The 72089-nt window shown below is 41.6% G+C and overlaps 3 protein-coding genes across 3 annotated transcripts in view; 1 reads left to right on the top strand and 2 right to left on the bottom strand.

Annotated features, from left to right (window-relative positions):
* The first annotated feature begins 14605 nt into the window (after nt 1–14605).
* LOC132827385 (serine/arginine-rich splicing factor 1B-like) lies at nt 14606–42173 on the top strand. Its single transcript, XM_060844048.1, has 5 exons — nt 14606–14734; nt 14895–15106; nt 27487–27650; nt 29739–29911; nt 41898–42173. The coding sequence occupies exons 2-5, from the start codon at nt 14916–14918 to the stop codon at nt 42045–42047; spliced, it is 678 nt and encodes a 225-aa protein (XP_060700031.1). The 5' UTR covers nt 14606–14734; nt 14895–14915; the 3' UTR covers nt 42048–42173.
* A 625-nt stretch (nt 42174–42798) lies between these two features.
* Nucleotides 42799–57825, bottom strand: LOC132827471 (glutamyl-tRNA(Gln) amidotransferase subunit C, mitochondrial-like). Its single transcript, XM_060844158.1, has 5 exons — nt 57556–57825; nt 56620–56670; nt 55880–56040; nt 52199–52302; nt 42799–43189 (listed from the first exon to the last, which is right to left on the bottom strand). Exons 1-5 carry the CDS (start codon nt 57823–57825, stop codon nt 43128–43130), a joined length of 648 nt encoding a protein of 215 aa, XP_060700141.1. The 3' UTR covers nt 42799–43127.
* A 9783-nt stretch (nt 57826–67608) lies between these two features.
* triap1 (TP53 regulated inhibitor of apoptosis 1) overlaps nt 67609–72089 on the bottom strand; it is an 8861-nt gene continuing 4380 nt past the window's right edge. The window contains exon 2 of the mRNA XM_060843740.1: nt 67609–71145. Within this exon, the coding sequence (XP_060699723.1) occupies nt 71053–71145 (93 nt within the window). The 3' untranslated portion in view covers nt 67609–71052. The remainder of the gene's footprint in view (nt 71146–72089) is intronic.

The raw sequence follows: 72089 nt of genomic DNA on the forward strand, positions 1-72089 counted from the left end.
GGAGGCCACCCTGTCTCAGTAGCTGTGAAGGTGATTGCTGCTTTGAAATTTTATGCGTCTGGCTCCTTCCAAGGAGCCCGGGATCCCGTGTGTGGGATCTCTCAGTCATGCACCCAGAAATGCATTAGAGCGGTAACCATTGCCTTCTGTCCAAAATCACACTGGTTCATTTTGTTTCCCATTCACAACCCCAGTTCTGGATCCCAGTCAGCATGACTCAGAAACATAGCTGAATTACCACAAGTGCAGGATGCCATTGACTGTAACACCATCGCACTGAGAGGCTCATATCACAACATTTGAAACTTATCAGTTGGAAGTGGTTTCATTCGATTAATGTATGGATGATCTGTGATCACTGTTATCTCTTCCCGAAGGTGTATGCCTGCTACACTGGCTCCTGTCATGACTCCAACATACTGATGCACTCTACTGTAACAGGTGCATTTGAGGGTCAAAGAGCCTGAGAGAGTTGGCATTTGGTTAGAAGGATTACCAATTGTGACCAATGCTGATAAGACCATTATGTAACTCCCTAACTAATATGGAGCACAGATATAATGTTGTCCTTGCCTAAACCAAGGCCACTGTAGCACAGGAGGTAGGGCTGCTGACCGTGTGATTCTACTGCTTGTACTTGTCTATTGGGGGAGCACTCCAGTAGAGTCCACACGGAATGTGTTGTATCATCAGGCAGCACACTATCATTTGTTTTACATTTTGGGAATGCTGCAGCCTTTTATTTATTTTATTTTTGTTCACTTTAGCTAACAGTAAATAAAAGCTTGTGTTTGGAATTGTCTGATTGTCTGCTGTCTGTGACGTTCCCCTAACGGACAATGACAAGCTGCAAGTATCCAGTGGGCATTGGAGGCAGGGTAGCGGTAACATAGAGAGGGTGTTTACACAAGATAGAGTTAACGACAGGTAAACTGTGTGGTCTGGCGGTGAAACAGCAACAGGAGGGCTTCTACGAGATTGTTTAGACTCAGTGGACTGATCCATATTCAAGAACTCAGTGGTCCACTTAAAAGAGTATGCAACTACGGTATACCAGAAACCAGAGTCTAGATTAGAGTGGTGCTGGAAAAGCACAGCAATTCAGGCAGCATCCAAGGAGCAGTAAAATCGACGTTTCAGGCAAAAGCCCTTCATCAGGAATACAGGCAGAGAGCCAGAAGGGTGGAGAGATAAGTGGGTGTGTGCTGTAGCATTAATCCAAAGGTTCCCCAACTGGAAATCATGGATGAACTGGAGATTCAATCCCTACTGAAGTCCAGATCTGAGGCATTCAAGTTGGGCAATCCTGACCGATATAGAAAATTCAGATATGATCTAGAGTTTAATCTACATATAGAATGGACAAATCAAATGGGCAATGGTAGCTTGGAAGGTCACTTGTACCTTGTTGTGGACATCTTCCTGAAACAAGACCTTGTGAAATCAACTAGAAAGAGAACAGTTTCAGATCCAGTGTTGTGTAGCCAGACAAAGCTAATTAGTCATCTCACCATAGAGAAGGCAGAGGCATAGCAGTAGTATCACCGGACTAGCAATCCAGGAACTGAGAGAAAGTGAGGACTGCAGATGCTGGAGATCAGCATTTCAACTAGCAATTCAGGAACCCAGGCTGATGCTCTGTGTACAAGGATTTAAATCTCATGATGCTGAATGATGAAATCTGTGTTCATAGAAACATTGAGTCCTCCAGCACAGAAACCGACCCTTTGGCCTAAACTGGTCCATGTCCACCAAAATGTCCATCCATGCTAACCCCATTTCCCTGCACTTGGCCCATGTCCTCTTAAACCTTACTTATCCATTTAATAAATCTGGAATGAAAAACTATACAATCTCCTCGTCATGATTCCAGCACGCCACTCAGTTGGATCTAACCATTACATAATCTGATAGAATGAACGAAACCGGAATAACAAAGGCACCAAAAATGACAATGGAATACATAACCCAGTTGACCTTGCTATGTTCTCCATATTAAAGTATGTGTTTGGCTTGTCAGAATTGGGAGAGCTGCCCATTCAGTAGTCAAGAAACAACCTGCCATAGTCATTCTCATATTATCATATCCAACAGTCAAAATCCCAGAAACCACCATCACCACCCCTGGATATGTCCTGTCTCAATGAGGTGGTAGCACAGTGGTATTCATTCAGGAGGGAGTTGTCCTAGCAGTCTTCAACATTGACTCTAGACTCCATGAGGTCTCGTGTATCAGGTCTAACTAGAGAAAGGAAACCTCCTAATTACCCCATAACTCCTTAGCTGATGAATAATTTCGCTCTTTGTTGAACTCAAATTGAAAGACATGTTGGGGGTGGCAGGATATTAATGTCCATCATCAAGAGACGTTTAATAGCACTACTGTTAACTGTGCACACCAAGTCATAAAGGACATAGCTACTAAATGAGCCTGTGAAAATCATGAGGGAACCAACAACAGAGAAAAAAAACCTACTGATTTAGTCCCCACCAAACTATCTAACCAGATGCTTCCATTCATGACAGCATTAGTGGAGTGACCAACTCGTGGAGACAAACTGCTGCCTCCGCAATGCAACACAAATGAAGAATTGGATGACAGTGCTCTCCAGAAGTGGCACTTACTCAAGAGTAAACTACTCACTGGCACTACTGAGGAAACCCAGACTTCAGTGTAAAAGACAAGGCTGAATCATTTGCAGCCACCTTTAGCCAGAAGTGCAAGCAGACTTTGCAGTTCAGCTTCCTCCTAAGATCACCACCATAACAGATGGCGGTCTTTAGCTAATTCAATGCACTTCATGTGACATCAAGAAACAGTTGAAGGCACTGGACTCTTCAAAGGCTTTGGGCCCTAACAACAGTCTGGACATGGTACTGAAGACAGTGCTCCTGAAATATCCGTGGCCCTAGCCAAGCTCACCCAGTACAATTAGAACACTGTCATTTACCCAGCAAGTTGGAAAATTACCCTGATATGTTCTGTTCCCAAAAAGCAGGACAAACCCAACCCAGTCCATTTCAGCCCCATCAGTCAACTGGCGGTCATTAAAAAGTGATGAAAGATTTTGTTGACAATGCTATCAAGCAACATTTACTCAAAACTAAACTGCTCACTGGCACACAGTTTGGGTTTCACCAAGCCCACTCATTTCCTAACCTCAATACAGCCTTCATGCAAACATTGACAAAAGACCAAAACTCAAGAAGGGAAGTGAGTGTGGCTCCCTTGACACCAAAGCAGCATTTTACAAAGTATGACACCAAGGAGCAAACACTAAGGTAACAGGAATAAATGGAAATAAGAGGGGAAGCTCTCTGCTATTTGGAGCCATACTTAGCACAAAGAAAGACTTGACTGGATTCTCTACTTGACTGGATGACTACAGCCGAGCATGTGGTGCTGGAAAAGCACAGCCGGTCAGGCAGCCCTTCATCAGGAATGAGCCTTATTCCTGATGAAGGGCTTATGTGCAAAACATCGATTCTCCTGCTCCTCAGTTGCTGCCTGATCTGCTGTGCTTTTCCAGCACCACACTCTTGACTCTGATCTCCAGCACCTGCAGTCCTAACTTTCTCTTGGATGATTATAGCTCCAGCATCACTCAAGGAGTTCATCAGTACACTAGGACCAGTAATTTGTACACAGTCAGGAAAAGGAGATCACATCAGAAGTGAGATCCAGTCCAAGTAAGTATATTGTGAAATTTCAAGGCAGTGTGGAAATTCAGTGCAGGATATATTGAAGCCCAGGATCACAGCCGAAAATGTGTTGCTGGAAAAGCGCATCAGGCCAGGCAGCATCCAAGGAGGAGGAGATTCGACGTTTCGGGCATAAGCCCTTCTTCAGTCATTCCTGAAGAAGGGCTTATGCCAGAAACGTCGAATCTCCTGCTCCTTGGATGCTGCCTGGCCTGATGCGCTTTTCCAGCAACACATTTTCGGCTCTGATCTCCAGCATCTGCAGACCTCACTTTCGCCCAGGATCACAGGCCTAATACAAAAGAAAGAGAGACGTCACAGGAAAACTATAAATTCATTGGTTAGTAATAGCAACTAATTTGACTATCCATTATAGTTACTTTAAGATTGAAGGTAAATAGGGGAAATATTTACAGGTTACAAACTTAAAGACCAGTATGAAAGTTTAAAAATCAAATTAAGAACTAAGTAAATAAAATAGAGATGCCAGGTCAGGTGATGATTTGTATCTGCATGATGTGGCAGTTGGTGAACCTCAATGTAGTTCATAGTGATCACACCTATGGCAAGTGTTCGTTGCCTGAGGAACTCTGACTCCGAGTTGATGAGCTGGAGTCTGAGCCTGAACACTGCGACACTTCAGGAAGGGGGAGAGTTACCTGGGTGCTGTTTCAGTAGATAGTCACCCCCCCTTAGATGAACTACCTCAAATTCAGTCAGTGGTCCGATTCAGGAGGGTGTTACTACCAGTGAGGCAGGTAGAGGGATTTGGGAGTAGTGCTCAAGGAGCCTCAGCCCTAGAACTTGTCTAACAGGTTTGAGACTCTTGTTCCCTGAATGGACGAGAATGGGGGCTGTAGGAAGGATAAGTAAACTGAACATAGCACTGTGGTACAGGGAGACATTCAATAGAGGGGAGAAAAGAGAAAGAAGGCATTTAGCATGCTTGCCTTCATTGCTCAGCCCTTTGAATGTAGGAGTTGGCCCGTTATGTTGAGGTAGTCCAGGATGTTGGTGAGGCCTCTTCTGGAGTACTGTGTCAAGTTCTGATCACCATGCTAAAGGAAGAATATTATTAAGCTGGAGTGGGTGCAGAAGAGATTTACCAGGCTATTGCTGGTAATGGAGGATTTGAGTTATAAGGAAAGTCTGGATAGGCTGGGACCTTTTTAACTGGAGTGCAGGAGGTTGCGAGGTGGCCTTATAGAGGTTTATGAAATTATGAGGGGTATACTTCAGGTGAATGGTAGTTGTCTTTTCCTTAGGGTGGGGAATTTTAAGACATATTTTTGAAGTGAGAGAAGAAATATTTAAAAAAAGACAATTTCTTTCCACAGAGAGTGGCTCATGTGCAGAGGAGATGGTGGATGCAGGTACAGTTACAACGTTTAAAAGATATTTAGATAAGTACATGAATAATAAATGATTGAAGGGAAACGGGTCAAGCACAGGCAGGTGGAACAAATTTATTTAGGGATTAAGGTTTGGTAATGACTGGATAGACCGAAGGGTCTGTTTCCATGCTGTATGACTCTATGACTTTCTGGCTGTATGAGTTTGTTGGACTAATTCAGGAGGCACAGCAGAAATTCATCCCAAGGATGAATCACACACACACACATTCCCAAGGAAGAAGGAACATACTAAGGGATGGATGAGGCAACCACAGTTGACAAGGGAGGTCAGGGACAGCATAAAATCAAAAGAAAAAGCATATAATGTGATGAAGGTTAATGGGAAGCCAGAGGATTGGAAAGCCTTTAAAAACTAGTGGAGGATAATTAAAAAAGCAATAAGGAAGGAGAAGATGAAATATGAGAGTTAGCTAACTAATAATGTAAAAGTTCTTTTTAGATATATAAGAGAAAGGCAAGAGTGAACATTGGACCTCTGGTAAATGAAGCTGCAGATGTAGTAATGGGAAATAAAGAAATGGTGGAGAAATTGAATAAATATTTTGCATGAGTTTTCACGGTGGAAGCCACCAGCAGTTCATACCAGAGCTTCAAGAGGGTTGGGGGCAGAGGTGAGTGAAAGTGCTGAGAAAACTGAAAGGCCTGAAGGTGGATAAATCATCCAGACCAGATGGGCTGCACCCCAGAGTTCTAAAGGAGATAGCTGAGGAGATTGTATAGGCATTGGTGTTGATCTTTCAGGAATCTCTGGATTCAGGGAGTGTTCCAGAAGACTGAAAAATGCTAATGTAATATCCCTATTAAAAAAGAGAAGGAAGCAGCAGATGGGAAATTATAAGCTGGTTAGCCTGACCTCAGTTGTTGATAAGATTTTAGGGCCCATTGTTATCAATTTGCAGAATGCCTTATTTCAGTTGCAATCCTTATCCCTAACAGTCGGTAATCATTTTAATTCTCTACTTTGCTCCCATTTTTTTTAGCCCTTAGCCTTCTGGAGTATTCCAATGAAGTTCAAAACAAAATTGAAAACCTTGTATCTCATCTTTTGGCTGGGCACTTTACAGCTTTCTGGACTCAACAGTGACTTCAACAATTTTAAACCATGACCTCTGTCCCAATTTTATTTCCTGCGACTTTGCTGATTTTAGCTTATATTTTTCCTGTTTTTTGTTTACACTTGGCAGCTGTTGATGATTTTGCCAATCAGATTTCATCTACACATGTCCCATTACCATTTCTATTGGCCTTGTACCATGAACATTGTAAGTTTTCATAGTATTTCATTGTATCACGGATTACTTCATTTATTCTTTATTCCACCCTCCTTTCATTTGCTTAAAACCTATTAAATCTGCGACTTTTCCCAGTTCTGAGAAAGGTCATCGGCATCGAACATTAGCTTTTTTTGCCTCCACAGATCCTACTGGACCTAATGAGTATTTCCGACATTTCTGTTTTTATCCCAGTTTTGATGGCACTGGTTGTTGAGGAAAGGATAGTGATATGACTGGCCCAAATGACCCTGCTTAGAAGGCGAGCTAAGTTCCCACTCCTGCTTTCCATCCTGACCTGCTATTCAATTATCCCAACTTGGAAAAAGACCCTTAGATACTGATTGAGTATGTGGTTGGCTGTAATGGTTCTCACTAACAAGTGGTTCCTACATTACAACAGTGACTACATATAAAATGTTCACTTTGGTTGTGGAGCACATCAGGACATATGGGGATGTGAAAGGTACTCCATAAATACAAATTATTTATTTATTGATTATTCACTGCACAGCTTACACTTGGAGAACAGACACTTCAAGAAAGTAGCACTGAGTTTATGATTTCAGTGGTGCTGGTTTCAAACATGGATCACTTTGAGAAAGCAGAAGGTAGGAGGGTGCATTTGGAAGGGATTCATACTGCTGCTTTAAAGTAAAAGGAAGGTAAAATATACATACTGAGGTATGGTTGCTATTTGCTATTGGCATTAATAATTAAGTGATGTAACTGAACGTTATGATTTGGAGATGCCGGCGTTGGACTGGGGTGTACAAAGTTAAAACATACAAAACACCAGGGTATAGTCCAACAGGTTTAATTGGAAGCACATTAGCTTTCGGAGCGTCGCTCCTTCATCAGGTGGTAGTAGAGGGTTCAATCCTAACACACAGAATTTATAGCAAACATTTACAGTGTGATGTAACTCAAGTTATACATTGAAAAATTGATTGTCTGTTAAGCCTTTCATCTGTTAGAATACCGTGATAGTTTCACTTCTTTCATGTGTAAATCACAAAACCTTTTTTAAAAAGTTGCATTCTCGGGTTAGCTGTTAACAATGGTGATAGCTAGACAATATGTTGAAGGTTTGGCCCCCTGTATTCTCTGTCTATGCCATGATGTTTAGATTGATTCTAATCTAAAAAGTGAGATAACGGAGTTTTACATGAATTCATGCAGTTTTTGAGCTCAGAGTTCTACATGAATGCATGCAGTTTTTAAGCAAAGTACAATGTAGCCCTGCAAGTACAAATTCACCCCACAAAATATGTGTGTGCATGTGGGTCTTTGCCTGTGTCTGTCTGTCTGTCTGGGTTGGAGGTTGTGAGTGTGAGGTAGTGTATGTTGTGTGTAGTGAGTGAAGAGCGTCTTAAGTCTGTGAGGGGGTGCAGGTGCGAGTGTAGGAGTGTGTGTGTCCGTAAGGATGTGTGCGCGTCTGTGTATATGTGTGTCCATGTCTATGTGTGTATAGGAGTGCCTGTGTGTGTATGACAGTGTGTGTGTATGTGTGTGTCGGAGTATCTGTGTGTGTGTATAATGCAATGGTGGTCACCTGTAACGTGACATGAACCCAAGGTCCCGGTTGAGGCCCTCCCTATGGGTACTGAACTTAACTATCAGCCTCTGGTCAGCCACTTTTCTCTGCTGCCTGTCCCGAAGTCCACCTTGGAGGATGGTCACCCGAAGGTCCGAGGCTGAATGTCCTGGACCACTGAAGTGTTCCCCAACTGGGAGGGAACACTCCTGTCTGTTGATTGTTGTGCAGTGCCCATTCATCTGTTGTCGTAGCCTTTGCTCGGTTTCCCCAATGTACCATGCCTCCGGGCATCCTTGCCTGCAACGTATAAGATAGACAACGTTGGCTGAATCACATGAGTACCTGCCGTGTACAAGGTGGGAGGTGTCCCTACGTGTAATGGTGGTATCTATGTCCACACTCTGACACGTCTTTCAGCGCCTACAGTGACAGGGTTGTATGGAGTTGTCCTGAGAGCCGGGCAGTTTGCTACGAACAACGTTCTGTTTAAGTTTTGGCGGTTGTTTAAAGGCAAGTAGTGGAGGTGTGGGGAAGGTCTTGGTGAGGTGCTTATCCTCATTGATAATTTATTGCAGGTCACGAAGAACATGGCGTAATTTTTCAGCTCCTGGGAAATACCGAATAACGAAGGGTACCCTGTCGGTTGCAGCACGTGTCTGTTTCCTGAGGAGGTCATTACGGTTCCTTGCTGTGGCACGTTGGAATTGGCGGTTGATGGGTTGGGCATTGTACCCTGTTCTTGTGAGGGCATCCCTGAGTACATCCAGGTGTCCGTCACGTTCCTCCTCATCTGAGCAGATCCAGTATATGCGTAGGGCTTGTCCATAGGGGATGGCTGTTTTAATATGTTTCGGGTGGAAGCATTGTGTAGCATTGTGAGGTTGTCTATGGGTTTGCAGTAGAGCGTGTTGCTGAGGTGTCCAAGAATGAGACAGATAGTCGAGAGTAGTCCATGGTGAGTTTGATGGTGGGATGAAACTTGTTGATGTCACTGTGTAGTTTTATCAGTGACTCCTCACCATGAGCCCAGAGGAAGAAAATGTTGTCAATGTGGCTGGTGTACAATGTTGGTTGGAGATCCTGCATTGAGAAGAAGTCTTGTTCGATAACTCCGTTATCTCACTTTTTAGATTAGAATCAATCTAAACATCTTGGCATCGACAGAGAATACAGGGGGCCAACACCTTCAACATATTGTCTGGCTATTACTCTTGTTAACAGCTAACCTGAGAATGCAACTTTTTAAAAAAAGGGTTTTGTGATTTACACATGAAAGAAGTGAAACTATCACTGTATTCTAACAGATAAAAGGCTTAACAGACAATCAATTTTTCAATGTATAATTTCAGTTACATCACACTACAAATTTTTGCTATAAATTCTGTGTGTTAGGATTGAGCCCTCCACTACCACCTGATGAAGGAGCGACGCTCTGAAAGCTAGTGTGCTTCCACTTAAACCTGTTGGACTATAACCTGGTGTTGTGTGATTTTTAATTGAACGTTATACATCATTTGGGGGGAAGTGTCAATGCAAAATAGATCAAGGATGTGAAAGACAGGTTGAATTCTTTACACTGTATCCTGACTTTCTCTTGGGACATAATTTTTGACAATTTATTTGTGTTAAATATTTCAGGTTCTCATACAACAATTTCCATTGAAAGGGTGAGTCAGACAACTTCAGGCTACATTGCCAACAGATGTTTCAGGTGAGTTTTTGCAACAGCTTCACTGAAATTATCACTTGATCAACTGTAACATGTCATTATTGTATAAATTGGCGTTTGAAATTTTAAAAAATCCTTCCAACGACAGGGCTTGACTTAAATGCTGCACCTGAAATCTGAATCACCAAGTGTTAGTGCAGAAGAAACCATTTCCATTCATTGGTCCACATGAGTTGTCTGTTCTGTGTGGGTGTGACTTAAACTCTGCGCATCTTCTTGGGAACAAAGTTCATATCATCTGCTTGGTATCATGTGTCATATTTTAAGGCATATAAGGCATATGTCTCTGAACTGAAAAATTGAGGTCTAATCCTATTCCAACGATAGCCCCAATATACAGTTCTTAACTTAAAAATGTGGAGGAAGTTGATAACATGTGCTGACTGTACACCTAATTCTGCTAAGGCTCCTTGACAAAAGACTGATTCAAAGACTGCCTTCATATCATGGGCAATCACTGTCACCACATCTCTCAGGATTTAGTTCTTTTGTCTATGTTTGAACCAAGGTTGTACTGAGGTCAGGCACTGAGTGGCCCTGATGGAACCCAAACTAGGGCACTGAGCAGGTCATTGATAAACAGGTGCTGCTTGATAACACTGTTGATAAGCTCTTCCATCACTTTTGCTGGTGATCAAAAGCAGACTGACAGAGCAGTAATTGGTCAAGTTGGATTTGTCCTGCTGTTATGAATAGGACATACATAAGCAGTCTTCCACAATGTTGGGTAGATGCGAATTCCTGCACTGGAACAGCTTGGCTAGGAGGGAAGCTCATTCTGGAACACAGGTCTTCAGTGATGTTTCTGGAATATTGTCAGGGCCCATAGCCATTGGAATTACCAGTCCTTTTGGCCATATATGTTGCTGTACCTGTGAGTGTGTGCTAGTGTGTGTGTGTTAATGAGTATGTTGTATCTGAGAGGTGTGATGGTATGTATTAGTGTTAGTGAGTCTGCTGTATCTGTGAGATTGTATTAATGTGTGTTAGTGAGTTTGCTGAGAATGAGCAATATCAGTTTGTGTCAGTGAAAGTGTTATATCATTGTATCAGTGAGTGTGCTGTGCTTGAGAGTTAGAGAGTAGTGCTCTGTTGGCATGTTTAGGGATTGTTGGCATGCTGTATCTGTGTATTCGTATTAGTGAATGTGCAATATCTGAGTGTTTATAGAGTCATAGAGATGTACAGCATGGAAACAGACCCTTCGGTCCAACTTGTCCATGCCAACCAGATATCCCAACTCAACCTAGTCCCACCTGCCAGCACCCGGCCCATATCCCTCAAAGCCTTCCTATTGCTATACCATCCAGATGCCTTTTAAATGTTGCAATTGTACCAGCCTCCACCACTTCCTCTGGCAGCACATTCCATACACGTACCACACTCTGCATGAAAAAGTTATGCCTTAGGTCTCTTTTATATCTTTCTCCTCTCACCCTAAACCTAAATCTGGTTCTGGACTCCACCACCCCAGGGAAGCAACCTTGAGTATTTATCCTATCCATGCCCCTCATGATTTTATATACCTCTATAAAGTCACCCTTCAGCCTCCAACGCTCCAGGGAAAACAGCCTGAGCCTATTCAGCCTCTCCCGATAGCTCAAATCCTCCAACCCGCACAACATCCTTGTAGATCTTTTCTGAACCCTTTCAAGTTTCACAACATCCTTCTAATAGGAAGGAGACTAGAATTGCACACAATATTCCAGCAGTGGCCTAACCAATGTCCTGTACAGCCGCAACATAACCTCCCAACTCCTGTACTCAATACTCTGATCAGTAAAGGTTGGCAAACCAAACGCCTTCTTCACTATCCTATCTACCTGCGACTCCACTTTCAAGGAGCTATGAACCTGCATTCCAAGGTCTCTTTGTTCAGCAACACTTCCTAGGACCTTACCATTAAGTGTCTAAGTCCTGCTAAGATTTGCTTTTCCAAAATGCACACCTTGCATTTATCTAAATTAAACTCCATCTGCCTCTTCTCAGCCAATTGGCCCATCTGATCAAGATCCTGTTGTAATCCTTCTTTGCTATCCACTCCACCTCCAATTTTGGTGTCATCTGCAAACTTATGAACTGTACCTCTTATGCTCACATCCAAATCATTTATATAAATGATGAAAAGTAGTGGATCTAGCACCGATCCTTGTGGCACTCCACTGGTCACAGGTCTCCAGTCTGAAAAACAACCCTCCACCACCACCTTCTACCTTCGAGCCAGTTCTGTATCCAAATGGCTAGTTCTCCCTGTATTCCATAAGATCTATCCTTGCTAACCAGTCTCCCATGGGAAACCTTGTCGAATGCCTTACTGAAGTCCTTTTGGATCACATCTACCACTCTGCCCTCATCAATCTTCTTTATTACTTCTTTAAAAAACTCAATCAAGTTTGTGAGACATGATTTCCCATGTCCAAAGCCATGTTGACTATCCCTAACCAGTCCTTGCCTTTCCAAATACACGTACATCCTGTGCCTCAGGATTTCCTCCAACAACCGAGGTCAGGCTCACTGATCTATAGTTCCCTGGCTTGTTCTTACCACCTTTCTTAAACAGTGGCACCACGTTAGCCAACCTGCAGTCTTACAGCACCTCACCTGTGACTATCGATGATGAAAATATTTTTGTAAGAGGCCCCGCAATCACTTCCCTAGCTTCCCACAGAATTCTAGAGTACACCTGATCAGGTCCTGGGGATTTATCCACTTTTATGCATTTCAAGACATCCAGCACTTCCTCCTCTATAATATGAACATTTTTCAAGATGCCACCATCTATTTCCCTACATTCTATATCTCTCATGTCCTTTTCCACAGTAAATGCTGATGCAAAATACTTGTTTAGTATCTCCCCCATCTCCTGTGACTCCACACAAAGGCCACCTTGCTGATCTTTGAGTGCTCTTTTCTTATGTTAGTGGGTGTGCCATATCTGAGTATGTAAGTCAATGAGTATGTTCGTGAGTACATGTGTTTGTGAATGAGTATATTCATGAGTGTGAATTAATGAGTTAGTGAGTGTGTGTTAGTGAGTGAGTGATTTGGTTAGTGAGTGAGTTACTGAGTGTGTTCATGAGTCTGACAGTGTGACTTACTCAGTGTGTTAGTGAGATTGTGTTAGTGAGTGTGAGTGAGTGTGTGTCTGTATTAGTATGTTTTAGAGAGCATGTTAGTGAGTGTGAAGGTGAGTGTGTATGCTCTAATGAGTGAGTTAGTGAGTGTGTTAGTGAATGTGTTAGTAAATGTGTATTAGTTAGTATGTGTTAGTGAGTAGGTCAGTAAGTGAGTGTGTTAGTGTTTTTGTGTGTTAATGTATGTGTTCTAGAGTATGTTAGAGAATGAGTGTGTGCGTGTTAATGAATGAGTGATTTAGTGAGTGTGTAACAGTGAGTGATTGTATTTTAGTTAGTATATGTTAGAGAGTGTCAGGCAGTTGTGTTTTTAGTGAATTGTGTTAGCGAGTATGTCAGTGAGTGTCTATTAGCAAGTGTGCGTTAGTCAATGTGTGTTAGTGAGTGTGTTTTAGTGAGTGTGTCAGTGAGTGAGTGTATTAGTTTGAGTGTGTTAGAGAATTTCAGTAATTGTGTATTAGTGAGTGTGTGCTACAGAGTGTGTCAGTGGGTGTGTATGAGTGAGTGTGTTAGTGAGTGTGTTAGAGTATGTCAATAGTGTCTGTCAGTGTGTATTAGTGAGTGTGTTAGTGAATGGGTCAGTGAGTGCATGTGTATTAGTTATTGAGTATGTTAATGAGTGTGTTCCAGTGTCAGTGAGCGTGTATTAGTGAATGTGTTAGAGTGTGTCAGTGTTTATTAGTGAGTGCAATACAGTGTGTCAGTGAGTGAGTGTGTATTAGTCAGTGTGTGTTAGAGTGTGTCAGCGATTGTGTATTCATGAGTGTTAGAAAGTGTGTTCGTCAGTGTGTCAGCAAATGTGTATTAGTGAGTGCGTTAGAGAGTATATCAGTGAGTAAGTATCTATTGGTGAGTGTGTGTTACAGACTGTGTCAGTGATTGTGTATTAGTGTGAGTGTGTTAAGAGAATGTGTTACTGACTGTGTGTTAGAGTGTCAGTGAGTGTGTATTAGTGAGTGTGTGTAAGAGACTGTTCCAGTTAGTGAGTGTGTTAGAGAGTGTCAGTGAATGTATTATTGAGTGTTAGTGTGTGTGTGTGTCATTGATTGTGTATTAGAGTGTGTTAATGAGTGTGTTAGAGACTGTCACTGAGTGTGTATTAGTGAGTGTGTGTCAGTGTGTTAGGGAGTGTGTCAGTGAGTGTGTATTAATTAGTGAATGTGTTAAACAGTGTGTGTTATGGAGTGTGTTTGTTAGAGAGTTTGTTAGTTGATGTGTATTAGTGGGTGTGTGATAGAGTAAGTGTCAGTGAGTGCGTGTTAGTGTGTCAGCAAGTGAGTGTCCATTAGTTCATGAGAATGTTAGAGTGTGTCATTGAGTAAGTGTTTTAGTTATAGTACAACGGATTGATTCTGCTCCTTCATTAGATGGCTGCGCTCTGAAAGCTAGTGCTTCCAAATAAACCTGTTGGACGATAATCTGATGTGTTTTTTTAACTTTATATACCCCAGTGCAACACCGGCACCTCCAAATCATTAGTTAGTGATTGTGTGTTAAAGAGTGCGCCAGTGAGTGTGTCTTGCAGAGTATGTATGTTAGAGAGTTTGCTAGTTGATATAACTTAGTGAGTGTGTATTAGTGACCGTGTGTTAGAATGTAATTGTGTCAAAAGAGTGTGCCAGTGTTACAGAGTCTGTTAGTGTTTGTTCGAGTATGTTAGTGAGCGAGAGTGTGTTAATGAATGTGTGTTAGGAGAAGGAGCAGTGCTCCCGAAGCTTTTACCTGTTGGACGATCCACCGCCAGTGTAACACCGCCGCCTCCACATTCAGAGCGTGTCAGTGGGTGCACTGCGGTCTCCCGCCGCTAGTGGCCGCGCTTGCGCCCTCCCCCCACCTCCCCAGGCGGCGGGAAGTGGCTTTCGGCGGACGCTCGGACGGACGGAGGGACGGACTGACTCACGCCCAGAGCTGAGGCTTCACTACAAACACTCTCCGAAATCCCTGTGAGTGTCGACGGTCGGTAGGCCGGGGCCGGTACCGGGAGTAAGGGTAACTGTGGTGTTGGAGAAGTCCGAGTTACCGGGCCCGGTGAGGAGAAGTCCCGGTAACTAGGCCTCGGGCTGTGGTGATCAGTGAGCCTCATTTGTCCTGTCTTGCTTGCAGGCACGGTTTTCTGAAGGGACGATGTCGGCCAACTACCGGTGGGGAGGCCCCAGTAGCGGCGAGAGCCGTATCTACGTTGGGAACCTGCCGACCGACGTGCGGATCCGCGATATCGAAGATATCTTCTACAAGTACGGGAAAATTCGAGACATCGACCTGAAGAATAAACGCGGCTCCCCGCCATTCGCCTTCGTGGAGTTCGAGGATCCGAGGTAACCACGCCAGGCCTGGTCCAGCCGCGAGGCAACTCGTTGGAGAGGAAATCTGCTCAATAATGAGAATTTCTGATTCAAGGCTAATCCCCAAACCGAACCTGATTCCAAATTTCAATCCCAACGCTGCCCTAATCCCCAAATTTCAATTCCAAACGCAACCTAATCCACAAATTTTCGCCAGAAACTTGTCTTAATCCCCAAATCTCAATCCCAAACTCTACCTCATCCCCAAATCTCAAACTCAACCTAATCCCTAAATCCCAATCCCAAACCCAACCTGATCCCCAAATCTCAATCCCAAACCCAACCTGATCCCCCAAAATTTAATCACAAACTCAGCCTGTTCCCCAAATTTTAATCCCAAACTCAACCTAATCCACAAATTTCAATCCCAAACTCGACCTAGTTCCCAAATTTCAATCTCACACCAGCCCAATTGAACATTTAATTCCCAAACCCAACCTAATTCCTGAATCTTGATCCGACACCTTGCCTAGTACCCAAATCTCAATCCCATGCCCACCCTAATACCCAAATCTCAATCCCACATCTTGCTGAATCCCAAATCCCCATCCTGCGCCCAGCCTAATCCTGATCCCATGCCCGGCCGAATCCCCAAGTCGTGCTCCCACACTGTACGAATTTACAAATCGCAATCCTAAACCCACTTAAAACTGCCATAAAACTTAAATTTCAATCGCAAATTTTGCTTATTCCCCGAACCATGGGAACAGTCCCAAATTCCATACCAAACCCAGCTCTATTCGAAAAGTTAATCCTGAACCCAGCTTGGTCTCAAAATCCCCTATAATCTTAGTCACTTTTCAAATCCTGGAATCCCACCTGGTTCAGTCACGTTTCCTTTAAAGATTTATGACAGTTATTTTTCTTCATAATTATACCTGTGATATCACTTTTCCAGCTGCTAGATTAAACACATTTCATTCATGTTTAGCATGTATTTTTTTAAAAAAAGCTTTAATATATGTATAAGTTCATTTAAAAGTTGTAAGATATTTTTTCAAAATAAAGGATTGTGCAGATTGATTCCTTGGAAATCTGAAATAACAATTTCCAAATGTTGCTGCAACAAACAAAATATATCCGATTTACTTTTGGTTTGAATTTTAAAACTGGGAAGCACCAGGACTTTCTGGCTATAGGAGTAGCCAATGAATCTCTGAGGAGTACTAAATGAAGAATGGCATTTATATGGACAGGAAAATTATCACCTAACAATTTTTCTCATCCTTTTCATTCTGATTTTCTGACTGGTTTGCTGACTCATTCCTTAAGTCTAAAGTATATTTATGATATTTATTGTATTGTCCACTCAGAAATTCCACCTTTGCCATTATTCATATTACTGTCATGAAACTGCCATATAAGAGAAGGTCAGTTGAATTGCTGCTGATAACTCATGACTTCAACATGGATCACTTGAATCTGAGACCTCCTTCATGTATCTGCATCTATACTACATGAGGCAGTGGATTTGTCTGTTGATCCCATCAGGTGCTGTACGATTTAACTTTGTGCAAGATTCACATCTCTTCCCCTGGGTGCCAACACCTGAGGATACAGATTTTTAGAATGAAGTAAAATTACAGGGGGAGCAACTGTTCACATTTGAAGAAATGTTTATTTCTGCCAAAAGGATCCAGAACTGGGTGAAAAGTGGTTAAGTCATGTAACAAAGCTGAAATAACAAATCTAAGCTTTTTGATTTCAGAAAAAATGTCATGTTTAGTGCTTGTAATAAATGTGTTGAGATATATTTTTGTGATAGTGGGGTTACTTTTGAAGTTGGTAGTGCATTTCATTTAGAAAAGATTTTGATGTGTACAATTTTCGTACTCCCTCCTTCATTTATGTAAAAGGATCTATACAAAAATCTATTTTTGTACATGTAAAGATATATGAACAAGATATGGTTGTTAACTACCAACTTGCTTTTATATACCATTTTTTTTCATTTCAAATGTTTCAATAATTTAAATAGGGATTTATGTAAGCAACATACAGCTGTTTTTCAAACAGTATCCAAAAAAAACTAATGTGATGATGAGTTAATCTTTTCCAGGATATTCTCTTTGAGGAAGGAATGCTAGTGATGGCATTGAGGGAATTTCTCCTTTGAATATTGCCATCAGAACATTGTCCACCTTATCCAATGGAATAGACAGACGGTGTATTAATGTGCCTGAGGATACAACACTTTGTTATACTGTACTAGGTTATCAAAGTAAATTGCTTAAAGTATTGAAGTGAGGCTCCAAGCCACAGCCATTTGGTTCAAACAAGTTAGTGTCAGTTATTCTGAGCTATCATATAATTATAATGCCTAATGAAGTTCTGTGCCCTCTTGACCAGTTTTATTCTCAGTCTTTACTGATTTAGTTGACTTGAACCAGAGCAGCACAAACACATCTTACAGCACTAAGGAGACCATTCAGCCTATTGTATCTTATATCTGTTTGAATGAGCTGCCCAGGTTAGTTCCACATTCCTGCAGCTTAGATGTAATAGCATATACATGGAAACAGCATCACCTACAAATTCCTGTCAAGCTAATCACCAGCCTGACTTGGAAATATGCACTAAAGTGGTTCAGGAAGGCAATTCTCCAACACCTTCTTGAGGGCAATTAGGATGGGCAATGAATGTTAACCCAACCAGTAATTCCCACAACCTGTGAATTAATCAAAAAGGAAAATTTCTGCAAATTAACTATCTTCAACCATCTTACCAAATGTTTTTTGAAACTGCCTATGAAATCTGATTCCATTACCTTTTCAGATTCTCCAATTTTGAATGAAATGATTTATCGCCATTTTCATTCTAGTTCTTTTGCCAATTATTTGAAATCCATGACTCTGATTAAACAGAGTTTTTAGGCTTGAGGAAAAATGATAAGTAGAGTCAGAGTCTTGCAGCAGGGAAACAGACCCATGCCAACCAGTCATTCCAATCCGACCCAAGTCCCATTTGCCAGCATTTGATCCATATCCCTCTAAAGCCTTCCGATTTGTATACCCATCCAGATGCTTTTTAAATGTTGTAATTGTACCTGCCTCCACCACTTCCTCTAGCCATTCATTCCATGCACGCCTCACTCTCTGTGTGCAAAAGCTATCCATGCCCCTCATGAATTTATAAATCTCAATCTCCCATACTCCAGGGGTAAAAAGGCCCTAGTCTGTTCGACTTAGAGGATAGAATTGTCTTGTTTCTTAGTTGGTGACTGACCAACCTGAGATGAACAATTGGACTGGGTCATCAAACTGACAGCAAGCAAATATTAAACTGGTTAGTTCTGAATGAAAATTTCCATAGAATAGTTGTGAAGAAACTCTAAAGCTTAGAACAGTATCTGTTGGAAGGCATTTCCTGAAGACCATGGTATTTGAATGCAATCATAAATACAGTCACCTTCATTAAATGACAGAGTTGCTGTTGAAATTCTGCACTTCCAGCTATTGTTCTGCAAGGATAGAAGCTGTATTTGTGTAACATGAATAGGAATATTTGAGGTTGGTTGTCAAGTAGCAACAGCAGTAGTTTGTTCATGTCAGTTATGTAATGACCAACTAGCAATTGTATTCTTTAGCTCATACAGCAATGGGATGCAACAGTTTGTGAATGTGTCTTTAACATAAACTGTCCCAGAATACTTCACAGAAGTTTAATAAAACTACATTTGATACGAGGCAACATAAGGCAATATTAGGGGAGATGACCAGAATCATAGTCAGGGATAGTTTTAAAGGATGGCCTTCGAGAAAGATACAAATGTTAAAGGTTAAAGAGAGTGCCAGAACTTAGGACCTTGGCACTTGAAGACAGCCATTTAAAGTTGTGAATTCCAGAGGATAGAATTACAGGAGCACAGATGCTTTGGAGCCTTGTGGGCTCAAGGAGGTTACAGAGGAAGAGAAGTGTGAAGCATGGAGGGATTTGAAAACAACAGTGAGAATTTTAAACTTTTTTTAATTGGGCACCAGTAGAGGTCAGTGAGCACATGGCTGATGGTGAAATGTCACTTGGCAGGTAAGAACGATGGATGGCAGAGTTTTAGATGATCTGACATGTATGGACTGTAGAATAAGCGAATTTGAATGTGGAATGTTGAAATAGCAAACCTCGAGTTAACAAAGGCACAAATGAGCTGAGATGGGCAGAGCTGGGTAGTGTTACAGTGCATAAAACATATGCTTGGTGATGATATGAATATGTGGTTAGAAGTTTATCTTGACATCAAATATGAAACAATCGCAAACTATCCGGTGCAACCTCGGACATTTGCTAACAATAAAGTTGGAATTGGTGGTTAGGGAACAGAGAGGGACCCATGGATGACTGTTTAGCTTTCCTGACATTCAGTCAGAGGATATTTCTGCTGATTCAGTAGTTACAACAGGCAAGCAGTCTGATAATTTTAGAAACAGTGGAAGAGTTGATAGGTGGTTACGAGGTTGTGTGTCATCAGTGTCCAATGAAAACTGACACTGTTTTCAGATGATATCAAGGGATTGCAAAAAAGGTGAGAAATAGAGGAGCGAAAATAGATCTTTAGACGATACCAAAGGTGATGGTATTGGAGCAAGAGGAGAAACCTTTGCATGTGTTTCACCAACTACAATTGATTGCTAAGAATAGCACCAGGCAAGTACAGTCCTACCCAGATTTAGAGTGGGATTCTGGAGGTGCCAGTGTCAAAGACAACAGCCATGCTGAGAACGATAAGAAGGTATAATTTATCTTTGTCCATGCCCCTCAAAACTTAATCAGTGACTTAAATGAGAGTCGTTTAAGTGCTGTGGTAGGAGTGGAAATCTGATTGGAGGGATTCATGTACAGAGTTCTAATAAAGGTGGCCATAGATTTGAGGGGTGAACTGAGTAAATCCACTACTCCATTCTGCTTAATTGGATTTTAAACCATGTGTACCTGTAGTACTGAAAGGAGCCCTGAAGATATAAAAGCCATCTTTTCCTCAGGTGCATGTGAACAATAATCTTTCCACTCTTCTTCAGATAGTCCTTTAAACCAATATCCTATGGATAAGTTGGTCTTAGCTGAACAGAATAAGGGAGAATCTGAGTATACTTGGCCCAAATTCAGAGGTTAAATGAATGAGTAGTGACCTTGTTAAAATGCAAAGATTCTGAATTGGCTTAACAGGTTAAACACTGAGGTGGTGGTGGGGGGGAATCTGGGATATGAAAATACAGTTTCAGGATAAAGGAATGTTTGTTTAGGACTGAGATGAGCAAACATGCTTTTCGTCAAGAGATTCATGACTCTTTATGATTCTCTACCGCAGAAGGTTGTGAATGCTCTGTTTTTGAAAATATTTAAGGCTGTGATGGACAGACTTTTGTTTTGGTACTTTGGCAAGTTGAGGGATATAGAGTGGAATTGAGACAGAACATCAGTCATAATTGTATTGAAGAGTGGGGCAGGCTCTGTGGTCTATCTGGTCTATTCCTATTATCACTTGAACATCATTTGACTCTGTGCTCACCTCAACTCAGACTTGACAATTTCTGCACTTTCCTGGGCAGCCTCTCATTCATCATTAATAACTGAGCTCATCTGAAAATTTGCAGTCCATATTATTCTGCACCAAATTTGAATGAATGGAATTTTTCACCCGTTGTCTCTAATGTTTGATGCATTGCCTCCCAGTTTGACAATGCCTCAATTTTAAAAATTCACATCACTGTTTACTCAACCACAGCCTCATCCCATCTTATCTCTTGAAGGTCTGTACATTCCTCCAACTCAAACCTGTTACACGTCTCCAATTTTAATATCTCTACCACTTGTGGCCAAACATTCAGTTGCCATGATCTAAGCTTCTTGCGCAACTTGATGTCACATTGTGTTTGGTTGCCTACTGTGAGATGCTTTGGAATATTATAATAAATGCAGTCTATGATTCTGTGTAGTTATTGTTGGTAAATTGCATGGAACAAACTACCCTCCTGGCCATATGTTGTCTTAAGGGGTCTTAAGTCATGTCAATCTAAACTGAAGTTCTTTGGACTTTGGTAAGTACAGTGTCTTCCTTTGAGAAAATGATGTACACTTCAGAAACTGAAGTTTTAGATGCATGAATATGCATATTAATGAGTATGATATTGACCTGAACAGGTAATATTCTTAGTTGCACTTGCAAGGCTTATTGCTAAATATTATGTTTTTTTCTAATTCAATAATTACAATAACATTTTTGTGTATATGTAATTGAGAAATAACTTTAATGGGAACAGTGAGTACCTGCTTTCACAGAAGCCTGCATCATGCTTGTGGATTATTGTCTTCTGGTTGTGTAATAGCCAATAGCCTCTCTATTCTGATGCTTGTTGAGATTCATGTGGTTAATTACATTTTGTTAATTACTTGCTTTAAGAAAGGAGCTCCATGCCTGGCTTGATATATTGTCTGATGCTTATGAATGAAAGCCAAGAATATTCATTTGCAGTAATAACAGGTATTTTATTTTCAAAATATCTTTGCAGCTCAAAGATTGAATTGTAGTGTGACCTACATTGAAGAGTTCACATATAGTCTTAAATGATCAGGTTTAAAAAATGCAAACATTTAATAATCAGGGAAGTGGTAGACTAAATTATAAAGTTAGAATAATAGCTAATTAAAATTAAAAACCCCTGCAAAATGCCTACATTACAGGCACAAAGTAGATTTGTAGTTCGTCATTTAAGTAACTGTGATAAATTTGGTACATTGCACAAAGGATTTTCTAAGCGTCGTAAAAATAATAACTTTATAGGGTTTTAAGCTTGGTCATACAGCAGCTCAGTGAGTGCTTTTGTATCCTTCTGAATATTTATTAACTATTCAGTCATTGATTAATTTTGAAGGTAAGATGCAGGAAGAAAATCTTCTGTGCACATACATGTGTTTCTGAAAGTTAAAGGATAACACAGCAATTTAAAGATTAAAACACTTAGTTGATCAACAAGACCTACATTTGCTTTAGAGTTCTTGAAGTTCACATAACATTCAAATGGTTGTGAGGACCCTCTGTAAGTTGAGATTAGATTCCCTATAGTGTGGAAACCGGCCAATTGACCCAACAAGTCCACACCCTCTGAAGAGTAACCCACCCCCTGACATTTACCCCGGACTAATGCACCTAACACTATGGACAATTTAGCGTGGTCAATTCACCTGACCTGTACATCTTTGGATTGTGGGAAGAAACCCCCACAAACACTGGGAGAATGTGCAAACTCCACACAGACAGTCAGCCAAGGCAAGAATTGAACCCAGGTCCCTGGTGCAAGAGGCAGCAGTGTTAACCACTGAGCCCCCGTGCTGTCCCTGTTGTCAAGTTGCAATGCTATACACCTACTTAAAATCCGAGTTCGCAATATATTTTCACTGGAATAACTAGAACCTGAATGGTATTGCCCACAAGACCAAAATAGTAGGTAAGTTGGACAAACTGGACCAATCTTGACTTCAGTTCTTGGAGCTATATAGAGTTACTGATTTAATTCCCAGTTCATATGCTCTCTTTGTATCAAATTGATATTGAGATAATTTTTCATGCAGACTTTGTCAAGCAGTGCAATTATTGAAGATTTGCACAGTAATCTGGCACAGATTTTACATTGTGTTTCAACTTGGAGCATGGATCAGGCCAAGTTCTTTTGTGTTATTCATCCACAGGATTTGGGTGCCACTGGCTCTGCCAGGATTTATTGCCCATCCCTAATTGCCTTGTGATCATTGGTGATGAGGCACTTTTTGTACTCCTGCAGTTCATGGAGGGCAGTTTCATGGTTAGAAAGGAAATTCCAGCAACAGTGAGGGAATAGCAATATAATTTGAATGATATGAAACTTGAAGAGAAGCTTGCAGGTTGTGGTGCTCTTGTGCATCTATTGCTCTTGTCGTTCTAGGTGATACAGGTCACGGATTTGGAAAGTGCTGTCAAAAGAGTCTTGATGAGTTGTTGCATTGCATCTTGCAGATGATATGCAACCGTTGTCACTTTGTGTCGCTTCCTAAAAAGTAAATGTTTAGGGTGGTGGCTAGAATGCGAAATGGGGTCCTAAATTGTGGAGAATTATTGTTGTTAGAGCTATACTCATCTAGGTAAGTGGAGAGCACTCCATCACACCTCTGCCTTCAGCCTTCTAGATGATGGATATACTTTGAGAAGTTAGGAAATTAGTTACTAATGCGGGATTGCTAATCTTGACCTACTCTTGTTACCAGAGTATAACCATCCACATCCGTTTCAGGTCACTGGATAACACCATGTTATTGTAGCTGATGGAATTGAACAATTGTAATGATGTCGGATGTCAAGAGGTGATAATTGGATTCTCTTGTTGTGGATGGTCACTGCCTGATCAGCATGTCATGCGATTATTACTTGCCACTTATCAGCCCAAATTTAGATGTTGCCTAGCTCTTGCATGTAGTCCTGGATTGCTTTTTTGACTGAGGAACCATGAGTTGGGCTGAACTTTACGCGGTTATCAGTAAGCATTTTCACTTCTGACTTTTTATGGAAGAAAGGTAGAAACAGTTAAAGACGGTTGGACACTACCCAGAGGAGCTCTTGCAGTGGTGTCCTGGAATTGTGATGATTGATGTCCAACTCATGCAACCATCTTCCTTTGTGCTATGTTCAACTCTATTTTCCCCCCATTCCCGGTGACCCCAGTTTTGCTAGGGCTCCTCAATCACATCTTTGTTCAAAGTGGCCTTGATGTAAAGGGCAGTCTCGCCTCACTTCTGGAGTTCACCTCTTTTGTCCATGTTTGACTTAAGACTGTATTGAGGTTAGGAGCTCAGTGGCTCTGGTTCAGTTTGGGTTCTGCCACATTGATCAGGTTATTGTTAAGCAAGCACTACATTATGGAATTGTTGAAATCCATTCCATCACTGTTTATAATCAAGCGCAGACTAACTGAGTAGTGAATGGATTAGTCCTGCTTTTTGTGCATCGATATATGGGGGCAGTTTTCTATATTGTCAGGTAGATGCCGGTGTTGTAGCTGTCCTGGAACAACTTCATGAGGGAGCAAACTTAATTCTGGAACATAAATCTTCATATCTTTTGCATTGTCCCAAGCCTTCACTTGTTTCTTGATATCGCATCAGTGAATTGAATTGACTGATGACTGGCATCTCTCATGCTGGGACCTCAGGAAAGTCAAGATATATCACCCACTTTACCTTTCAAACTAAAGATAGTTGGACTTTTTTCCCCCAACCTTGCTCTTCACACTGATGTGCAGGGCTCCTTCATCTTTTGAGGTTAGGGATATTTGTGGAGCTTTCTCATCAAGTTGTCTAACTGAACACCACTATTCATTACTGAATGTGGCAGGACATCAGAGCTGAGATGTGATCTGTTGGCTGTAAGATCTGATACCTCTGTCTGTTCAGTGCTGCTTCCACTGTTTGCATGCAAAGTAGTCCTTTGCTGTAGTTATACCAGGTTAGCATCTCATTTTAGGTCTGCCTAGTGCAGCTCCTGGCATGCACTCTTCATTGTACCAGGGTTCATCCCTTAGCTTTACTGTAATGGAAGTGTTGGATATATGCCAAGTCATGAACTTGAATTGTAATGGTGATTGATTAGAATTCTGATTGGGATGCTGATACCCCACTGAGCCTCATGGATGGCCAGTTATGATTTGCTACATTTGGCCAAAACCTATCCTATTTGGAAATATTTGGTAGTGCCACACAACACGAAGGCTGTCCTCCATGTGAACACAGGACTTCATCTCTGTGAGGACTGTTGGTGGTCACTCCTACTTATGATGTCAGGGACAGATGCATCAAGGGCAGGTGAATTAGTGAGATTGCTCAAGTAAGTTATTTTCTATTTTGTTGGTTTGGTGATGATCTTGCACAGATCCAGTCGAACAGCTGTTTCCTTTAGAATTCAGCCAGGTCAGCCAGTAGTAATGCTACTGAGCCAGTATTGATTTTGGACATTAAAGTCTTGTCCCAGATGACGTTATGTGTCATTGCCATCCTCAGTATATCTTTTGTATAGTGCTCAGCATGGAGGAGAAGTGATTAACCAGCAGATTTTCCTTGCCCATATTTGATTCAATATCATGAGATCTCCTGGGTCCGGAATAAATGTTGAGAATTTCCAGGGCACTTCCAACCAACTGCATGCCTTTGTGTTTACACATTTACTAGGTTTGCCGTACTGTGTGATGGTGCTGTATCGGACATTGTCAGGTATGATTGCAAATATATAACTATGTCAGTCTGTCATAGAGTCATACAACAAGGAAACGGTCTCTTTGTTGTTTCATTAGCTTATGAGACATCTCCCAATTTTGGCACAAATCCGCCAGCTATTCTCGTAAGGAGGATTTGCCAGGGTTTTCATAATAATAAACATTAGTAAACCAAATGGTTTTTACAAAAATCTGGTTTTGATCGCTTTTAATCAACGTCTTAGAACATATTATGGCACCTCTGTGGCAGGTGTCTCTTGAATACAAAACATTTTGGCAAGAAGGGATACTACCATTCTACCTCTTAAAGATCTCTTATGTTTGCTACTCTGAGCAGCATTACAATTAGACTCATAAAAATTGTCCCATTTCAGATTGGTTTCTAGTCATTTCTGCTGGAAATGTACTTCTGGTTGTTGAGTGATGCAGCTTCGGATTCATGTATGAAACCTTTGTGTGGACTATGTTTACAGATAACTTACTTATAATATCTGCTTGGGTGAGAACTGAAGACTGTTGAATCATTTGTGCAAAGATAATTAACTTGCTCAGGAAAATAGAAAATACGACATTGAGTAAAATTGGTAGAAATGGAGCTAAGTGGAGACTGAATTAAAGTACTAATCCTTTATGTTTTCCTAGTCAGACTGGCGTTCCAAGTACTAGGACATTATTGTTGTAATTTAATTTGACCTCCATTATCCCTTTGGTAGGCTGTGAAACATAAAACAATTTCCTTGTTGCTGCCTTTAGTAATTTGGCTGCTGTATTAATATTGAATATTTTTAAGACTGAACCCATAAGTCAAGAAACTGGAAATGTCAATAGACTGTGGTTATGCACTATTTAAAACTTATGGATGTTGGAGCTGTTGCTTAGATATTATTGAGATGTGGAGTAACGTAGACACAATTTGTAATATTATAATTAAAACTGTAATTAAGGACAAATGTGGTGACACATTATGGATCCAACCTCACCTGAAAAGAAAAAGACTTCAGATCTCACAAAGACTGTCTACAAGAAACATTATCCATACTTTCTTTCTATAAGTGCTGAGAAAGTGCTCATCTGGCACTTGTTTTTATTTCAGATTTCTAGCATTGAGTGCATAATTCTAAAAAGTGGCCCATTTATATGACAAATTAATGCAAGTGCAATGCATTCAATCATGCATGTGATTAGTCAGGTTTTGCTGTAGAGACAGTGTAGATTACAGTCATGATTTTGAATTGCTTTTCTCTGCTAAGTGGCTGGGCCTTACTTTCAGCTGCTTTCAGGCCTATGTGCTTGGATACTTTGCATCAGGGTAATGTAAAATAATTACCTTAGATACGATCTCGAATAATGATAGAGTGAGAATAAGTTTTAATTTCAAGTCACAATATTATGCCAGATTTATTTTCTGCATTCATTAAAATAGGCAGCAGAATAAAATCACAGTAGTACTAGTGTGCTTTAAGGATGAACAATTTTCTCAATTGACTTTGAGCATTCTACCAGCCCCAGTGACATACCTATAATTAGTAATACTGTATCATTGTGTTTATACATTTATCGTATATAGAAAAATTATTTTAAAATGTTTTGTCATAGGTTTAATTGGATGTAATATTAACATTTTAGCACTATTACCATTAGACTTTGCTGAAATCTGTAAATTGTGCTTTTAGAGCCTCTGTACTGTAGTCACTTGGAAGCTTTGAAAACTGAAGACAAATTGTGCAATTCCAACACTTTAGGAAACTCAGCTGTGTGCTGGCTGCATATGAAATGGTCAGCTTAGTTCAGTGACGTTCAGAAGGACCCTCTCCACTCTTGAATATAACCTGTTTTAATTGAAAAAATTGTATTTTTTTTTCCCTAGGTTCAGCTCCAGACTTCTTTTTGTGCTCATTTACCTGTGTACCTTTGCAGCTTGTGGTGACACTGTTCAACCAACAGGACCATCTGTTTACTTCTCAGCTGGGAATCCTATGGAGCATCTGAAATAAATAGATCAATTATAGACATCCTATTGGTGGCAACATTGACTGGATCTTTCCTTGAGTTACACATAGGAGGAAATTTCCAAATAGATGGAAAATTGTGGCTTAACTTCTTCCTCCCCCCTTGCATTGGCAGAGATGCACAAGACGCAGTCTATGGAAGAAATGGTTATGATTATGGAGTCTATCGTTTACGTGTGGAATTCCAGAGAGGGAGAGGAATTGGCGGAGTCGGCGGTGGATCTAGAGGAAGACCAGGACCAGCTGCCCGCAGATCAGATTTCAGGGTCATTGTCTCTGGTGCGTTTTTGTTTCCGTTTCATGTTTGACAGCCAATGTTTTTGCTATAAACCTGAATACAATTGGAAGGTCGTTCAGTGTAGAATGTCCATGTAAAGCTGGGGTGTCCATATGATGGCCCACAACTTCTGGCGATTGAACCCACAAAGTCCAATCAACTTGGTTTCAGTTTGCTATTACATGTTCCATACTATTTAAATTTTATGACCTTGGAGATTTAGAGAAGGGCTGTTGGTGCATTTGACAATAAATGCTAAATGAAAATGTCAACATCAGTTAACCGGAATATTCATTTAACCTTTATATTGGACAACGAGGAACCGTATATGCACCATGACCTAAGTTTGGACCAAAAGCTTTGGACACTCCTGGTATCAAGCAACTTCATATGTTTAAGGATGAAGATCATTATCGTATGCAGCTTCATACATGGGTTTATGTACTGATACTTATTCTGCTACAGATCTAAAGTGCACAGTATAACATGTGCATTATGTCACTTTCCCTGGACATCATCAGAACAGAACTTTTAAAAATCGTACAGGTCATTACATATTTTTGTTTAAATCTTGCATCTTAAATGTGATCAAAAATATATAATTTAAAAATTAAGAATCAGTACCAGGAAAGCTTTTTTACTGTTTCCATTTTCCTTTTTTTCCTGCCAATTTTGATCTTTCTATGACTACTCCACCCCCAGCCTCAAGGCATTGGCTACTTATAAAGCTATCGTTCCACAGGTTTGCTGTAATGGCTGCACTTCATTTTTAGGCATTGTACAGCAAACTGTTTTTAGTCTGGATAGTAACAAACATAGGCAAGTGCAATTCACTTCTTATCCAATGTCCATACAAGACTACTTTACTTTACTGTGGGAATCACTGGATGTCTTTCAAGATTGGGAACTCAGACTAGATGGGAGAAAACTCAGTCAAAGGGGCACTGGAGTAATTTGTAACAGCATTTCAGTTTTTTTTTAATATCATCATTCTTCAGGAACTGCTACTGATTGCTTAGAGTAAAACCAGAAAACACTAGAAAATACATTAGGTCAGTCAACATCTTAAAGAGAAAAAGACAAGTTAATGTCTGAACTGAAATTGTTCTCCAAATTCTTTTTCTACTTTATATGCTGACTGACCTGTGATTTGCTGTTATACTCCCAATTTCCAACATTTCTTCTAACTTTGCGAATTGACTCACCGGGACCAATGCTTCAGACCTCATGGAGAGAACATGCATCTGAGGTCCATGTGTTCCTTTCACACTGATCGAAGAGAATGCTGGGACGGGACAATATCCTTCTGGATTCAGTCTTCAAAGATGCTGCATTATTTTACCAGTTATAGATCACTAATTGTCCTGATGTGATGTTATTCTGCAGCCTGCATCCAGTCCTCTCTGACTTAAACCCTGTGGGTATTTGGGTGTCTCTCACTTGCAGAATTAGTTGTTTCTTTTGCATCCAGTTGTTACATGTTTGTATATTTTGCTTTAGTACATTTAACACCTCAGTCCTGTTAAAGAAATTCACAAAAAAAAACAGAGTTCAAAACCGAATTGTGGAAGTGAAACACATGACCTTTGTGGCATACTCTGAGGACAACTGATTTGTTATCACTCAGATCTGTTAATGAATTATATTTTCACTAACCAAGAATTCTTAATACAAAATTCAGCAGCCCACATAACAAATTACTCCAGGATGTGTCATGGAGCAAGCTGTGCTAATATAACTTGCTATATGTATTTCAAATATATTTCCTGTGGGTGAAGATGAAGATTCCTATAAAGCACTTACCCAAACTAGCATTTAGCATGGCAAATCCATTGTTTGGGGAGCAATCATCCAAATGCTTCAGGAGAAAGTTTTTGTCAACAGCAAAACAAGAGCTCACAAAGGCTGGAGTCATTTAAGAGATAGTTTGACACACTGAGAATTACTAATCTGTGATTCTGTTGGGAGGCGAAATTGGTCTTTGAAGTAAAATATTATTTTCTCACTTTTGAAATCTTCTGAATCAAACTCTTTTGCTAGTTTGTATGCTCAGCACATCTGATCTCATTCCAAACTCTCTTCTTGTATAGGACTTCCTCCCTCTGGCAGTTGGCAGGATTTGAAGGATCACATGCGAGAGGCTGGTGATGTTTGCTATGCAGATGTTCTGGGTGAAGGTGCTGGAGTGGTGGAATTCCTCCGTAAGGAGGACATGGATTACGCAGTGCGGAAGCTTGATGATACAAAATTTCGCTCTCATGAGGTTAGTTTGTTTTAGCTGCACATACTTGTTAGGAAATTCCAGATAGTCTGAGTGGCCAGTGTTTTAACGTTAAATCGATTGATCACAATGATTTGTGTTCATTCTTGATTTCTGAATTAGGTAATGTCACCTAAATTCACAGTAGATTGACTATATTAGGCTTCCATCCCCTTGAATAAGCAGTGGAGGAATAGCTCAACCAGGTGTGCGTAGGGTTGCTAATTCAGTTACCAAACCGTGGATGTTGGAAAAAGTGCGGAATGGTTTAACTAATTTTTCCAATTATCAGGTCTTTATTAATACAAACTGTCTTGGCCCACTTGTTCGTGGTAATTGTTCAACTTGGGTGAGACACTCATGCCCAACCCAACCTGTTACAGGTTTATCAGCGCTGCCTGGTTATCCATAACAAATTAAATTTTGATGAACATTTTAAAACATATTGTACATTAGAGATTAGACATAAAAGTTAGCTGTACAAAAATCTAAGCCATAAAGGTGTTCTCCCTATCATACAAGTGAGTAATGTGATCTCGGTGCCGATATGACCCCAGGCATGTAAACCAAACTTCCCAAGACTGACGAATCATTTCAAACAAAACTGTTTGTACCCGGTAAGGTGGTGACAGTGCCAACCAGCTCATGTTCACAAAACATGCACCACAGTGTCTTCATGTTAAATGTGATCACGCAATTGGACATTTGTTGAGTAATCATAAATCTGCAAAGAATTAATCTGGCATCCAATTTATGACAGTCAGTTGGACTTGCAGTATGACACATTTGCATATGCAAGGAGCTATATATTATTCAAAGGATTCTGTCCTTTGCAAAAGCAAAGTACATATACACACATCATCTATTCCAAATCTCAGCTTATTCACTGGTTTATTTCTCTGGAATTATTCAGACTGAGCCTGCAGCAAGTGGTGAGGGAGCTAACAAGAGAAAAAAACATACTCAACCTCATCCTGTCCAATCTGCCAGCTGCAGATGCATCTGTATATGACAGTATTGGTAAGAGTGGCCACCACACAGATCTTGTGGAGACGAAGTCCTGTCTACATGTTGATAATACTTTGCGTCATGTCATGTGGCACAATCAAAGGCTCCAAACAGATCTGGCATCTCAAGACTGGACATACATGGCCTGCAAGCAGCAGAATCACACTCCAACACAACCTACATCATTATGGGCCGTCATATCCTCCATTCTACCATTACAATCAAGCCAGGGAGCAGCTTTGGTTCAATGAAGAGTGCAGGAGGCCATACCAGGTGTAGTGCCAGGCATCCTTAAACACTAGGTGTCAACCTAGTGAGGCTATAAAATAGGTGCCATGGATGGAGGGTTTGAGCTACAGGGAGAGGCTGAATGCACTGGGCCTCTTTTCCTGAAGTGTCACATACCGAGGGGTGACCTTATAGAGGTTTATAAAATCACACAGGGCATGGGTAGGGTAAATAGACATGGTCTTTTCCCTGGGATGGGGGAGCCTAGAACCAGAGGGCATAGGCTTCAGGTGAGAGAGGAAAGATTTAAAAGGGACAGAAGGGGCAACCTTTTCTTGCAGAGGGTGGTGCGTGTATGGAATGAGCTGCCAGAGGAAGTGGTGGAGGCTTGTACAATTACAACATTTAAAAGGCATCTGGATGGATATATAAATAGAAAGGGTTTAGAGGGATCTGGGCCAAGTGCTGGCAAATGGGACTAGATTAATTTAGGATATCTGGTCAGCTTGGACGAGTTGGCCCAAAGGGTCTGTTTCTGTGCATTATACCTCTATGACTATGACTGTTTACGTGCCAAACAGCATTAGCAGCAAGTAATAGAGTTAAGCAATTCCACAACCAACAGATCAGATCTAGGCTGTAGAGTTTTGTCACATCAAATCATGAGTGGTGGTGTACAGTTAAACAACTTATTGGAGGAAGAGGCTCCAAATATATCTGCATCCTTGATGGAACAGATCAACACACAAGTGTAAAAGAAAAGGCTGAAACATTTGCAACAATGTTCAGGGAGAAGTTCTGAGTGGATGATCCATTTCGATCTACTCCAGCATCACAGGTACCAATCTTATGGGAACTCGATTCACTCCACGTGATCCCAAGAAACGGTTGGAGGTATTGGATACTGTGAAAACTTATGGACCGTGATAACATTCTGGCAACAGTACTGAACGCTTCTGTTCCAGAACCTGCCGTGCCATCTAGCCAAGATGTTGCAGTGAGCTACAACAATGATAGCTACCCAACAATGTAAAAAATATTGCCAAGGTTGTGTCATGTACACAAAAAGCAGCACAAATCCACCTTGTCAATTGCAGCTCCATCACTCTTGTCTTAATGTAAGTAAAGTGATGGAAGGTGTAGTCAACAGTGCACCTGCTTAGCAATAACATGCTCAGTGACATGTTTAGGTTCCTCCTTGACCAATCAGCCCCTGGCCTGGGTTCAGACATGGACAACAGAGCTGAATTTCCGAGGTCAGGTGAGTGACTGCATTTGATTGAACCTTGGATGAAGTCATCTCTGGCAAGTAGGAAGATGGTTGTGGTTATCCATAATCTGAACTGTAAGACATCTCTGACGGAGATCCTCAGGGTAGTATTCTCGGACCATTCACCTAGTGATTTCGCTTTTGACTTCACAATGTTCAACACCGTTCATGACTCCTCAGACTGAAACAATCCATGTTCAAATGAAGCAGTACCTGAACAGTATTCAGGCTTGGGCTGAAAAGTGACAAATAACATTTGGAACCTCTGTATGCCAGGCATGGTCATCTCCAATAAGAGATAATCTAATCACTGCCCCATGGCATTCAGTGGTGTTCCCATCACTGAACACCCAACTGTTAACATACTGGGAATTACCATTGACCAGACACTGAACTGGACTACCATATAAATACAGTGTTTACAAGAGCAGGTCAGGGGCTGGGAATGCTGCAGCAAATATCTCATCATTTGACTCCCCAAAGGTCACCAATTCCAAGGCACAAGTCAGGAGTATGATGGAATACTCCACACTGGACAAGTGATACGCAACACTCAAGGAGCTTAACACCACCCAGGACAAAGCAAACCTGCTTTATTGCTCCTCGGATGCACCCTAGCCTGCTGTGTTTTTCCAGCACCACATTTTTCAACTCTGGTCTCCGGCTTTATTGGCACCACATCCACAAATAGTTCACTCCCCCCCCCCCCCCCCCCCCCCCCCCCCCCCCCCAGCCCCAGTACCATTCGTGAGCACCATTTACAAGACGCACATTCAAGTGCCTTCCAAACCTGTGACTACTATCATCTCAAAGTAAAAGGGTTGCAGATACATGAGAATGTGACCACCTGCAAGTTCCACTGAAATTTCCAGACCTTTCTGATTTGGAATTATGCTGGTTGCTGTAACAGCACTATACTAAAAGGTAGCTCACCATTACCTCCTGCATTTTGAAATGAATAGCAAATATTGGTGTTGCCAGCGATACTCACAATCTTCAATTTTTTTTCTAAACAGGACCTTGAAAAAAAGTGAGTGGGTTTGGTTGGTGGCTAGAAAGAACAGAAAAGTGACAAGTTTACATATGAGGAGCTTGTAGGACAGAAACTTTGAATGGGAATGGCATTGTATTAAGGGAGCAGGAGATATGTTTCATAGTTAGCTAAGTTTTGGTGAGTTGGGTCATGAGCTTAATAGTTCAGGTACATTACGACCATGGATGGACGTTGGAGTTTTTGGATAAACAGGCAACTGATTTTGAAAAGAGAGAGTTTGTGAACATCTCACCTGGTGTTTGCAATGAAGCTGGAAAGAAAGACATTAAGAGATCAGAAGATAGTGATTTAATGTTTGAAGAATTGGAAAGCTTTGGAGGAAAGAGCGCACGTTGAAGCCTGGTCTGACAAATAGTAACCAGGCATCAGTTATTTTCTAATTTGAGCTCCTGTAGACTTGGGCGGAAATGGGGGCCTTCAAGAAGAGGAGTAGGAGTCCATATCAGTACACCTGGCTGATTTTTATTGTATACTGTTAGGTTTCATTCTCCTCTGACAAAATCACACCTTACTCCACAATGATTCTAGAAATCAAAAGATGACCACTGATTTTTCTTCTCCACCACTAACATTTGTCCTAAAACACTACCTGTCTCATACCTCCTGAAAAGAATTTGCCACGGTACTAAGATCATCTGTTCCTTTCTGTCTGTTATTTCCACCCTTTTCCTTTGGTTCCTCCTCCCCAAGTGCCTTCACCAAGCTCCTCTTATCCATGAAAACAACTAACGATGCAACCTAGCCAAGTGCCACAACTAAGTCTTCGGGCGAACAGATTCTGAAAGTCACTTTATAGTGTCCAAAAGAGTTGCTTGCCTTACCTGTTAGCTTGCAAGACAGAAACATCCATCTAAAGACCAGAAGCATCACCAGGTACAGGGTAAAAATTACCATTGCTTCATGCCCAAATCAGAATAAGCATTGTAAGAAGCAAAAGTTGAATTGAACTGATTATTCTTCATTACCTAGTCACATTTGAAAATGTACGTAGTTATCCGAAGTGAAAACAGAATATGCGGGCCAAGGCTTATTACTAGAGTATTCTGAAACAAAGAAGCTAAAATCGTTTAAAATCCTTTTTGGTAAAACAAACAAGATTAAAGCTTAAATGGTTAGTGCTAGGGTCTTGGGTAGTGTTGTAGAACAGGGGTGCCTAGGAATGCAGATACATAATTCTTTTAAAGTTTGCGTTACATGTAGACAGGGTGGTTAAAAAGGCGTTTGGCACGCTTGCCTTCGTTTCTCAGTCCTTTTGAATACAGGAGTTGGGAGGTCATGTTGAGGTTGTGCAGGCCATTGGTGAGGCCTCTTTTGGAATACTGTGTCCAGTTCTGGTCGCCCAATTATAGGAAGGATATTATCAAGCTGGAGAGCGTTCAGAAGAGATTGAAGAGGCAATTTCTTTTATGCAGAGGGTGCTTCGTATGTGAAATGAACTTCCTGAGCAAATGGTGAATATAGGTACAATTACAACATTGAAAAGAAATTTGGATGGATATATGAATATGAAAGGTTTGGAGGGATATGAGCCAGGAGCAGACAGGTGGGACTGGTTGATTTGGGTAATGTTTAGCATAGACTGGTTGGACCGAAGGGTCTGTTTCCTTGCTGTATGACTCTAGGTATTTGCGTAAGTTAAAGAAGGTTAAGGAAATTGACAGGTTTGGTGATGTCATTGTGTTGGAGAGCCAAAGTTGGTTGGTTCTGAGAGTGAGTGTTTTGCAGCGTTTTTAGATTAGGGGGTGGTTATTATTAATTGACAGAGGGTAAGGAAACAGTCAGAGGTTGAAACTTTGGATGTGTAGAAGCAATGGTTTGTTGATGGGAATGGAGGGGAAGTAAAGGTGGCGTAGCCACAGAGGAGGATAAGAGAGATTAGAAGATAATGAGAAGCCCAAAAGAGATTCTGGACTCAGATCAGTCATAGCAGCTAAAGTGCAGGTGGATTGAAGCAACGTGAAGTCTGAACAAATCACCCAGACTCCCCTGAATTATTATGTTCAGAGTTTGGGTTTCCCCATTACTCTTACTCCTCCAACCAAAATCTATTCTTAGTGATTGCAGTTATGATCCATAGTAAGGTAAACCAATAGCATGAGATTTGAGGGATGTCTGGGTAGGGGGCAAGTTGGAGAGGAAATAAAGACAAATTTCAATCTGTAGTTTGGTTCAGCTATTTCATTACAATATATAATTCAAAAAGTGCATGAAATATGTTGTTAGAAGTTGATACTAGTGTGGACTAGCTTGTGCAAATACAGTTCTCCGATGTTACAACAGTAAATCAAATGTTTCTTGGAATCAGGGGAGATGTCTCCGTTTAGAATGTCAATATCTTTTCCATTACCAAATTATCAGCATTTTCAGTCAGGGCATTCAGAAATAACCACTTTTCGATTTTCACTACCCCCACTGCCTTTCTCTGAAATACTGTCTTCACTAGCCTTCCCAATTGAGCTGAAGTTGCTGCATAATGATTAGCAGAAACAAAGCACCAGCTGTTGGGGACACTGCAGTCTAATTGTAACTCTACTGCTGTTTCTCAGCAGGCTTCAAACCTTTTGATTTCTGTAGAATTACACAACAACTCAATTTTCATTCGACCTATTTGTGTTTGTTTCTGTACTTGATAGGAATGTAACTCTTGCCATTTCAGATATTTAGTGCTTTTGTTAAAACTCCCAGATCAGATGAAGAGTAAGGATTCCCCTAATAACGTGCCTCAGTCCCATTGTAGCCTCACTGAGTGAGATTTTAGCTTAGAGCTGAACCAGCAGCTTCAACAGCAACTTGTATTGATTTTACATTGATATTGTAAAATACATTGAGGTAAGCCACATTTAAAAATATATGAGGAAATGCCCAAAAATTTGGACAGTGGGGTCTTCAGGAACATCTTAAAAGATGAAAGAAAGCTAGAGGCAGGGAGAGGTTTGCTCAAGGAGTCAGCAGTTAAAGGCATGACTACCAATGGTGAAATCAACTAAAGAGACAGTGACGTCTGCAGATGCTGGAGGTCAGAGTTGAGAGTGTGTTGCTAGAAACGCACAGCAGGTCAGGCAGCATCCAAGGAGCAGGAAAATCACGTTTCAGGTCAGATGCCTTAATCAGGAATGAGGTAGGGAGCCTCGGGGGTGGAGAGATAAATGGGAGGGGGGGGTGGGGCAGGGGAGAAGTTAGCTGAGAGTGTAATAGGTGGATGGAGGTGGGGGTAAAGGTGATAGGTTGGAGAGGAGGGTGGAGCAGATGGATGGGAAGGAAGATTTACAGGTAGGACAGCTCATGAGGGTGGTGCTGAGCTGGAAGGTTGGAACTGGAGTAAGGTGGGGGGAGGAGAAATGAGGACACTGGTGTAGTGTATGACCTGAGGCGGAAGATAAGGCATTCTTCCTCTAGGCATCGGGTGGTGAGGGAGTGGCAATGGAGGAGGCCTAGGACCTGCATGTCCTTGGCAGAGTGGGAGGGGTAGTAGAATTGTTAGGCCACTGGGTAGTGGGGCTAATTGGTGCAGGTGTCCCAGAGATGTGCTCTAAAGCGCTCATTGAGAAGGTGTCCAGTCTCCCCAGTGTAGAGGAGACCGCATCGGGAGCAATGGATACAATAAATTGACATGTGGAAGTGCAGGTGAAATCTTGATGGATATGGAAGGCTCCTTTGGGGCCTTGGACGGAGGTGAGGGGGGAGGTGTGGGCGCAGGTTTTGCAATTCCTGCGGTGGTAAGGGAGGGTGGCTTGTCAGGGAGTGTGGACCTGACCAGGTAGTCGCGGAGGGAACGGTCTTTGCACAAGGCGGATAGGGGTGGGGAGGGAAATAAATCCCTGGTGGTGGCGTCCGTTTGTACGTGGCAGAAACGTCAGTGGATGATGCGATTTATGCAGAGGTTGTTGGGGGTGGACGATGAGGACCGGGGGGCGGGGGGTTCTTGTTGCGGTTGGAGGGGTGGGGTTTAAGGGCAGAGGTGTGAGACATGGATGAGATGTGTTGGAGGGCATCTTCAACCACATGGGAGGGCAAATTTCAGTGTTTAAAGAAGGGGGCCATCTGGGGTGTTCTGTGGTGGAACTGGTCCTCGTGGGAGCAAATGTGGTGGAGGCGGAGGAATTGGGAACATGGGATAGCATTTTTGCAGGAAGTAGGGTGGGAGGAGGTGTAATCCAGGTAGTTGTGGGAGTTGGGTTTGTAAAAAAAATGTCAGTGTTGAGTCAGTTCTTGTGAATGGAGATGGAGAGGCCCAGGAAGGGGAGGGAGGTGTCAGAGATGGTCCAGGAGAATTTACAGCCAGGGTAGAATGTGTTGGTGAAGTTGATGAACTGTTCAACCTCCTCGTGGGAGCACGAGGAGGTGCCGATGCAGTCAACAATGTAGCGGAAGAAGAGGTGGGGAGTGGTGCCGGTGTAACTCTGGAAGATGGACGGGTCTACGTAGCCAATGAAGAGGAAGGCCTAGCTGGGCCCCATGTGGGTGCCCCTGGCTACCCCTTTCATCTGGAGGAAGGGGGAGGATTGGAAGGAGAAATTGTTGAGGGTGAGGACCAGTTCAGCCAAACAAATACGAGTGTCAGTGGAAGGGTACTACTGGGGGTGTCAAGAGAGGAAGAAATGGAGGGCTTGGAGGCCCTGGTCTTGGCAGATGGAGGTGAGGCAATTCATACCAGAATACTAAAGAGGCAAGAGTTGCAGTTAGCTTGGAAGGTTGTGAGGCTGTATGAAATTACAGAGATAAAGTGGGCGCTAAGCCTTGAAGGGATTCATTTTTTAAATTGGCATTGCATAACTTGGAGCCAGTTTGTAGATCATGATGAAAGGAGTAACTGGTAAATGGGATTTGGTGCAAGTCAAGATGTTTTCATGTTTACAGAGGGTGGAATGTGGGATGCTGGCTGAGTATATTAGAATAATCGAGAATAAAGTTTAATAAACTGGGTTCCAGTGACACTGGATTCCATCATGCAAGATGGGAGATTTTGTGTGGTGGTACAGTTAACTCATGTTGCTTAGCCACTATAGCAAATCTTTTCCTCCAGCTGAATCAATTGTGTTGCACTTAGTGGCACTCGGATGAAACTTAAGCATTTTAATATCATGATGTTATCACACCAATTGGTTTTCCGAGTATCTACATTGTTTTTCCTTTACTAGCATTGAGTACAGGAGTTGGGAGGTCATGTTGCGGCTATACAGGAGACCGGTTAGGTCACTTTTGGCATATGTGTGAAATTTGGGTGTCCCTGCTACAGGAAGGATGTTGTGAAACTTAAAAGGATTTAGAAAAGATTTACAAGGATTGCCTGGGTTGGAGGGTTTGGACTTTAGGGAGAGGTTGAATAAGGTGGGGCTATTCTCTCTCATGTGTCAGCGACCAAGGGGTGATCTTTTAGAGGTTTGTAAAATCATAAAGGGCATGGAGAGGGAAGATCAATGGTGTCAGTGACGAGCAAAATTTAAAGGTGGGCCTCATGAACAAGAGGAGCTTGGTTTGGACGTGACAGGTAATAGGAAAAATCCAGAAAGAGATGCAAGTTCAGGAAGTTGATAAAAGCAGCTGACTGCATGGTCTTGGTGACAAAAATCCAAGAATTGGCATTGTTGGAAGTATGGATGAAGGAATTAGTGGAAAAGAGGTTTAAGATGATGGCTTGCAGTAAGAAAAGAAGCCAGAGGTTATTCTGTGCGATCTTGGTGTAGTAACCAGTTTTAACAGACAAGAGCATGATCTAATGGTATTTTGTGATCCACCCAGCTTCTGGTAATGAATGGGTAAAACAGTTGTCCAATATAACTGTTATGTCCAAGGGACAGATTTTAAGGCCCTCAATTTCACTTTTATCAAAAGGAATAGTCTAATAATTGTAATGGGAAGATGGGGCATCACAAGTGAAGATAAATGAGCTAGGGACAGTTTTATTTTACAGATTGCACTTACTAAAACTTGTTAGAGATCCCTCAAGGTCATGTTATATAACTTTTATAGTCAGAATGTATAAAGCTGTTTTCTAATACATCTGGATTAGATTTGCAATCAGGTCCCAGGAATACAATGTTCAAGTCACTGAGCCACCTCGGGTTATTTCTAATGAAGAAAGAGGATTGTTAATTCCTGGGCGGTATTTTCTGTGTTACTAGATAACTCAGTGCCAACTACTGAGTACTTCAGGTAACTCAAAAGTTTAGGAGAAGATTTACAGCTCGGGTGCTCGTTATTGTGGTTCTGTTCGCCGAGCTGGGAATTTGTGTTGCAAACGTTTCGTCCCCTGTCTAGGTGACATCCTCAGTGCTTGGGAGCCTTCTGTGAAGCGCTTCTGTTATGTTGCCTCCAACATTTATAGTGGTTTGTCTCTGCCGCTTCCAGTTGTCACTTCCAGCTGTCCGCTGCAGTGGCCGGTATATTGGGTTCAGGTTGATGTGTTTGTTGATAGAATCTGTGGATGAGTGCCATGCCTCTAGGAATTTCCTGGCTGTTCTCTGTTTGGCTTGCCCTATTATAGTAGTGTTGTCCCAGTCAAATTCATATTGCTTGTCATCTGCGTGTGTGGCTACGAAGGATAGCTGGTCGTGTCGTTTTGTGGCTAGTTGGTGTTCATGAATCGTTAACTGTCTTCCTGTTTGTCCTATGTAGTGTTTTGCTCATGCTGGGTATTGGGTCCTTCGTTCTGGTGAGTTGGTATCTGAGAGTGGCTGTTGGTTTGTGTGCTGTTATGAGTCCTAGTGGTCGCAGTAGTCTGGCTGTCAGTTCAGAAATGCTCCTGATGTATGGTAGTGTGGCTAGTCCTTTGGGTTGTGGCATGTCCTCATTCCCTTAGGCATCTGTTGATGAAATTGCGCGGGTATCCGTTTTTGGCGAATACATTGTATAGGTGTTCTTCTTCCTCTTTTTGCAGTTCTGGTGTGCTGCAGTGTGTTGTGGCCCTTTTGAATAGTGTCTTGATAGTACAGGAAACCCACACACAGACCAAGTCCTGAACTATGAAAGCAACCACCCCAACACACACAAAAGAAGTTGCATCAAGAGACTATTCAAAAGGGCCACAGCACACCAGAGCTGCAAAAAGAGGAAGAAGAACACCTATACAATGTATTCGCCAAAAATGGATATCTGTGCAATTTCATCAACAGATGCCTAAGGGAAAGACAACGGAACGAGGACATGCCACAACCCAAAGGACTAGCCACACTACCATACATCAGGAGCATTTCCGAACTGACAGCCAGGCTACTGCGACCACTAGGACTCATAACAGCTCACAAACCAACAGCCACTCTCAGACAACAACTCACCAGAACGAAGGACCCGATATCCAGCATGAGCAAAACCAATGTAGTATACAAAATCCCATGCAAGGACTGCACAAAACACTACATAGGCCAAACAGGAAGACGGCTAATGATCTGCATCCATGAACACCAACTAGCCACGAAACGACAGGACCAGCTATCCTTAGTAGCCACAAACACAGGTGACAAGCAACATAAATTCGACTGGGACAACACTTCTATTATAGGGCAAGCCAAACAGAGAACAGCCAGGGAATTCCTAGAGGCATGGCACTCATCCACAGATTCAATCAATAAACATACCGACCTGGACCCAATATACCAGCCACTGCAGCAGACAGCTGGAACTGACAACTGGAAGTGGCAGAGACAAACTACTATAAATGCTGGAGGAAACATCACAGAAGCGCTTCACAGGAGGCTCCCAAGCACTGAGGATATCACCTAGACAGGGGATGAAACGTTTGCAACACAAATTCCCAGCTCGGTGAACAGAACCGCAACAACTTCAGGTAACTGCATGTTTTCTACCTTTATGTTGAATTATAATTGTTCTGTCAGATCAAATCTGATTTCAACCACAACAGTTGCTGTCATGGTCCAATACTAGCCTCTTGTCCATTCAATTAGAATTGCTTCACAGTAGATTGCCAAGCTCTAGAATTCCCTCTTTGTATCTCTCTGCCTTTCTTCTTTACTTCCCTCCTTGTAAGAAACCTACCTTTTGGCCAAGTGATTATCTCCTCCCATGGCTCAGTCACAGTTTTCTTTTCAGTAATGATCCAGTGAAATGTTTTGGAGCATTTGAGTCGAGGGCTTCTGCTTCTGGCTTAGGGAGGAAAAGATCAGCTCTTGGTTGCTAGTTCAACTGAATGACGTAATTTGTGAACTTCAGCTAAAATGACTTAAAGCTGGGATGTGACACCACCTTGGTCAGTATTCACAGTGCTGTCATATGAATGTTTGTTTCTCAGTGTATCTTAACTCTGTGGAACCATACCCTGCAGAAGTCAGTATCTTAAGGCTGAGGGAGTAGAGTAATAAAACTGTGTGCTCAAGCATTTGCTATCTGTGAGAAACTAGCTGTTTTAATTTTGGACTCAAACTTTCTCCCACAGGTTTTGATAACGGCACTGATACCAATCATTTCTTTTTCAGGGAGAAACTGCTTATATTAGAGTTCGTGCAGACAAGCCCAGAAGTTCTAGTTACGGCAGGTCAAGATCAAGGTCCCTTTCTAGAGGTCGTTATTCTCCTTATCAAAGTAGGAGCTCCCCTCGGTATTCACCGAGACCCCAATATAGATGAGGACTTGATAGTCAAAAATTTACTTTTTAATCCACATTCCATCATTGGCCGTTAGTTTCTTTTCCTTCAATTCTATATTTCGTGATATGCTTTGAATTAAATAAACTTGATTTTTTTCTTTTTTAATTATTGACTTTGTTGTCTTGTTCCATGGACCTTTACTGGCTTCTTAAATAATTTAGCATACCTCTTTTATTAAATAAAAACGCAGCCAGGGAAATGCTGTGTGGTTATTTGTGAAGAAAGATATTTTGTACTTGTCACTGTTCCCTGCTTGATAAATGCACACCAACTGATAAATCTTTAGTGTTCTAATACTTATCATTGATAATTTGAAATATTAAGACTTTATGAAAGAAAGGAACAATGAAGAAAATGTTAACTTAGGATTTCTCAATGAAAATTTAAAAACAAGTTGTTCCAAATTTAAGTTATGAAACTGCTTGCTTATTAAAAGAGGCAGAGTCAGCCTTAGTTCAGTGATACCTATAGTATGAGGCCTTGTGTAGAACAGTTGATTACCCCATTCCAGAGACTTAAGTCTCAGTTGAGATTAAGTGTTTAAATAGTAGGGCAAGGAGCACCAACAAAAAGGAGTAATTTGTATGAGATTATACCACACTTGTCCAACTGCCTTAATTTCTTATCTGAAGGATGGCATTTCTGAGAATGCAGTATTCCCTTAATACTTCACATGAAAAAGCACCCTAGATTATGCACAGGTTCCTGAAGTAGGAGGCAAAACCGTATCTTTCGGTTTCAAAGGTGAGAATGCACTAAGAGACACACCTTTTCTTTATTTCAGTATTCAAATAAATTAGTGTTTTTCTGTTCAATTACAAATTTAATAAATCAAAAACAACAATCCAAGTTGATGGAGAAAAAAAAATCTACACATCACTGAATTTCACATCTTTGGCATGGCCATTTGATATGAAAAACTGTTTCATTTGACAAATCTGGCATGCTTGAATCTTCACCGTATGTTCAGTGTAGTCAAGTAGTCTGCAAGAAAGTGGAATTCCTCACCAAGAACATCCATGTTGAAATTGTTAATTCCAACATTTCCTCTTGTCGTGGTCACCGGTTAGAATGCTGAAGGAAGCTGTCTCTCTCTTCTTTCTTTGGCAGTGGAATATTCCCTAAAATGAAAAGACTTTTTTTAATATATTAGGCAAAATATAATCTTAAATCAATGTAAAACAAAACAGACAATTGAGAAAATTATTTTTGTTTGGAAGTTGTTACTTTCATCACCTCCAGGCACTGCATTACAAACCATCCCTGGAAAATAGAATGACATTGCAGGTGCTTAATTCATTTTTCCTGGACCGTTTCAGTTTTGCCCTGCATAGGCAGAAATCTCAGGCATGAAACTTATGCAAATGGAACCCTTGGCAGTAAATATGGGCATTTGTACCATGAGAGGTTCCCTCTTGATCTTGTGTTTAGAGTGATACCTGCTGAACTTGTAACTCCGAACCCTTTCTAAACAACCTAAATGGGATGCCATAATTATTCAATGGCCATTAAAATCTTTCTTCCTTCACAAAATAAAAGGAAGGAGAGACTGTTTTAAGATAATATCAATCAGGTTCATTATTCCTTCAATCAATTATTATTAATGCTTTTAAAACATTATTAGAACTTGCTTCCTAATTTTCTTTTGTAATCTCCTTAAAACTTAACTTGCACTTGATACAGATCCAGAGGATCAACATTCATACGATAGATCAACTTAGCAGGTAATCTTCATACAAACCAGTAAGAGACAGTAGTTGGGGCATGTTCTACCATGAGGACCATCACAGCTAAGTCTGAATACATCTTCAGATGATAAACATATTGTGCTTGAATTACTGAACTTTGATCAGATATACTGACTGAGGAACAAACGCCACGCTTTGGCTGAGATCATCTTCATCTGGAACTGACCATGACATGCTTGCTCCTTGTGTGTGTGTTTTCTGTGAACTGATTAATTTAGACAATACCAGTCTTGCTGCCAAGCAATCTCAATTTTCATTTTATTGAACTAAACATCACAAGAATCCCAATCCATTTTTCATATCAATACATTAATGCTAAACTGCAAGTAAACTCAACCATTTAAAATTAGGTGCTGCCATTGAGAATGCTTGACTGGTTCTGAGCCGCTGCATAAATCAAACCCACCCATCAGTGTAGCTGTCATTTTTAGTTGTCGAGATAGTTGTGGGGCACAACTGACAATTAGCTTAAGCTATACAGACCAGAATGTTGGGGTTTGATCTAATTCAGTGCCCAGTTAACTGAGCTCAAATAACAGTGAGAGACTTCCAATCAGCCTCGGTCATCCTGTGCCAGGCAAAGAGGGAACACTATTCAGCCCTACTTTGAGGACTATTAGGTATGTCAAGAAATCAATGCAGTTAAACTGTTGTAATAAAGAGCTCCCCCTTTCCTGTGACGTCTGAAGATGGAAAAAAAATGTTCAATTTTAGAACCTCACATTGACAACTAACTTTATTTCCAAACCCAACTTCCATTTACCACACTTTGAATTTCTACCAAGATAGCCATTAAATGTGATATTTCCAATCAAAGAACAATTTAAGTCTCATTTATCTCAAACCATAGCAAGAAGTGAGAAACCTATATTAAAAATCACTCCGTGTAAAGAAGTTAAAAGAACGATGGTTAAAGAAAAATCTCAGGCTATGCTGGTAAATATTTGGACTCTTGCCCATTCTGTGATGGGAAAATGAATAACAATGGGTTGACATCAGCTTTCAACCTTCACTATTCACTGTAGTGACTGCATTGAGGAATGCAGTACAAATTAACTCTTTGGTTCGGAGTTGTTTCCCATGCATAAAATCACCTTAGAGAAGGGACCAGAAAACATCCCATTACTTGTGTTTAGTATTTTGGTTTCCAATTGCATGTCTATTTTAGTTTAAATAACACAAAACACTTGAAGCCACTCAAGTTAGTGCTATCTTAAAAACAAGATGATGTTGCGATTCCAGAAGCTGGTGCAGTATGACTGAAATGGAAGTGTCAGATTGCTACATGAAAGTATCAATCATATTGAACATAACAATAAACTCCAGACTACCAACCACAACAGTAGTATTTTTAAAATTACAATGCATTTAAGCACAAAGTCAAAGAAGAACATTTAAACACCTTCAAGCACTGAAAAACACAAGGAAAGCACCAGTTGTAACATTAGCTAAACTGCATCTGTGACTGCTGGAAAGATTAAAAAGGTAATTTCAATTCTAGTCTTGACTCTAATCCTTCACATAACATATAAAAATTTCACTCCATACCCTCTACCACCTTCCCCATTAGTTCAAAGGTAAAGTTTCCTGCTCAGAGTGGTCATGAAGAAAGTAAAGTGTTACTGCCAGGCAAAAGTCAGGGATTTAATGAATGAGATTTCTCTGGTATTTAAGAGTTTTGAAATTAAACTCATAACTTTAAAGACTGACCTTATCAACAAACTGCCCAACAACTAAGTGGTTCCTTTGATAGGTGCTGATCACTGCATGCAGGAATCTGATTCCCTATTTGTAATCTGGGTGTGGCTCTCAAAACACATGGATAATCTAAGCAGTAGTTGCTGATTCTGAGTGGTCACAAAAAGAATTACAAGGAGTTTATTGAGCATGGGAATTTGATGCAGAGGAGGAAGTGCAGCTTTTTAGTTCTCAACACATGCTGGTTTTGTGTAAGCTAAAAGCATGAAGTATTTACTTTCTTTTGTCCAGGTGTGAATAGAAAGGAATTAAATTAAAAGTAGTTACAAAAAATTGAAGTTGAAATATGGCAATGCTATTGTATTTCACTAATGCAATATAACAGCTTGCAATCTCAATCTCATTGTCCAATCAGATCAGCCAAGATATTATTGAATGGCACAGCAGGCTGGAGTTCCTGAAGTGCCTGCTCATGACTGACACTTCAGTGAGACTTTACCAAGCAAACACGCAACTAGTAACTCATCTTGAATCCCTCAATTGCAGAGTCATTAAGCTGGACTGTGAATTAGACTCCTCAGCATACAACGAAAAGGGAGCAATATCATGTTAATTTATTCCAGACTTTGTCTCACATTTTTGAGGGAACCAGGCTCAGAATGGGATTAGTGTGAACAATGGATGAACTGGAGAATGAAAATCCATACAAGCAGATACTACTCAACAGGTCTGATGTTGTTGCTACCTGTTACAATAAGGATAAAGACAGTGGAAGGATATCCAATCTACTAATTACAGCACATTGGAAAAGGATACGGGGAGAGGCATAATGTGGTAGTTGTTGGGTAATGCAGTAATCAGACAAAGATATCATTTTTAGTGGGCAGAACTCAAAGATCTGGAGAGTCAGAGTCGAAAAGTGTGGCACTGGAAAAAGCACAGCAGGTCAGGCAACATCCGAGGAACAGGAGAGTCGACATTTCGGGCATAAATCTTTCATTCAGAAATCTGCATGGTAAGTTATCGGTCTAGTTCCACACGAGGGACATCTCAAACCAGATTGAAAAGGATATTGAACGAGGAGGATCCATGAGCTATCTTATAACCAATTTAGAGAAGAGTAGATTATAGGTACTTTTGGAAAGAGCTAATGAACTAAAGATCATGACCTCAAGGTTCATAACTGAGCTATGAGCAAACTGGCATGGGGAGAAACAGATCAGGGAGGTGAATATGTGGCCAAGTGATTGGAAATGAGAGATTTCATTTTAAGTACTGGGTTAGCAAGAAATTACTGGGCTAGGCTAATAATTCCTAATGGACAGGAAAAATGAAAGTGGTCACAAGGATGAAGTTTTCATAAACAAATCGGATAAACTGCAGTCACACATTTGGAGGATTTGACATGGGTGGTGATTATTAAGGATGAAATCTCAATGATGAGAGATGACAATGAAAGGTCAGTAGACATTGGAGACTTTATGGCTAGAACAAAGAATTACAAATGAATAATGAATTCGTGAGAATTGTCTGGCAGTTACTATAGCAGATATAAAGCAGTAGGTTGCGTAAATAGAGAGATTAGGCAGATGTAGGATCAGTGTTTTTAGTAAGAGATTTTGACTTTTATATAAATTTCATAAAATGTCAGAAAGGTGAATTTTATGAGTGTACCTGAGCTAATTTAACACAATGTCCAGGAGCCAACAAGAGATGATATTAGAAATGGTAATGTATAATGATTTACTTAATAGTCTAACTGTACAAAAACACATTTATCTAATGGCAATTATAATGTAGTTGAATAAACAGGTTATTTTCCAAAGGAGAAATGCAAAACAATTACCAACAATTCTAGATTAAGAGAAGGCTGATTTCAAAAGGATGAGAAACAGAGCGATTACAGTAAACTGGACAAATGCATCTATCAATGATGACAGAAGATCAGCAAGAGGAGTCAATGTTGAGGGATACACGGAAGCTTAGAGCTGGTGCACAATAGAGAAAGGTTACTGTGTAACGCCTTCCAGCCATAATACACCAAGGAATTGGAAACTCTATTGAACCCCTCAAGCTATATGCCTGACAAGTATTATAATTATAAACATCAAAAATATTGCAATTGTATTACAGCACCTCAGAGTTGAACATGCTGTAAGTAGCAAAGTTAAAGCCTATTGCACCTTCTGAATTTTCAATTTGAAATGTTTAGCCCTTGGACTGTATACTGATGTGAAATGTATACTGCAAATTTTAAAAGTATAACAATGATATTGAGGCACCTCAGAGTGTAACATGCTGAATGTAGACAAGATGAATTCTATCGCACTGTATAATTTTCAAAATGTTTCATCATGTACTTTTTCAAATTGTATGAATAAAGTATATTTTTGTGATACAGAGCCAGTTCTATACCCCTAAGGAATAAGACATTGATTCATTAGAAGAGACAACCGTGGACCATTAAAGATGTAAAGGACAACATAAAACATGTAAGAAAGCAAATAAAAATGCAGATAAAAACACTAATCCTAGTGAATAGGAAGTAGACAAAGTACATCACTAGTGACAAAACAGAATATGGAGCTAGAAAAGGAGCTCTGAGGCATATCAAAATTAACACTTTACAAAGAAAGAGTGATCAGGTGGAAAGTATGCCTCTTTAAACCAGGTAACAGTGCCATTACCAATGGAAATTAGGACATGACACACATACTGAATAATCATTTGTATGTGAGTTGAATTAGAAGAGAAGGTTAACATGCTAGACATGTCAAATAAATTAATTAATACAGAATCAGGGTCAGAGAGCCATCTAAATGATGAAGCAAAGTAAGAGTGACCTTAGGATGGAGGAATAGTCATTGATGGTATAGTTGGGTATGTCCGAGCCTAGGAGAGATTCCTGAGGAACAGAGGGCTTTTGTGGCACAGTAATAGCGTTTCTATGTAATTGCGTAGGCCCACGTTCAAATCCCACCTACTGCAGATGTGTGTCACAACATCTCTGAATAGGTTGTCTAGAAAATATCAACCACACAGATCATGGAAGAGGCCTGATTTCAATCCATTTATAAAATTAGTCCATTGACAATTGCTAACGCTGGGATAGGAGTTTTCTAACAATCCAAAATCTTGTGATGTTGTGGTAATGTCCGTATCTTTGAGCCAGAAGGCTTGGGTTCAAGTCCCAGATACTCCTGCAGAGACACCTGGCACTGAGATGGCTGGCCTCCAAATATCTTCCTTTGTGTCAGGCATGACTCCAGCCAGTGGAGAGATTTCCATTGGCTCCAGTTTTACTAGAGCTCCTTAATGCCACAATCGGTCAATGCTGCCTTGATGTCAAGAGAGGTCATCCTCACTTCTCTGGAGTTCAGCCTTTTCTTCAATGTTTGAATAAAGGTTGCAATGGGATCAGGAGCTGAGTGGCCCTGGCAGAGCCCAAACTGAGCTGGTTATTGCTGAGTGAGTGGTGTCGGGGGGGGGAGGGGGTGAGGAATCCGGCCAATTGGATTTGTAGATTTGAGATACCTGGATAATCTCCCACATTGTTGGGTAAATGTCAGGATTGTATCTGGAACAACTTGACTAGGGATATGGCTAATTTGGGCACACAGCTCATCAGTACTATTGTCAGGTTGTGGTCAGAGCTCTGTAATATCCAGAGCCTTCAGTGGTTTCTTGGTACCCATCAAGTGAAGCAATTTGGCTGAAGACTGGCATGTGATCCTGAGGACCAACAGGAAGAGGTCAAGATGAATCATCTACTCAGCACTTCTGGCTGAAAGTTAAAGAGTATAAGACATAGGAGAAGGAGTAGGCCATGGAGGCTGCCCTTCAGTGAGATCATGACTTTTCAGATAATCCTTAATTTCCCTCTCTTTTCACCATAACCTGTAACTCCCTCACTGATTAAGAATCTCTATATCTCAACCTTGAATACAGCCCCTCCTGTAGTAAAGAATTCCACTGATGCACCATTCTCAAAGAGAAGAATTTCCTCCTCATCTCTGTCTTAAATGGGTAGCTACTTATTCTGGTCCTAAATGCTCCCAAAAGCAGGAACAAGAAACATCCCCAGATTCAAGAGTTAAACTATGAAGGGAGATTCCATAAACCAAGGGTGTTAAGGTTGAAGAGTGAGTTGATTAACATTTTCAAGATATCAAAGGGAATGGATAGTATAAACAGAGAGAAACTATTTCCATTAATTGAGCTGAGGTCCTTAAGGCATAGTTGAAAAAATACGAACTGAACTATTCAAGACAGAGTTGAGGAAATAATTCTATACACGAAGCACTATAAAGTTCAAAACTCTCTTCTATAACTGATACTAGACCAGTTATTCGTTTTGCAACTGAAACTGATTTTCTTAATGAAAGATATTAAAGGAGTACAGGGCAAAGGTGCAGGGAGTTGGGTCAGTTCAACCACAATCTCACTAAACTAGAGAAACAACTTCACAATTGGTTAAATGGCTATTTCTGCTACTACCTGTCATAAATCAGTTTCAGTCAATAAGTTACAATGAGTTGCAGCTACAGCATTCAGGCTGAGGGGAAAGAAACAACATCAGTCATGACTCCCACACTCGACTGTCATATAAAACACCTTATGGTAGGTGTTATCCTGGTTTACGGACTATGTCAAGTCAGCATGACCTACCTGACACTATACCCACTTGGCTCTCTATCCCCTCCCAATTGGCACCCTACTTAGCTGACACTATACTCACTTGGCTCTCTATTTCTTCCAAGTTTTCGACATGTTTGGTATCATGGCTCACAAGTTATCAACACACCGTGCATGCTGCCCACCATTTCAATTCGATTCCTTTGCCAAGTGTCAGTCTGTGGAGTGGATTTTCTGGGGACAGGCAATCTCATGCAAATTCCCACCCCAGCCCTTTTTTTTATATAAAAGAAGGGAGTTTTGCTTTTCTGAGAGGATAATGTGCTCAGACCTACCTAACAAATATAGAGACTATGACAGTTCTTTCTTGTCACAGAACTGCTGGGAGGGTGAGTGCCAGATGGGTAGAGGTAGGTGCCAGGTGGGTAAGGTACCAACTGGAAGGGAATAGAGAGCCAAGTGGGTATAGTGTCAGGTAAGTAGGGTGCCAATTGGGAGGGGTAGAGAGTCAGGTGGGAAGTGGAGCAGGTGAGTGTTTGCAAAAGATCAGGGTGGGCTGGAGAAACTGAGTTGGATGGAAATCCAGATGGGGGAGGGGCGGGGGGGTCGTGTCCAGTCCAGTGGGGGAGGGAAAGGATGATAGGGTCCAATGGTGGGTGGTGCAAGTCAGATCTAAAAGCAGTGGCAGTGGCTGGGGTCATGGAACTCAGGGTGAGGGTATCAGGTCCACTGACCGGGCAGGGTTCAGATCTTAATGGAGATGGAGGGAAGGTGTTGGATACCAGGGGTAGGGTGTGTCAGGTGTCAGTGGGTAGGGGAAGGTGTGCTTCCAGGTCCTGGGGAGAGAAGAGTGTCATGTTGTTGTGGGGAGTGCTTATGTCAGTCCCTGGGATGTGTGTTAGGGTCAGGATCTGGGCTGTGTAACTGTTCGTGACAGTGGAGTAGTTTGGGGTGTGTGAGCTAACTATGGGGTCAGTACTCAGGAGTTTGAATGGGTATCTAATTTCTAACTTTTCCAGAATAATTATTTCACTTAATTTCATTGGAACCATCCAGAGTCTCTGATTTTTACAGAGGCTTTCAGCAGTTGCCAAGAATAGAGGAATTGCCCAGAGGAACAGTCAGTTTCAGAGTGTGTACAGTGGGGATTCTGCAGGGTCCCCATTCACAGCTCCCACTTACACTGGAGTAAAGACTGTCTGGCCAGTGGGAAATCTGTGCCAGTCCTCTTATCATGTGTTTCCGTTTTTAGACAGAGCTGTCCTTTATTCTGCCATAGACTTTCTCAGGACCAAAGCTGTCTTCTACTACTCTTTGTTTTTTTTTTACACAATATCACTGTTATTTAATCTCTTTTGCCTCTAAAATATCCCTGACCTTTTCTTCTGGCTGATGCTCCCTCATTTATCAACATCACAAACCCATCTCATTTCAACCTCTCTTCAGTTCCTAAGTCCTAATTAATCCAAATGTTGACTCTCTTCCCCCACAGATGCTGCCAGACCTGCTGAGTTTTTCCAACACCCGCTGTGTTTACAACAGTAGTTGCTTGACCAATAATCTCGAAGAGGCATTTGAAAAACTAAATGACTAATGAGAAAGATTTTCAATAAACGAGAATGAATGTCAGGCAGCTGACCTACAACAAAAACAGAGGTCGCTGGAGAAACCTGGCAGTTCTAGCAGCATCTGCTGTGGAAAGGAAGCACAGTTAACATTTCAGCGTCTGGTAACTCTTCATCAGAACTGCTGGCAGCTCGAAAAAGAGGTATTTATGCTGAAGAGGAAATTGGGGGAGGTGAGTGGGTAGGTGAAGATGGAACCCAGAGAGAGAGAGAGAAAGAAAAAGAGAGACATGTGAATGGGGTAGGTAAGCAAGGAATAGCAGGTCAGGACAGAAAAAACGCTGACTTAAGTGATAATGAGAGCTTTATATTAGAGCCAGTTTGCAATGTCAATTATAGCTCTGACACCTTCTAGCCAAACCTGGAGAGAATACCACACGATGAGTTTGAAAGCAGCAAAGATGGTAAAGCTGATTGAACTTGCCTGGAGGTGCTATAAAGTATTCCTCTACAACTTGCTTCGCATTGCTGAGGATTGCCTCTGCACAGTAACCTTCCGTGACTGTGTCCTCACGCAAGTACAATGGCCTGTGTGATAAAATAGAAATGTTTTGAGAACTGAATTGAAAGGTACTATACTAGCAGTCTATAGATCTCTCTGATCAGTGATAAGATAATATCATAAGAACATAAGAACAGGAACTGATTATAGTAAATCCCCAACTGACTTGCTTGCAAAACAATGTTGGTAAGTTAATAGAGCCTATAATTTCACTGAGCGTTCCAATTTTTGTTTTAACATCATATCCTGTGTTCTCCATTTGGCACCATTTTGGAGGTGCTTCTCCCATCCTCTCACCCACTGATTTGCAGCATCTGCCTTTGCCCAACACTCTGGCATCTCCCCTCCCTAACCAACCCTGTCGATGAACCTCCTGTGTCTTGACTGTTGCCATTTACGTCTCCTGAATGTGCACTCTTGCCAAGGCCATGGAAAATATAGAATATTGACTGTAGGGAAACAGATGGTGACACCTTGAAAAATGTCCATATTACAGAGGAGGAAGTGCTGGATGTCTTGAAATGCATAAAGGTGGATAAATCCCCAGGACCTGATCAGGTGTACCTGAGAACTCTGTGGGAAACTAGAGAAGTGATTGCTGGGACTCCTGCTGAGATATTTGTACCATCGATAGTCACAGGTGAGGTGCCAGAAGACTGGAGGTTGGCAAACGTGGTGCCACTGTTTACGAAAGGTGGTAAGGACAAGCCAGGGAACTATAGATCAGTGAGCCCGACGTCGGTGAGGGCAAGTTGTTGGAGCGAGGGACAGGATGTACATGTATTTGGAAATGCAATGACTGATTAGGGATAGTCAACATGGCTTTGTGCATGGGAAATCATGTCTCACAAACTTGACTGAGCTTTCTGAAAAAGTAACAAAGAGGATTGATGAGGGCAGAGTGGTAGATGTGATCTATATGGACTTCAGTAAGGCGTTTGACAAGGTTCCCCATGGGAGACTGGTTAGCAAGGTTAGATCTCATGGAATACAGGGAGAACTAGCCATTTGGATACAGAACTGGGTCAAAGGTAGAAGACAGAGGGTGGTGGTGGAGGGTTGTTTTTCAGACTGGAGGCCTGTGACCAGTGGAGTGCCACAAGGATCGGTGCTGGGTCCTCTACTTTTCGTCATTTATATAAACGATTTGGATGTGAACATAGGAGGTATAGTTAGTAGTTTGCAGATGACACCAAAATTGGACGTATATTGGACAGCGAAGGAGGTCACCACAATTTACAACAGGATCTTGATCAGATGGGCCAATGGGCTGAGGAGTGGCAGATGGAGTTTAATTTAGATAAATACGAGATGAGAATTTTGGAAAAGGAAATCAGAATAGCACTAATACAGTTAATAGTAAGGTCCTAGAAAGTGTTGCTGAACAAAGAGACCTTGGAGTGTAGGTTCATAGCTCCTTGAAATTAGAGGCACAGGTAGATAGGATAGTGAAGGCGGCATTTGGTATATTTTCCTTTATTGGTCAAAGTATTGAGTACAGGTGTTGGGATGTCATGTTGAGGCTGTACAGGACGTTGGTTAGGCCACTTTTGGAATATTGCGTGCAATTCTGGTCTCCTTCCTATTGGAAGGATGTTGTGAAACTGTTAGGGTTCAGAAAAGGTTTACAAGGGTGTTGCCAGGGTTGGAGGGTTTGAGCTATAGGGAGACACTGAATAGGCTGGGGCTTTTTTCCCCAGAGTTTCAGAGGCTAAGGGGCGACCTTATAAAGATTTATGAAAACATGAGGAGCATGGATAGGATAAATAGACAAGTCTTTTCCTTGGGATGGGGGAGTCCAGAACTAAAGGGTCAGGGTGAGAGGGGAAAGACATATAAGAGACCTAAGGGGCAACGTTTTCACGCAGAGGATGGTACGTGTATGGAAGCTAAGGAACTTCATCATGTCTACAAGGACTCTTACCAATTTTTTACAGGATGCACCACAGAAAGCATCCCTATCTGGATTCATCACAGCTCGGTATGACAACTGCCCTTCCCAAGGCCGCAAGAAACCACAGAGAATCATGAACACAGCCCAGGCCCTCACGTAAACAAGCCTTTCGTTCACTGAATCCAACTTTATTTCCCACTGCCTCAGGATTTGATTTGATTTATTGTAGTTACATGTATCTAAGTACAGTGAAAAGCTTTGTTTTGTGAGCAGCACAGGCAGATCATAGCAGTCAAAGACACAAAGATCATTGGGAAAGCAACCAACATAATCAAAGAACCCTCCCACCAACTTATACTCTCTTCCATCTTCCTCTGTCAAGCAGTAGATATGAAACATATATGAATAGTTTCAAGATCCACTTTTTCCCTGCTGTTATTAGACTTCTGAATGGACCTCTCAAATTATAAATTTAACGTTGATCTCGTTCCCTTTGCATCTTCTCTGTAGCCTTAGCATTGTATTCCTCACTCTGTTGTATTACCTGAATGCACTTTGTATGATCTGCCTGTACTGTATGCAAAACAAAACTTTTCACTGTACCTAGGTACAGTGACAATTATAAATCAAACCAAACTTTAATGTATGTTTTTGCCTGTCAAACACCTTGATCCATTTTGTGAGGTTAAAAGGTGCTATATACAAGTACAAATTGTTGTTATTCAGTTGGTATCACTACAATAGATTATCTGGTCACTAATTTCTATGCCAACAAACACTTTCATGTACATAGCACTTTTAGCATAGTAAAACATCCCAACTGCTTCACAGGACCAAAATTGCTAATGGATAGATGACCAACATAAATAAGTTTGAAGGACTGTTTTAAAGGTAAGAAGGAAATTTCAGAATTTACATCTGCTGCACTTTATAAATTTATCAACATAAAATATTTCACTCAGTTGTACAACTGTTTTTTTTAAATGCATTTCTGGGAGGTGCATGTCACTAGTTAGGTCACCAATTATTGTCCATACCTAATTGCTCAGAAAACAATTAAGAGTCAACCACATTGCCATGGATCACATGTAGGCCAGACCCAATAAGAAAGACTTATTTCCTTCCTTAAAAAGGACATTAGTGACCTAGGTAGCAAGATGGCTCAGTAGTTAGCACTGATGCCTCACAGCACCAGGGACCTGGGTTCAATTCCAGCCTCCAGGTGACTGTCTGTATGGAGTTTGCACATTCTCCCCATGTCTGCATGGGTTTCCTTCAGGTGCTCCAGTTTCCTCCTGCAATCCAAAGATGTGCAAGTGGCAATGCTAAATTGCCTGTAGTGGTCAAGGATGTGTAGGTTAGGTGCATTAGTCTGGGGTAAATGTAGAGTAATAGGGGAATGGGCCTGGGTGGGACACTCTTCGGAGGGTTGATGTGGACTTGCTGGGCCGAAGGGCCTGTTTCCACACTGTAGCGATTCTATGAGGTGGTTTTTTTTTTACAACAATCAAACAGTTGCCATTACTGATCCAATTCACCATCTGCCATGGTGGGATTCGAACTCAGGTCCTCAACACATTAAGCCTGGGGTTCTGAGTGACCTGTGCAGAGACACTACCACGATACCATCACCTCCCCTAACAATCTAACTCCTTTGGTCTCTTTTGCTCTCCTTAATTTACCATCAGGTAAGACAGAGATACCATTACCTGTCCTCCAGCACTGAATCCATGGGCTCCACTCCCTCAGTGTCAACAGCATGCAGCTGGTTGGCAAACTGTATGGCATCTGCCAGTCTTTCTATACCCTCCTGGTTCCGAAAATCAACGAGTGCCAATCGTTCAAGATGGTCAATCATCTCCATGGTAACCTGGAGTTTGGTGGCATGAAAACATTAAATCATTATAAGTCTCTGCCCAGTGTAGCACTGTGCAACCACTGTGCCAGAGAACCAGGGTCTATCACTGGCCTGTGTAAAGCTGAAGCAGTGCAGGTACTATGTCCCTGAACTATAGCGTGGGGAACAATTAAGCTTTTCTATCTCTTCAATAAATGATCCAGCACACAGAAACTGCAACTGTATGCACCTTTTATATTTTCTCCCTTTCTCGCTTGAAAGCACCAATTCCCTAACTATTTCTACTGTTAACAGGCTCCTCTGTCCATTCACACCCAAGCAGCCTTCTGGGTAAAGTCTCGATCATTTATTTAAAGTGCCTAAATTTAAAAGCTCAGTTCAAGTCTGCTCACACTTGCAATGCAATCAAGGGATTGCTGGAGAGTTAAGGAACCCATGGATCCTCTTTCCCACCCAGGGTCGATGAGCAATCCTTCCATTGCACAGAGCAGGGTCAAACACAGGGCCTCCCAGGTCTATATGGTTCTCAGTTAGAGGTTTAATTACCAACAAGTACAGTTTTTGGCTGTTTCCCAGGAAATGCTTCCTTACCTCTGGAAACTCACAGACCTCTACAGGCTGCCAGGATGGACTCTGAGGCACCTAAAAAGATCAAGAATGGAAATCTAAATCAGAGCAGTTTGGTTCCAATGATAGTTAAATGGTCATCAAATGCCTAACCTCAGGAATGATGACTGACCAGTTGAAGAAGAGGGCAGAGGTGCCTGAACCCTCAAAACTGACAAGGAAATTAGAGTGGAGTTTTAATGGAGACATTATATGCTATGTACAGATCAGGTAGAATGTGACCCAATAATGTTGCAGAGATATAGGGTCAATGGGCTGGTGAATAAAACAGTGCAGCGTCGCGATAGTGATGGTGAGACTTTATGGGATGCAGAGGAAGGAGAGATCACTGACTGATTGCTTATCTGGATTCAGGGGGTGATCCGGAATCAGGAGGTGATCCAGATTAAGGGGATGATCCTGATTCAGGGGGATCTGGATTAAGGGGGTGATCCAGATTAAGGGGGTGATCTGGATTAAAGGGGTGATCCAGGTTCGGGGGGATCTGGGTTCAGGGAGGATCTGGATTAAAAGGGGGATGCGGATTTGGGGGGGGGGGGATGCGGATTAAAGGGGTGATCCGGATTCAGAGGGGGAATCAGGATTAAGGGGGTAATCTGGGTTCAGTGGGTATCCGGATTTATGGGGTGGGGGTGATCCGGATTAAGGGGTGATCCGGATTCAGAGGGGGTGATCTGGGTTCAGTGGGTATCTGGATTTGCGGGGGGGGTGATCCGGATTAAGGGGGGATGCGGATTCGGTGTGTGGGGGGGGTCGGGATTAAAGGGGTGATCCGGGTTCAGGGAGGATCCGGATTAAGGGGGGATGCGGATTCGGGGGCGATCCGGGTTCGGCTCTCTCCAGCCCCGGGGGTGACTGGCGGCTGGAGGCGGTCGCCCGGAGCTCCATCCCCGGCCTTACCTTACTCCAGGCCGGGGCTGGGCCCGCTCCCTCAGGCCTCCCGCTGCTGGGTCCGGGCGGCCTCCCACAAACGGCAGTCCGCGCATTCCGCGGCCTCGGGCTCGGGCTCAGCCGCCGGGGCAGCGGCACCCAGAGGGCGGCTCTCCTGGTGAAGCTCCACATTGTCCCGGGGCCGAGGGGAATGAGGCAGGAGCCGGGCTCCAGCGGCTGTGGCCTCGGAGACAGTGAGCAGGAAGGGCCCTGGATCCGGGCTGTAATAATAACACTCATCAATAATCTGATTCAATCTATCATCCTAATAAATAATATATAATTATATATATATATAAATTAATCGATAATCTGAATTTATAATCCGAATTAAATCTGTATTCTGAATCAATCATCTATCATCCAAATTGATAATCTATAATCCTAATCAATAATCTATAATCCTAATCTATAATCTATCAGCCAAATTAAAAATCAGCATTCCAAATAATTTTAAATACATCTTTTGCTCCTGCTCCCACAGCATCATATCTGGTGTCACCCAAGGGTATAAACTTAGCAATATTCTTTTTTATTGTCTACATACTGCTCTTCAATGACAATAACTGATATCACAGCATTTGTTTTCACATGGTCGCCTATACCATACAGCTGTACCTCACTAAGACATCTCACAACTCTTTCATTATTGCTAAATGATCAGATCACTAATCTAAAATCCAGAACTGAATATGTACATTCGGATTAAATGTTGGGAAGATCAAATTATTGTTTTCAGTCCTCACTCTCAACTCCATTCTCTACCTACTAGTTCCATCCAATACCCATGCAACAGTCTGAGATAAAATCAATCTGTTCACAGCCTTGGTGTCATATCTGACCATGACCAACCATATAGCCTCACTAGAACTAAGTCCATTGTTTCCATCTTCATAGCATTGCCAAACATTAGCTGGGACACAGACAATGAGCTGCTGAAAGCCTCAAGCATGTCTTTGTTACCTCTACATTCAACTATTTCAAAGTAGCTGGTCTCCTACATTCTATCCTCTATAAACTGGAGGTCATCCAACTCTGCTGCCTATACCCTAACTTGAAACATATCATTCCCGTATCACCTCTGCGCTTGCTGAGCGATATTGGCTCCCAGAAAACAATGTCTTGATTTTAAAGTACAATCTTCATTTTGAAATTCTTCCATGGCCTACTCCTTCCCTAACTCTGTAATCTCATCCAGACCCATCTGCTCTAAGATATCTTTGCTCATCTAATCTGATTTCTTCAGGTTCCTTAATTCTAATCACTTCACCAATGGTGGTAATGTCTTCAGTTACCTAGGCAACCTTGAAAAATCTCAAGTAACTAACCCTCCCCAAACCTTTCTATTCAACTTCCTTCCTTTAAAATACACATTAAAACCTTTGTCCTTTTTTGGTCAACTAATCTCATATTTCTTCATGAACCTCAGTATCATATTTTGTTACATAATACTTCTGTGATATCAGGATATTTTATTATGCTTGTTATGTTACACTATGCAACTAAAGTTGCTCATTCCATTGAAGATTATCAAAGAGAATTAGAATGAAAGCCTCAAAGACACAGAATGATAATTCAAGCAAGGCAATGACATAAACAATGGGGAGGGGGGGGTCAATCCCCTTTTCACGTTATTAATGCTCACTTTGATAAATATTACTTTTCACTTTATTCATTCCTTGCAATGCTTTTGTACAGCTAAGTTACATATTCGCAAGGTGGACCACTCCTGAGTCAAGAAGATTGGTGAGACTGGAGCCATCTGCAGGCCAGGTTGGGCCGGTTACATTCTGCAAAGGACATGAGCAAAACACATGGAATCCTTACAGTGTTGAAGCGTTCAGACCATCAAGTCTACATGACCTCTCAGATGAGCATCCCACCCTATCCTTGTAACTCTGCGTTTCCCATGGTTAATCTGCTCTGCCTGCACATCTCTGGACAATTTAGCATGACCAATCCACCTAATCAGCACATCTTTGGATGGTAGGAGGAAACTGGAGCATTCAGAGGAAACCCACACAGACACATGGAGAATGTGCAAACTCCACGCAGACAGTTGCCCGAGGGTGGAATGGCACCTGGGTCCCTAGTACTATGAGACAGCAGTACCAACCACTGAGCCACCATGTCGCCCAGTATGCCATGATAGACAATTGTCTTTATAATCAAGCCATTGTGCAAAATGTTGGCTACTGGTGTGTTTGCATCACTTAGAGTCATAGAGTCTAGAGATGTACAGCACAGAAACAGACCCTGCAGTCCAACTTATCCATACCAACCAGATATCCCAACGCAATCTAGTCCCACCTGCCAGCACCCGGCCCAAACCCTTCCTGTTCAAATACCCATCCAGATGTCTTTTAAATGTTGCAATTGTTCCCAGCCTCCACCACTTCCGCTGGCAGCTCATTCCATACACGTACCACCCACTGCGTGAAAAAGTTGCCCTTAGGTTTCTTTTATATCTTTGCCCTCTCACTCTAAACCTATGCCGTCTAGTTCTGGTCTCTCCCACCCCAGGAAAGATACTTTGTCTATTTATCCTATCCATGCCCCTCATGATTTTATAAACCTCTATAAAGTCACCCTTCAGCCTCCGACATTCCAGAGAAAACAGCCCTAGCCTATTCAACCGCTCCTGAAGTTCAAATCCGCCAACCCTGGCAACATGCTTGTAAATCTTTTCTGAACCCTTTCAAGTTTCACAACATCTTTCCAATAGGAAGTAGACAAGAATTGCATGCAATATTCCAACAGTGGCCTAACCAATGTCTTGTACAGCCACAATATGACCTCCCAACTCCTATATTTAATACTCTGACCAATAAAGGAAAACATACCAAACACCTTCTTCACTATCCTATCTATCTGCGACTCCACTTTCAAGGATCTATGAATCTGCACTCCAAGGTCTCTTTGTTCAGCAACACTCCCCAGGACCTTACCATTAAGTGTATAAGTCCTGCTAAGATTTGCTTTCCCAAAATGCAGCATCTCGCATTTTTCTAAATTAAACTCCTTCTGCCACTTCTCAGCCCACTGGCCCATCTATTCAAGATCCTGTTTAATCTTTCAAGGTTTCTAGAAATATTATTCAAATTCTCAAACTGCCATGAACTCATGTTTTGGGATACTGAGTCCAGCACATAAGCAATGCACCATTGTATACACAGTGCCACAATATTTGTTATGATATCGAGGAGCCGGTGTTGGACTGGGGTGGACAAAGTTAAAAATCATACAACACCAGGTTATAGGTCCAATAGGTTTATTTGGAAGCATTAGCTTTCGGAGCACTGCTCCTTCACCGTTTATTTGGAAGCACTAGTTTTAGGAACACTGCAAAAGGAGCATTGCTCCGAAAGCTAGTACTTCCAAATAAACCCATTGGACTATAACTTGGTGTTGTGTGATTTTTAACAATATTTGTTGTGCAGTTTAACAAGATTGCATATATTAATGATGCAAAAACCAAAAGAACAGATGCTGAATATCAGATACAAAAATAGAAATTGCTGGAAAACATAGTTCTGAGGAAAGGTCACTAGAGCTGAAAAATTGATTCTGATTTCTGTCCACACCGGCTAAGCTTTTCCAGCAATTTCTGTTTTTGTAAATTAATGATGTGCTATATAAGATGAAGTAACACTAATATCAGCAGTCACATGCTGTCAAGACTCTGAGAGAGGATGGAATGACCTATACTTGACAGCTACATCACAGTATAATGTATAGCAGTGTGTATGTGATTTCTGAGTCAGACGATAGTCGTTTTTATGCAAGGCTTATGCTGAGAAATGATCTACTAAGGGTTGTAGCAAGGAGAAATCAAATCACTTCATACCCACCAGAGGGATAAAGGCTGATAATTTCAGTTCAAAGCAGCATTTAAGATAACACTCCCAAACTGTAATCTTAACATTTTTCTCTGTCTCCACAGATGCTGCCAGACCTGCTGAGTGTTTCCAAGACTTTTTGTTTTCATTGTAAACAATTCTCAATCCAGCACTAAAAATTCAGTGCCATGTATTATGCATTACTGCTTCAGATACTGAAGATTGATTTACATTAATATGTATGTTTTAATACCCTGAAGTCAGGTTTATGCGCATTTTCTTTCAATTACTCTACTTAATACCTACACAATTCAATTGTATAAACAGCATAATGTTCCTGAAGTCACATAAAACACTGCCCTATAATTACATTATTCAAGGACGGGGAACCATAGGCTGTCTGTTTATCCTGCACTCTTTAATTATCCAGGCAGATCCTTTAACAAATAAATTAAATGCATTTATTGGTGAATGTGTGGTAACAATGAGGAAGTGAGGAGGTCGTAAAATAGTTTCTCCAGAGAGTGATTAAAGCAGGAACACTGTCTAACCTTTCTATTCAAAGCAGAAACAAACATCACCCACTCTTGTCTGTAAGATCAGCCTGAGTCCAGGTCCTTCCAGCATTAAATGCTATATTATAAACTACATCAACAATTCTCTTACACAAAAGTAACATACTGCAGTTGCTGGGCATCTGAAACAAAAACAGAAACTTTTGGAAATATTCAGTAGATCAGACTGAAGCTTCTGTGTAGAGAGAAACAAGAGTCAACATTTCAGAATATGACCTGTCACCAGAAATGTTAGTGCAATTGCTCAGATGGCTAACAGACTCCCCCAGTCCTTCTATGATAAACTTGCTTTAAAAAGAGAACTATTAGTTTACAAAGATCATTACACATGCATCAGTTGAATGTAAAAATGGAGAAAGTGAGGACTGCAGATGCTGGAGATCACAGTTGAGAGTGTGGTGCTGGAGAAGCACAGCAGATCAGGCAGTTGAATGTAAAAACGCTCATCATAACTGGAAGTTTCTGCTGAACATCCTCCTTCCCTGGCTTCCTGTCTTCACAAACCTCATTCCTGACACAGCTGCAGACTGACAAAAATCCACAAGCTGGTAATAACTAGAACTAGCCCAGCCTAGGGCAAATCAGGGAGGGCTACCCTACACCCCATGCTTTAGGGGTTTCAGTGATACCAGGGGCAATAAACACTAATACCCAATATACAAAGAGACAGGGTGGGAGTGTAGACAGGAGAAATAATGTGATTTACCAAAGTGGGAAAAGGGGCACCATGAGATTTACGGTGGGGGGAATGGGGGAGAGGGGTTACTGTATGATTTATCTGGGAATGGTGGTGGGGAGGGGGCAAATACTGATTTACCCTGGGGTGGGGGGAAGAAGGGGCACAAAGTATGATTTACCGGGGTGGTGGTGGTGGGGGGGGGAAGGGAGCTAAGTGCGATTTACCCAGGGGAAGGGCACAGTGTGATTTACCTGGGGGGGGGGGGGTCAAGTGTGTTTTGCCTAGGGGGTCTGCATGGTGAGATTTACCCAGGGTGGTACAGTATGATTTACCCACGAAGGGGGTCACTGTGTGATTTACCTGGGAGGTGCACAGTGAGATTTTCCCAGGGGGAGTGGGACACAGTGGGGGTGGGGGGGGCACAGTGTGAATTATCTTCCAACCCCACTTTCCTGCCTTTTCCCTATAATCCTTGATTCCCTTCCTGATTAAAATCTATCTCATTCTTGAATATACAAATTGTCCCGGCCTTCAGAGCCCTCTGCAGTAAATAATTCCACAGATCCACTGCCCTCTGAGAAAAGTAATGCTTCCTCACTTTGATTAAATGAGGCACCACTTATTCTGAGGTTATGCCCTTTGGTCTGAAACTCTCTCACAAGGAGCAACTTTTCAGCAACTACTCTGCCAATTCCCCCTAAGAACCTGATATCTGGAAATAAATTAAATTGCAATAATTAGTAAAAAATTAGTAATTTAATTAAAACAGTAACTAGACTGGTTCCCAGAAGGAGGGGATTGTCCCACAAGAAGAAATTGAGTAGACTAAGCCTCTATGTCCTAGAATTTAAGAGGAGGGGAAGTGAATTCATTGAAACGTTTAAAATTCTAAAACTGTTTTCCAAGGTAGATGGAAGAAAGGTTTCCCCTGACTCAGGACATCTAGAACTAGTGATCACAGACTCATAGTAAATGGCTTAAATATTTACAAGTTAGTTGGAGAGACTTTTATCACTCAAATGTTCAGTCATTGCATATATTCAAGACAGAGCTCAATGTGTTGTTTTATTTAAAGGAATCAGGAGATTTAATTCAATCCTACCTTTTGCATAATATCAAAAGTTCAGAGTGACCTTCTTGAATAGTAGAGCAGACTTGAGGAGTCTCTTTAAGTTTACTTCTTTCATAATTTGTTAGAATGTGCGCATAATTGGCAAGGCCAGCATTTGTAACAATCCCTTAAATAGGGGTTGGTGAGCCACTTTCTTGAACACTCCATTTGGGGTAGATGCACCCACAATGCTGTTTAGGTCGAAATTCCAGTTTTTTAAATCCAATCAGGAACAGTGACAGTTCCAAGTACAGATCGTGAGTAGCTTTGTTATAGTGGCATCCCCATGTCTACTTCCATATCCTTATAAGTAGATATTGTGTGTTTGGAAAGTATTGTCAAATTGCTGCAGTGCATCGTATGGATAGTACACACTGTTATCACTTTGCATCCATAGTAGAATAATTTGGAGATGCCAGTTTGGACTGGGGTGTACAAAGTTAAAAATCACACAATACCAGGTTATAGTCCAATAGGTGTATTTGGAAGCACAAGCTTTCGGAGCACTGCTCCCTCATCAGGTGATTGTGGACATGAAGGAGCAACACTCCAAAAGCTTGTGCTTCTAATTAAACCGGTTGGAAAATAACCTGGTGTTGTGTGATTTTTAACATGGTAGAATGAGTGAATATTGAAAGCAGTACATATGGTGCCAATCAAGCAAGCTGTTTTGTCCTCGATGGTGTGAAATTTTCTGAGTGTTGTTGAAGTTATCCTCATTCAAGTAAGTAGATAGGAGTCTGTCACACTACTGATTTGTGACTTGCAGATGTTTGACAGGCATTAAGGAGTCTGGAATCAGATAGCTTAACTCCACACACATTTGTAAAAGAAGGCTGATATAATTTTCCTTAGTACCTGTACAATTCCTTAAGATGTCTTACAGTCTGTTGTCCACAAAGTGAGTTTTAATGTTCAGTTGGTTCACAGAAATTAAATGATAACAGCAAACATCTAGCTGGTAAGATTCAGTTACAAGCTTCTTTTATCCTCTGCCCAGTAGATCACTCAGCTGTCATCCCAGGAGATATTCACCAATGCTGCATCTGTGTAAGGCATGTGGTCAAAGGGAGTCTTTGTTCATTAATTCCCTTCAACTATTGCTAGTTGAATGATTCATAGAGGCACAGAGTCAGAGTTGTACAGCAACTCCAATCCAACTCATTCATGCTAACCAGGTATCCTAAAATAATCTAGTCCCATTTGCCAACAATTGGCCCATACCCCTCTAAACCCTTTCTATTCATATACCCATCCAGATGCCTTTTAAATGTTGTAATTGTACCAGCCTCCACCACTTTTTCTGGCAGCTCATTCATACCTTAACCCTATGCCCTCTACTTTTGGGCACCCCTATTCTGGTGAAAAGGACCTTGGCTATTTACCTTATCCATGCCCCTCCACCCATGATTTTATAAACCTCGTTAAGGTCACCCTTCAGCCTCTGACGCTCCATGGAAATCAGCCTCAGCCTCTCCCTATAAAGTGAAGAACAATATCTGAATAATTATTCCTTCAGAAACTGCAATTAGTGATGAGGTAGAATAATTAGTTGAAAGATGTGATGCTACCACAGACATGGATTCTCACGTAGCTACGTTTGAATAAGATCAAAACATTGAGCAGCATATTAGAGTACTGCAAATTCAGCGGTTGAGAAATGTGAATGTTCTAGTGAACATATTGCAATATGTTGATATTTAAACTTACTTGTATTTATTATGAAGATATTATCAATAGTTTTGTGAATAACTAAATATGAAGCACCATATCTTCATGTGAATTCCAACCCCACCATGAGATTAAACACCATTCCATCAATATTTTTGATTCTGTGCAGAAACTATTTAATTTGCAAACAAGAACACGTCACTTTTTCCTTTCATAGCTGTCAAAAAAAGCCTCAAGATTATCATGGAATAATTTACCAATAAGTATTTTGTCGATTTGTTGATATGCTGTAAAGATAGAACGGTGTTTGATAATGCAATAAACTGAATAAGTATTAAAAATACAGTAACTCCATTAGTTTGAATAGTTAGTTCAGTGGTTTTAAAATGCAGACCTGCTGTGAAAACAGGATGGTGGGTTCAATGAAATATTTGCAATAAATAACAAACTTCTGATTCACAAGCAATTGCTTTTGTCTGCAAATCATCAGTGGACAAAATAGCTGACTGTTGGTTTAGTCTATAAAGGGGCAATGAAGAGAATGGGCTGACTCTTTTTTTGGCTATGTGTCAGTTTTGTTTAATTTTTCAGAGGGATTTTTTGCCAGATGGCACACTGTATCTTGTCAAACTCACCTCATTAACTAACAATCCCTGTGGCTTCCCTCTTCCTCAATTCTGGTCCCACCCTACCACCTGCTGTTCCAATAATAACTGACCCCTCATCAGATACCTGCTGAAAGATGAACATCCCTGGTCACCCCACCATATTTAAAAGGACACTGTGCACAGATACAAGCCCTAGCATTTCAATGCTGCACTGTTCGGTGACGGACAATCACGCTGAAGATGTCAGAGAAATGGAAACGGGTGCCATGATTTTCTGACAAGTCCCTGGATGTGCAGTTTGAGGAGCTGGTGCAGAAGGGAGTGCACCCTTCCCCCCCCCCGCCCGAGGACTGACAGAGGAAACCACAGCACTAAACCCTTGGCAGCCTGAGCCAAGGTCACTACCAGGTTCACTGCTGTATCTTGGAGTCAGCAAGGACTGCAGATGCTGGACGCCAGAGTCAACAGTTCTGGAGGAAGGGCCAGTAGAGCAGTGTGGTTAGTAGCCTTCTGTGCTCCATCAGGTTCAGCACCACACCCTTGCAACCTCAATCACCATCTCTCCCTCCTACCAAGACTCATGCTTTGCTACTGTCACTATTGCCTGCAATATCTTCCTTCCCTCACTTTTGTCACCCACCACCCATTCCCACAGCACTTGCCCTCCCTGGCCTCTGTACTGCCTACTCACTCATCCAGGACACGTCACCACCTTTCATCTCATTCATTTCCACATCTTTCTCTCATTCCAGGAGAAAACGCCCACAACAGGGGACAATGAACCAGGACGAGTGGTGGCATCCCTGATAACAGGCACTTCAACCCATTACGTAGACAAAACCCCGTATTTCACAAGAGGGGGTTAGGATCCTGCAAGGATGTCAAAACATCCCTGTCCCAACCAAGTCCCACTCCACAGTAGCCCCAATGTCACTTTCATTCATCTACACCATTGCTGTCCATGAGCTGTGACAGCTCACTGCCTTGGTACCAGTGAGGTGTTGATGGCCCCTGCAGAGAAATTGCTTGCTCTGCCAGCAGCCTTCTGTGAGGATGAGATTACCAACGCCTCAGAGGGAAGCACTGGCAAATGCTTCCCTCCTGCAGCTCCCCACCAGTCCAGATACTGACAATTGGGTGGCAATGTCAGATTTAGGAAGTTTAGGAGGACAATCTGGTGAGCACTATATTGTGATTGAAGGAAAAACTCCCCAGGTTGCTGGCATTCAGCAGACTGCTGGACACCAGATAGGTATCTGCTCGGCCCCAGGCAGAAGGTGGCTCAATGACATCCACAGGCACAGGGAGAAGTAAGAGTGACAAGACAGTTACATGGGACCTAATGGTCCTCCAAGCCCAGAGCCTACAGGAATGCAGTTATAGTAAGGGAACCCCATTGTCTCAATCATGTTGAGGTGGGTCTGGAGTTGTATGTAAGCCAGGCTGGATAAGAATGACAGTTTCCCTCCCTAAATGATGATTACAACAAAATCAGATGGGTTTTTCTGTCAAACAACATTGGTCATCATTAGCATCTTAATTCCAGTTTTTTTCTTTTATTGAGTTAAAAATAAAATATGCTGTGGGAGCATTCAGAATAACAGGGAGGAAGTGAAGACTGCAGATGCTGGAGATCAGAGTTGGGAGTGTTACTGGGAAAGCACAGGTCAGGCAGCATCTGAAGAGCAGGGAAAAAAAAAAATCCACATTTCGGGAATTCCTGATGAAGGGCTCCGACCTGAAACGTCAATTCTCTTGCTCCTCGGATGCTGCCTGATCTGCTGTGCTTTTCCAGCAACATACTCTCACCTTCGGAGTAACAGTGCACTAAGCCATTACCTCCCCACTGATTGAAGAAATTGTACAAGAAATTGACGAAGTATGCTCCTTGATCCAGTATCCAGCAGGTAAAATATGATTGGTTATGAATTGTAAATGACTGGCTAGATACTAAAACATGTTGAGTACTAACATGTACTGATAAAACCATAAATACTTGATTGTACAGAACACTTACAAGAGAATTGTGGCAGTTACATTTACCCCTCTCTCAGAGTATTGTACCATTTTTTGCTCAACTGGTCACGCTCGGAAGGATTAGACTCACAGCAAGCTTCACATACCTGAAACACCAGCTGGTATCTTACCCAAGTGCTATTCTCAATTAATCTCCAGTTACTGGGCTATTCAGCCACAAGGAGATCACAGCTAAACAGACAGTTTGGCTTCGCTCACCCACCCAGTTCCAATACGACACAGGTCACAATTTTCCCAACATCAATTCTGGCAGGAACGTTGCTGTCCCAACCTATGTCAGCCAACAACTCTAGAATGTGTGTGTTTTTAAAACCCATCACCAATTAAGATGACAAGTTACCAGCACTGCCCACAACCCCAGTATTTATAGAACAACTACACACCATGTAAAACTGATGGTACCAAATGGTGATATGTAGCAACACCGCTTCCACTTGAGCCCAGAGGAAGTTTCATCACAACATAAAATTTTCCTGCCAATGACCAACGGTGTCCCACAAGTGCATGTGTTGGGGCCTCAACTACTCCCCGTACTTGTTGATGACTCAGATGATTTGATAGAAAGCTATATGGCCAGATTTGTCAATGACAGCAAGAGTGGCAGCACTGTGAGCAGTGCAGATAGGAATGACAGTAGATCACGTGGTTCCTTAAGCCTGGTATGCCAATGAGCAAGATGCTGAATGTGACCTCACTCTGTACACCTGACATTTCCCCACCCCCATACCCCATCTACACAGGACCAGAAAGAGACAGCGAGAGATTAAATGCACAGATAAAACTGGGGTAAAGGAGGTCAAAATTGGATTTCCAAATAATAAAGGGTGCCATATTTTCTCAGTGATGAACAGTGAGAAACACTGGCGATCCAAAGAGTTCTGAAGGGTCATCGTTGACCTGAAACTTCAATTGTGGTTCTCCCTAGAGAAAACTCTAGTCTGACCTCCACAGCATTGCTACCAAGTTTGTTTTTTATTTCAGATGTTCAGTATCTACAGTATTTTATGTTTGTGTTGAGGTCCAAAGAAAATTGTGACTGTAGTTACATAAATCATTAAAAAGCTATGAACGTATGCAGAAAATAATCCAAACTTCCATGGAATGGTGGTCTTATATATCTAATGGACTAACAGACAAGGGGATGGGGTGCTTCAACTATACAAAGTCCTGGTTGTACAACACCTGGAGTACTGCAAGCCCTTCCAAGCATCAAGGAAACAAAACTCCTGTTCTGACCTGTCCTTCCCACCTCTTTAACCAGCCTGGTCTCTTGTCGATGGTTCTTCAGTCTGAACAACATATAACCAAATTAAAATGATAGCCTACAAGTCTTCCACTGGACAAATAAATTACCACAGTCCCTTGTTCACTGCAAGGTTGCACGTAGCAATTATACAATTCCCAAACTATAGGAGAAAAATCAGCTTTTTTTGCTTGCTTTTCTGGTAGTTTCACCCCTTTTTACTGGAGTGCATATTGGCAGCAGTTTAGATTAGACTTACAGTGTGGAAACAGGCCCTTCGGCCCAACAAGTCCACACCGACCCACCACCCACCCATACCCCTACATTTACCCCTTACCTAACACTACGGGCAATTTAGCTTGGCCAATTCACCTGACCCGCACATCTTTGTGACTGTGGGAGGAAACCGGAGCACCCGGAGGAAACCCACGCAGACACGGGGAGAACGTGCAAACTCCACACAGTCAGTCGCCTGAGTCGGGAATTGAACCCAGGTCTACAGGCACTGTGAGGCAGCTTACTCAGTGTACTTTTCAATAACTGCTGCATTTAATGCTTTCCTCATAACCACCACAATGTATTTCCAATATTCAACTTCATCCACTTAAGTGCTCCTACTGTGGTTCCAAAACAGAAACTAAATCACAACAGACAAAAGTAGAAACCTGGAAACTTCCTCCCAGAACAATAATAAAGTTCCCCTTGCCCTAACTGTCATCCCATCTACAAATGCTCATTCTCAAGATAGCCTCACACCAGAGAACAATCACCAAATATCTTTCCCTGCCAGCATTCCAAAAGAGAGTTTCCATCCCATCATCCTGGTCCACTCCTGAACACACCCTCCACCCGTCACTGCAGCTTGCCATGCAAATACAAAAGATGCCACACCGGCCTTTCATCTCCTCCCTTCTCTGCCCAGAAGTCCCTTTCAGGTGAAAAAGAAAATGTATTTGAACTTCTTTCAATATAGTATACTGAAATTGCTGCTCACAATATGGGTCTGCTGTACATTAGAAAGACTAATTACCAGTAAGGTGATTACTTTGTAGAACAGCTGGATTCAGCCTACAAGCCTGACTGCTGCTGATTATTGCTGTGATCCAATAAAGCTCAATACAAACTGGTCATCTTTTGAGGAGGCACTTTACAGTATATGCATGCATATAAAATCAAAATAGGTAACTGGACCACAACATAGGTTTGTGTCATCAGTTAAGTGAACTTAAATGAAAATAATTTTAAAAAATACTAAAAAGAAAGTTTAAGAGAATATATTATAACTTTGGTATAAAATGTTACTTTGTATAATATATATGTAATGCATTCAGTTGCATGAAGCGAACATTGATTTTTTTTTGCAGTCAAAGCAGCATATTCACATTTGGTTGTCATCCCTACATTTACATCAAAGATGCAATTTGCAAACATGTTAGAAAACTTTAAAAAGGGAAATACAAAATTCATTCAATTTCTTTATATTGCATGACATGATCTCTATTGTAAATTGTGATGGCTGCTGTCATTTGTAAATTTTGTTTCGACAATAACTAAAGAATCCAATATTATTCTATCAAATCCTGTTCACAGCAGCTAATGTCTACATATCACTGACACTTTCCTGCAGGGAGGGCATTACTGCAGTCACATGGACCTGACGAGAAAAAGAAATCTAGGAGGGAAGAATCCATTGCTATTGTTACATCATGATGAGCTACTGCTTCCGTAAGGGTTTTCCCGCTTGGGTCCCATGAATTCCAGTCCTTCAATCGGAATTTCTTTTTCCTTGATGGCTTTCTGTAATTAAAATAAATTCACTCTCATCAATAAGCACCAGTTACATTGGAAAACCGGAAGTCATTTGCACAGAAATAGTTATTTAAAATCAAAAAAACAAACAAAACAAAGCAAATTTATGGATAGAACAAAGACAAGGTCTTTCCCCTGGGGTGGGAAGAGTCCAGAATTAGAGGGTATAGGTTTAGGGTGAGAGGGGAAAAATTTAAAAAAGGACCCAAAGGGGCAACTTTTTCATGCAGAGGGTGGTGCATGTATGGAATGAGCTGCCAGAGGCAGTGAAGAAGGCTAGTACAATTCTAACATTTAAAGGGCATCTGGATGGGTATATGAAAGGGAAAGGTTTAAAGGGATATGGTCGAAGTGCTGGCAAATGGAACTAGCTTAGTTTAGGATATCTGGTCAGCATGGACAAGTTGGACTGAAGGGTCTGTTTCTATACTATAGATCTCTGACTATTTGATGCTTTGGTCAGTAAATGGTAATAATACAACCTCGACTCTTTCCCATTGATTTCAAGAACAGGACTTAAGCCATAATCTAACCCAACACCCACTGAAATGCTGAGCTGCAGTCAGAGATGCAATGTTTCAGATTAAGATGTTAAATCATTTTCAAATGGATGCAAATATTCCATAAGCAGTATTTGAAGAACATGGGAGTTTCTTTGCTGTCACAACCAGTATTCAACCTCAACCAATATAATTCACAGATTTATTTATTTATTGTATGGTTTGCAAGAACACCTGCATAAATTGGCTACTGTATTTCCCTATGCTACTGATGACTGGGGGTGGGGGGGGGCGATGCCAGCAGCCAATGTTGTATCTTTGGTTAAAAAAGATTGTAAGGAGGGAAACCAGGGAACCATAGACCTATGAGTCTAACTTTGGTTGTGGTTAAGTTGTTGGAGGTGATTATTAAAAGATAGGATTTGTGGACAT

This window comes from Hemiscyllium ocellatum, chromosome 24 (assembly GCF_020745735.1).
Source record: "Hemiscyllium ocellatum isolate sHemOce1 chromosome 24, sHemOce1.pat.X.cur, whole genome shotgun sequence".
NCBI classification, from domain to species: Eukaryota; Metazoa; Chordata; class Chondrichthyes; order Orectolobiformes; family Hemiscylliidae; genus Hemiscyllium; species Hemiscyllium ocellatum.

Excerpts from the sequence above, each read along its gene's own strand:
- LOC132827385 (XM_060844048.1), top strand. The coding sequence starts at position 14,916 with ATGTCGGCCAACTACCGGTGGGGAGGCCCCAGTAGCGGCGAGAGCCGT. Across the intron at positions 27,651-29,738 it reads TTTCAGGGTCATTGTCTCTG|GACTTCCTCCCTCTGGCAGT; the intron begins GTGCGTTTTTGT and ends CTTCTTGTATAG. Across the intron at positions 29,912-41,897 it reads CAAAATTTCGCTCTCATGAG|GGAGAAACTGCTTATATTAG; the intron begins GTTAGTTTGTTT and ends TTTCTTTTTCAG.
- LOC132827471 (XM_060844158.1), bottom strand. The coding sequence starts at position 57,825 with ATGAGTGTTATTATTACAGCCCGGATCCAGGGCCCTTCCTGCTCACTG. Across the intron at positions 56,041-56,619 it reads AGGTCTGTGAGTTTCCAGAG|GTTACCATGGAGATGATTGA; the intron begins GTAAGGAAGCAT and ends ACCAAACTCCAG. Across the intron at positions 52,303-55,879 it reads GATTCAGTGCTGGAGGACAG|GCCATTGTACTTGCGTGAGG; the intron begins GTAATGGTATCT and ends TTTATCACACAG.